The sequence below is a fragment of the Empidonax traillii genome, unplaced genomic scaffold, assembly GCF_003031625.1.
Source record: "Empidonax traillii isolate 1590-97213 ecotype Southwest subspecies unplaced genomic scaffold, ASM303162v1 scaffold17:size2698205, whole genome shotgun sequence".
NCBI classification, from domain to species: domain Eukaryota; kingdom Metazoa; phylum Chordata; class Aves; order Passeriformes; family Tyrannidae; genus Empidonax; species Empidonax traillii.
In genome coordinates this window covers 1,138,309-1,210,397 of record NW_020955210.1, presented here as the reverse complement: position 1 = coordinate 1,210,397, position 72,089 = coordinate 1,138,309, and the positions used below count along the sequence as shown (strand labels likewise).

General features: G+C 39.6%; 2 protein-coding genes and 1 long non-coding RNA gene across 5 annotated transcripts; all 3 read left to right on the top strand.

The window, feature by feature from the left end:
- The first annotated feature begins 12,376 nt into the window (after positions 1-12,376).
- NPVF (neuropeptide VF precursor) lies at positions 12,377-15,419 on the top strand. The gene is made up of 3 exons (XM_027896642.1): positions 12,377-12,524; positions 13,754-14,111; positions 14,960-15,419. Exons 1-3 carry the CDS (start codon positions 12,387-12,389, stop codon positions 14,965-14,967), a joined length of 504 nt encoding a protein of 167 aa, XP_027752443.1. The 5' UTR covers positions 12,377-12,386; the 3' UTR covers positions 14,968-15,419.
- A 39,991-nt stretch (positions 15,420-55,410) lies between these two features.
- LOC114063690 (cytochrome c) lies at positions 55,411-57,897 on the top strand. Of its 3 annotated transcripts, none has more exons than XM_027896144.1 (3): positions 55,411-55,527; positions 56,296-56,472; positions 56,636-57,897. In XM_027896144.1, exons 2-3 carry the CDS (start codon positions 56,304-56,306, stop codon positions 56,782-56,784), a joined length of 318 nt encoding a protein of 105 aa, XP_027751945.1. In that variant the 5' UTR covers positions 55,411-55,527; positions 56,296-56,303; the 3' UTR covers positions 56,785-57,897. The 3 variants fall into 3 exon arrangements, with proteins under 3 accessions (XP_027751945.1, XP_027751953.1, XP_027751962.1); XM_027896152.1 differs by having other exon boundaries at positions 55,490-55,523; XM_027896161.1 differs by having other exon boundaries at positions 55,500-55,519.
- Positions 57,898-61,866: 3,969 nt separating this feature from the next.
- Positions 61,867-67,536, top strand: LOC114063710. The gene is made up of 3 exons (XR_003572597.1): positions 61,867-62,521; positions 63,957-64,089; positions 65,057-67,536. It is a non-coding gene; the product is annotated as an uncharacterized LOC114063710 (long non-coding RNA).
- Positions 67,537-72,089: the final 4,553 nt, after the last annotated feature.

Sequence of the window (72,089 nt, the reverse complement as noted above, 5' to 3'; positions counted from 1 at the left end):
GCTAGCAAGCAACAGATATATTAGGGAACATAAAAGAAATGCAGTCAAACATACTATAGACTGCTTTGGGGACAGAAAGGGTACATTTAGTGTCAGTAGACATTTTGCCAGGGTAAGAATGAAATATGGACACATTGCAACACATGTTGCAATTCCTCTCATATACTTGTGTCTTAACCTGAGGGACAACACAGTCAAGGGACACGTGAGCTTCTCTTGTACAAGTGGATCAGTAGTCTCAAGTTATTTTATCATTTGTTAGGAAGGATTTCCAGGCAAGCTTTCACAGAGCACTTAAAAATGCAAGATATCAAAACTAAACTTTTGGAGCAAACACAATGGGTCTAACCCCAGGCATTGACATAAGAATGTTTTGTAGCTTAGGAAAAAGTACCCAATACCTGCAGCCTGCTAGTTCAAGAACAAATTCTGCTGTGCTGTACCAACCACATTATATTCAGAAATAGTTTTGCCTCTGCCTGCTATGACTCTGGGCATTATTTAGGCTCTCTGTAGAAATATATTTACCACAAAGATGGGTTTATACCAAAGCTGAAGACAACAGTACTCCAAGTTTTGCTGAAGAATGGATTGAATTTATAATTCCTTTTCTCAGTTTCTTCTCTCTGAGAGGAAGAGGACAGTCTCCCTTTTAGGCTTTGAATTCACTTGTGTGAAGCAATCTCATTTAGATAGACGTCAGTATGTCAAAGGCACATACCAAATACTGCAGAACAGAAAGCACAAAATGACACAAATACAAGACCTAGATTTATGATTCCTTTGAAATGTGTAAGCATTAAATACCTGAATTAAAATATGCAGTACAAAATCCTGATTTCCGACTTATTTTGAAAAGAAACAAGCTTTCACGTACTGTGAACACTTGCTTATAAAGTGTTACTGCTGATCATTTTTGCTTTGATTTAAAATTACAGAAACAGAAGTTAAAATATTCCAATATTTTAAATACAAATAAAATGGGTGAATTATCTTATAAATAAAAATCCATAAAAAACAGACTTGGAAATAGTCTTATAAATATCCTACTGTAAACAATCCAGTTGACTGAGCAAAATACATTTATAAATTTAGTGTGGAACAACAGCAGAAAACAATAAGCATTCATTCCCTTTGGAAACCAAAGTGGATAAATAGGTTTAGTCATGTCTGTCCCAAGAGAGCCTCAAAGCATGCATTTTTTTCAATGTAAAGTGCAAAGAATTGCATTGCATTTTGAATTCCATTTTAAAACTAATTAAAGGTTTGATTGTACCACTTTCTCTGTGTTGGAATGCACTTCAATACATATTCAGCTTAAGGCATGTGCTCAAGGAGAACTACTCAAGCACTTAACATCATTAACTATGATTTTATGTGCTTTGCTGGATCTGGGTTGTAATGTATAGAGCATATTACTCATCTTGCAAGTGGATAACAAAAATTAATGTAATCTAGGCAATTAATGAAATGGATTTACTCCAGATGTAGGTTGTTGTATCTCAGAGCAGCCTCCTTCTCATTTAATTTAAATGTTCAGGTTATTAAAGTCATGCATGCAGGGTTATATGGAAGACTTCAGATTTTATTTACAGAGAATAATAAAACTATATTTAAAGTTCAGGTTAACTAATGGGGATATTTAAAATCTATTTGGATATTCTTTCCCTTCCACGTTGCATTTTTGTTTGCTACTATATTTTAGGTTAATTTCATTTTCAACAATGGCTTGCTATGTATTTTGACTGCAAGCAAACATCAAAAAAAGCAAGTGACAATTCTGATCCCATTCTACCAGGCAGGCTTCCTATCCTTATATATTTCCCAATCATATTCCTAAAAAGCTCTCTTAAATAAATATCTCATGCCCTCATGTGGTTAAAGAGAGACACTGCTGAATAAATCCTTTGGCATGGCTTTTCTCTTTCACTTGCACACAGCAGTGTGTGTCCAAAGGAAGAATGATAGCCAGACTGTGTAACAGCCTAATTTAGATGCTTTTACCAATAATGAAAGTCTACATATAAGCAAAATATAGAAAATTATGAGCTATTTTAGGCACTACCATGGCCTAACCTAGAACAGAGTGTACGAAATTCTGACTAAAAATTGCAAAATGTATTGTATCGACCAGTGCTTAGCAGAGCACCAGCTAAAACCAGCTGTTAATGTCTAAGCATCTTATGTTTCTATATATAGTTTAATTAAAAATATGCCCTGAAAATACCAACTTACTATCTAAATTAGTAGATTTAGTGTCAAGGTAGGGGATGTGTGGGCTTTTTTCCCAAGCAAATGTCCAATCTTAGGATTCTTAGCAAAGTAGATATCAAGAGAGATATTTTTTAGTATATTACTTTACATCTCAAGCTCAAGAATAAGACAGAATGATTATGATATGTCACATCCAGCACCTTGTTGTTTGCAACAAAAAGAAACAAAAATGCCCCCACATGTAAGTGATCCCATGACTCTACAATGGCAATTTTCTAGATGAAAATTAAGAGATAATTTGTAATAAAACTTATTTCCAATAATTTGTGTTCATCTAAAACTGCAGTCCTGCAGACATGTCTATTATACACCCATTAGTCTGCATGTGGAGACAGAGGTTTGATTCCTTTTGGCCTCAGATGTGCTTTTTGACCTACAGCAAAATCACTGGAAGTTGTACTGAAAGATATTAGTAGAGACAATGAGTTTTTCTAAATGCCAAGGTCAGTTACTTCAATCAAAATCAAAAGCTTCTGGGTATCTGGCTATCCCCCTACTTCTCTATTCAAACACTTAAATCTTTAAAGCAGCTCTTCAGCACTGTTGCCAAGTTTGTGATGTCTTCTCTTTTGGTGCTCAGGGTACAATGGGTAGATTGGCCAACCAAGCTGATTGTTAGATGCTTATATTTATTTATTTGCACTGAGTAATTGGCACAGTTACCTGTGGAGCAGAATACGGCTGTGACGCTACAGCAGACTAGCATATGACACTTAAATTACCTACCTACTGTGCTCATCCCCTTTTGCTGTGATTACCTCCCTACCACACTCACAACTAATCAAATTAACGTTTACATCCATCTGTTCTGAACCAAAATCCATGGCATGGTGTTAGGGGGAGATCAAGCTCAAGACCTGCCTCTTGCTCAGTCCTAGCATCCACCTGCGGTGTTCCACACTGACCTCCCCTCAGCTTTCTATTACGGTGACATCCCGTGTGAGAGGCTTGTGAGATGAACTTTAACTGACAAATTAATATACAGCAGGAGGGCAAGAAAGAGAAAGGAATATATATGTGAAAGTAGGAGTCTTACAGCTGTTTGTCACAGAGAGAGTGAAATTGGTAGTCATTACGCTCTCCTGCATCTAGACAAAGAGTTGCTAAATTAAACCATTTTTAAAGAGACAGAGAGGCAGAAAAGGAGCTTCCGTCCTCTATACCCAGCCTCTGTCAGCCTGTTCCTAAAGAAAAATTTTAATTTTTGCTACAAAAACAAATGCAAGACTATAGTCAACTATCTGATAGAACTAGGTGGCCATTACCAATTTCTCCAGTGATGTACTGTTGTAAACAGAAAAATAAACAGCTCACTACTGCAAAAAATTACAAGGCTGTAAATCCACCCGGGGATTGTGGTGAAATCATAAACTGTAAGAGGAGAGCTCAAGTGGCCTTACACAGTCACCACAATGCAGCAATGGAATTATAGCCCTATAACTCAAAATTTACTTAGCTCTTACATTCAAGAGCTGCCCAGGTTTGCTCTTCTCCTCCTGCACTTTCTGCCTCTTACTCTTTTACTGCACTGGCACCACACACAGCTCTCATTGCTCCTGGCACTTCCTTTACAGTGCAGCAACAGCCACCAGAGTTCCTTTGCTATTGGGACCAAAACCCCTTGATTTTGTCTCTTAAGAAAATTGGTGTGAGGTTCAGGGAACTGAGTGGCAAACGAACTGACTTGGTATTTGATAAGGATTTTGAGGAACAGTGTCTCATTAAAAGTTTCTGATGTCCAAGCCAATACATAAAGAATTAAAGGGTGACTCTTCCAGACCATTTCCAGGTCATCCCAGAAATGTTGGACTCTACTGGTAACTCCTAGAAGGACCAATAAATGTTCTTTACTCATAGTTTAGACAACGCTCTCAGGCACATGGCATGACTTGGGATGTCCTGCGCAGGGCCAGGAGCTGGACTCGATGATCCTAATGGGTCCCTTCCAGCTCAGCATATTCTATGATTCTATGATACATTAGGGACCCTTGTGTAACAGTTTCAAAATGTTTTCTTTCAAAATGATGTTGCACACAGCTGTTTCAGTATACATGGGCCCCAAATCAGCACAAGCAATTAAACCTGAGTAAACCTGGTTCTTCCCTCTAGACCTTTTTATTTAAAAATGGCATATCCCATTCTATATGGGGACAGATTTGTCCTGTTAGTGCTTTTATTTTTGTATGTATTTCTTCATGAGCTTTCCTCATTCAACTGCCCTGAGATACCACCATGAGCTGCAAAAGAACCAATTCATGGGTTCCAGTACTCACTTGCACCTTATCATTCCCAGCTGTCCCATTAGAACCCTTCTGATGCCATGATCACACCATAGGGATCAGATCTTCACAAGCATCTGTCCTTTATATTTCAGATTAACAATAAAAATAAATAAATAAATAAATAAATAGAGATAGAGGAAAAGTAGGGTAGAAACATGACTTTTTTTCACAAGCCCATAAAAATGTCAGTGCCAAAGCAGCCAAGCTGTCCAGCAATATCCAGTAACAAGTTTCAAGGAAAACTACACAAAATCTGCGATAATCAGACAGCTGTCTGCATTGTAATCTTGTTTGTTTTCTGTCAAATTGGTACCTATCTTCCCAAGACTTATTTCAACCAGCTCAGGAGACACTGATCCTCTTCCTGGGAGGTGGCCCTGGCAGGAGGCTTGCTCAATGGCTTTCTGCCTTCTTGGATAGTACTCATTTCTTTCCCAGGTGAGAAGACAGCAGACATCAGTCAAGCCTTTTTCTGGCTCCAGCTTATTTGGTCAACATCAACAGAAGCTGGAAGGAGCTGGCAGGCCTCTGAAGCATCAGGTGGCCTGGTTTGTCAGAGGTGACCACAGCCCTGACGCTGGCACTGGAAGATGCAAACCTGAAATGAGTCGGAAGTTCACCCCACTTCTCCCCAGGCTCATGTTGGTGGGTTGGGGACCTTTAGAGCTCGGATTGTGAATTATTATTTCTCTGCAAGCATCAGAAGTAATTTCCAGTCATTGACTCTCTGGTCCTGTCACTGGTCACCAGAGAGAAGAGATTAGGGTCTACCCCTCCTCTTCCCCTCACAACGAAGCTGAAGACTGCAATGAGGTCTCCCCTCAGTCTCCTCATCTCCTGGCTGAACAGACTAAGTGTCTTCAGCCACTCCTTGTACAGCTTACCCTCAAGGCCCTTCACCATCGTCATTGCCCTCCTTCAGCTCTATGAGCTGAATATCTTTTCTATTATGCAGTGCCCAAAACTGCACACAATATTGAAAGTGAGGCCACACCAGTGCAGAGCAGAGCAGGACAATCCCCTCCCTCAACCAGCTGGTGATGCTTTGCCTAATGCCCCACAGGACAGGGTTGTCCCTCCTGGCTGCCAGGACACTGCTGAGTCAGATTCAACTTGCCGCTGACCAGGACCCCCAGTACCTTTCCATGACACTGCTTCCCAGCATCTCATTCCCCAGTCTGTACATACATCCAGGTTGCCCCATCCCAGGTACTGAATCCAGCTCTTTCCCTTGCTGAATTCATATGGTTGGTGATTTCCCAGTCCTCTAATTTGTTGAGGTCTCTCTGCAGGGCCTGCCTGCCTTCAAGGGAGTCAACAACTCCTCCCAGTTTCGTGTCACTGCAAACTTGCTTAGTATCCCTTCCAGTCCTGCATCCAAGTCATTTATGAAGATGTTGAAGAGCACAGGGCCCAGTCTGATGTTACCCCGTTATTACTATTACCCTCTGTGCTCAACACATGAGCCAATTGCTCGCCCACCACGATGTGGTGTGTTTATCCAGCTCGGGGCTGGATATTTTGTCCAGAAGGATCCTATGAGAGACAGTATGGAAAGCTTTACTTTACTGAAGTCCAAAAAGATGACATCAAATGGCTTCCCTTGATCAACTAGGTGAGTTACCTTGTCATAAAAGGAAATCAGGTTTGATAAGCAGGACTTCCCTCTCATGAAGCCCTGCTGGCTGTAACCAGTGACTGTGTTGTCTCTCAGGTGTTTTTCAATACCTCCCAGAATAATTTCCTCCATAACTTTACCTCTCACTGAAGTGAGACTGACAGGCCTATAGTTTCCAGGGTCCTCCTTCTTGCCCTTCTTGAAAATTGGGACAACATTTACCAGCTTCTGGTCATCTGGGACCTCTCTAGATTCCCAAGACTGCTAAAAAAATCATCGAGAGAGATTTTGCAATGACATCAGCCAGCTCTTGGAGGATTCTTGGGTGAATCTCATCAGGCCTCATAGATTTGTAGAGATCCAGCTGAAGCAGCACATCCCCCACAATTTCAGGGAGATGTTATAAACCTTGTGGTGAACACTCAACACAAGGTTCAGTTTTCACTGTCAGCTCCTTCACCACCACATACAAAGTCCAGGACTTCCATTGAAATACTGCTTTCCATTCCAGTATACTGTGTCACATCAACATCATAAAACAGCAAGAATGAAATGAATATATTTTTCTCTCCCCTTTTCCCTTTAAAAGCTACATGAGAGAGAGAGGATTTATTTTAAATCATCTGGACCTACTTCTCCAGCTTTGTCAGTAAAATGCTTGCAGCCTTCTTCTCTCCCCAGGGAACATAGGTGTTTTCCCTTCGTTTTTTTTTCCTCTCCTAAATTGCATACGTTTTTTCCTACAGTGAAAATCAGACCCCACACCACACAATTCAACTAACCTATAGTTTAATCTTCAAGTTCCTCAGAGTTTATATACAAGGCACAGAGGAACTATTAAATGAGCAAAATACTTCTAGAAAAAAAAAAAAACTTTCTGAAAAGAAGGAGAGCAAAGAATGAAGGTATTTGAATCTATAACTAACACAGATTCCAAAGTGAAAAAGTAAAAGGAGAACATGGTGTAATTAATCTATTAAGAGTCCTTTGGTTACTAGTTAACTCAAATAAAATCTACTGATGATTTTTTAAAGTCCTGAAGGAGTTTTTAAGACATAATTTAATGTTGTGGTTTTTTCTCATGCACTTTCCATTGCTGCCTGTGGACTCTAGCCTTAATCAGATTTCTTCTTCTTGTAATACTTGATGAAGTCTTTCTTGATTTGCAGCCAACCAAAGCACTTTTAATAATGTATGGTAAAAGGGTTTAATTTTTAATAGGCAAGAATGGGCAAGAGCTGCTACATGCTGTAGTAGATTGGTAAGTACAGTATGACACTCTGCAGAGTAGTTAGCAAAAAAGAGGAATGTATTTATATCCCAAATGTTATTGAAAATGTTTATTTTATTATTAGCACCAATGTGTAATTGAAGAATCTGTCAAATCTGGAATTATTGTTCACACCTTATTTACCAAGAAGACAAAGTCATTTTCAGCTTGTTACTATAATAATTCAAACCTCTCATTGTTTTCTGTCTGTCGTGCTGTTCTGCTGCTCCAAAAGCTCAAGGAAAGAAAAAAAGAAAAAAAAAAAAAAAAAAAGAAGAGGTAAAGTTACACGTCTATATCCTGGATTCAGCTAATCAAGGTGGAAAATATCTTCAAACACTGGTGACTGATTCCTAGGGGTTAACATTAAAATAAGATTATTTGTACCTTGGTATTTGTATGCATTTGTCCTTTGTTTATTACCACTCAGCTAACAGGAAAGCTTGGAGCTACATATAGGTGAAAACGTGGTTTAAAACTGAAGGTCTGATTCTGAAAATCAGGGTGGGCTGTTTCCTAAATGTTATTTTTCCATACCAAGCTATAGTACACAAAGAAGCGGGCTTTCACAGTAGAGTAAATTCCCCTATTCTTCTGAAAAATCTGAGCTAAGCTAATGCCTCATTAATAAAGATAGAAATTATCACTGTGTCCTCAGTAGTTGTACAGATGTTGAGGTTTTATACCCATGGTATTTCAGCAGAGTCATTCCTGATTTAGTACTGGTTTCCTAACTAAATGAGGCAAATCTGTTTCTCTGTCCATAAGTGTGTGTCTGTCAGTCACCCTTGATAACTTTCAAGTCTAGAAGTCAAATTCAGTAAAATTTGGCAGGGAGAAGTCTCACTGAAATAACCAGCATAGTGAGAGAGGATAGACATGCTGCTCATGCAGACATCCTACAGTAAGGTTAATACTTACTGCAGCTCAGAGAATACACACTGTCATTTAATCTTCAATCAAGAAGTCATGGGAAACCAAGCTTCACTGGTTTCTCTGATCACAGAAGTATTTACTATCAGTATGAGAGGGACACCTGGCCTACATTTGTAAACAGTGTCAGGGTACTGAGTGGAATAAAGGTATATTTATCTGCTTAGAGTCATATATATTCCGGTCAAATACACCCTGCACTGTGCACCAGAACTGAAGCACAACAGAGTATAACCAGCAAAACCCACTGTGTGCCATAGGAGTGGGTGAAAAATGAACAGAATTGCTTGCCAATGAAAAAAATTATACATTTTTAAATCTTCTTTCTTCAAAATGAGCCATAGGATAGGCCATATAATGCATAATGGCAAAATGAATATATTATGAACGATTTATCATTATGGAAATGCACATATGCTTATTGGTGGCATGAGTCATATAACATGCAATTTTCACACAATATGTTATTAATAATGGATAAGGATTTATCAGTATATTCTTATATAAAGAAAGAGCAATATTAAAACTTGTTCTTTCACTGGAATCAAATAACTGTGCTGGAGTTGCTTATGAAATTGAGTTACTTTTGTCATTAGTACTAATTCTATTTTAATGTCAAATTTTTTAAGTAGATATCCATCAACTTGTCACAGATCAGATCCACCTGTTGTACTACTAAAGCCAAAGTGCTCCTACATATGTGCCAAAAAGTGCCTACTTACACTCAGTTAAGAGTCAAATGTGCCAAATGTGCCTACCTACACTAAATGTAAAAAATAAAGAAAGCAAACATTACCTTGTCCTAGCTTGTAGTGTTCACTTGTGGGAAAACTCCTAAAATTAGCTGTACCTGTGAATCCTGTTTCACATGTAGATGGCAGGGCTCATTTCTATTGAACTGGGGAATTTTCAAAACAGAGGTCCAGTTATGGTCAAGTCCTATGAATAGCTTGGCTGATGAGTGATGTAAGACAAAACAAGTGTAGGACCTGAGGCTGAGAATAGAAAATTGTTTCCGACTGTACTCAGAGCCCTTTCCCCTCTATATGCCTTAATCAGACCCTTTGTGGATCAAGATGGAGCAACTCAAGAATAAACAGCCCACTTCTCTAACACAATGTGCCACCAACAAACGTGTCTTCCCTCTGAAAATAAATAACTTTAATAGATCATGCCAGGATGTCTCAGCTGCCTCAGTTTGAAGTTACCTAGGCCAGTTTATGCTGCTACTGAAGATGGCTTAAACATAGCAGAATTTTCAGTGACATTGCTGAAGAGTGCTCACATTATCCATTCTGGTACTTGAGCACTAGAGTCTTCCTCATGAAAGATAATGAACAATCATGGTAACTGCTTGATTTGAAGTTTCCAAGGAGTTCCTGGCAAATTAAAGGCAAATTAATTCATACGAAAGTACAGGGATGTACAGTCCCCTGACTGCCTGGCATGCAAAATACCTGAAAACTTCACTTTATGTTGATTAGAAAATCAACATACATAGGCGATAAGCTGAATGTCAAGAAAGCCTGATTTGGCTTAGACAACAGCAGTACATTTTCCTATTTTTTCCAGGGAAAACAAAATTTGTATTTGTGCCAAAGCAATGCAGGAGAGTTTTTGGATCGTGCCAATTCCATCTAATTTAGAAAGCAAGTATCTTCACACCATTAACTGAAAGACCATCGATCAAGAGAGGTTCATAAACCAACAGCTAGATAAATGGAAGGCCCAGTGGTAAATGACCACATGTTAGATAGATATAGAGCATGAATTGCATTCATTATTGTCTTTATTGTAGCTATAAAGAAAAGGAACTTGGAAAATCCATCTGTTCCCACAGATGGAAGCCCCTAGACATGAGGCTCCAGAGAACCAGGAACCCACATTCAGCCTTTGGTGAAAAGAGACAATTGCTGCCCAACATAATAAGGACATGGGCCCATTGGAGTGGGTCCAGAGGAGGGCCACAAAGATGATCAGAGGACTGGAGCACCTCTCCTATGGGGACAGACTGAGGGGGATGGGGTTGTTCAGCCTGGAGAAGAGAAGGCTCCAGGAAGACCTTAGAGCACCTTCTAATAATTTAAGGGGGCCTACAAGAGGGTTGGAGAGGGACTTTTTACAAGGGCCTGTAGCAATAGGACAAGTGATAGGGATGGATTTAAACTTAAAAAGTGAATTTCGGTCAGATATAAGGAAGAAATTCTTCACTATTAGAGTGCTGAGTCACTGGAACAGGTTGCCAATGAAAGCTGTAGACGTCCATTCTTTGAAGTGTTCAAAGCCAGCTTGGATGGGAACCTGGTCTAGTGGAAGGTGCCTCTGACTATGGCATGGAGGGTTGGAACTAGATGATCTTTAAGGTCCCCCAGCCCCCAAAAAATCTATGACTCTGTGATCTTTGAACCCAACCTTTTCTGCTGTCAGGCAGGGCCAGAAGGATTACACACAGCAAAGAAACAAAGAGGAAATTATGTAAATAGTGTGTACAACAACAAGGAAAAGTGGCACACAAAAGTCAGTGACTGATCAAAATGCATTCTTTTCTCACAGGGGCTTCTAATTAGCTCACTGATACCATTCTCATCAATTTTAACAAATTGATGGTCTCCTCTCACATAAAAATGAGCAGAATCTTTCACACCCCTCCACCTGGTGAAGTTCATCTAAGAAACTGTTCCCTTTTCACTTTTAAATCTGTCAGTGGGATTTCTCTCTGAAGGCTGTTTACAGCTTTCAGGGTCTCAGTTTCTGAGAATCTAAGGTAGAAATGGCTCCATACATGCACCCATAAAAACAGCCACCCTAATTCTAAAACGAGGTTACTTGCAACTTCTTTAGCTTCACTGTACAGCAAAGACAGTAACATACTGCCAACAGATAAACAGTCCATACTATCCATGACACCCATAGCATAAAATATGTTCTCTTGAGACAACATTTCCTGTGCTGCATGGAACAGACATTTTACAACCCTGGTGATGAATTGCAAAATAACATGTCTAGAGTCCAGTTTCCAGTTTGAGTACTTATCACAAGCAATCAGGTTTCCTCCATATGTGGCTGATTTTAAGTATTAACTTAAATCAGTTCAAGAATTTAAGAATAACAAATGGAAGAACACTATTTTTTTTTTTGCAATGCTAGTCTGGCTCACCAGCCCATGTAGCAGCTGATTCAATGTGAAGCTTAAGGGTACGTTTAGTGTGCATCCTGAATCTTCCTCTGGGACAGAACACGCATGGGCAGACCAGTGCTTTCACTGCACACAGCAAAGTGCAGATGCCTTTTTTTAAAAAACACTATCGGAAATTTAGCCTAAATAACGCAGACGTAACATAACCTTTGAAAGTTCTAAAACTTTAACTGATGGGCAGAGTTTCAAAAGCATGTGCCTAATCCATTCTGAATGCAAATTAACATATTCAATTTAGAGCATAGACTCTATGCACGTCAATAGATCACACTGACACATAACATCCTTTATGACCTGATCAACAACTTCAATAGACAGCACTTGATTTCAATGGGCCAAATGTCCCTAGTTGTGCATAAGTATATAAACAAGCATTCTATGGTCCAAAAGGATCATTTAAGCAGAAGAATACTTACATGAAGAAAGCTTCCTTTCGTAGTCCTTCTGAGGACACTGATACAAAAGAAAAAAACAAGGTGATTTTGTCTACTGGTGATGAAGCATTGTGGCTATTGTATATCCCTACTGTTGTGGCTTAATTAGCTAATTAATACATACTTCATCAGAGGAAAACATTTGTAAAGTCAGCGTATCCCTAACAAGAAGTTATGTTGCTTAAAAAGCTTCACAAAAGAAATTCTGAACATTCTTCAAATATATTAAAATTGTTTCCCTAATTAATATTAAGAATTAGAGCTTCAGAGACTGATGTCACAGCAAAAAAAAATTTTTGTCTTCTGATTATATAAAATGATGGTAGTTTTCATTTCTGTACAGATCCTGAGCTCTCTAAGCAGGCTTAACCTGAGAAAAATGAAAGTCATTTTAACCAAGAAGTTTATTCTATTTGCTTTAGCTGCAGGGGTTTTTCTAACATCAACTAGTATGTGCCTAAGTGAGCCAGTGAAGTCCAGTCTGGAGAGCAGAGAAGAGGATGATAAATATTACGAGGTAAGATCTGTATTACTGTGACATTATTTGGGGGAACTGTGGGATCAGATCCTGAGCACATTGGGCTTTTTGGCAGAGGTTCTCCTAACTTCATAGCACTACACTAGCAGTATGAAAAAACCTCGCTGAAAGAATTTTCAGGAAATTCATTTGCTTGGACATACACACCCTGTAAATCAGTTCATGTTTCAATTTTCTTGCAATACAGATTTGCGATTAGGCTGAGATTTTTTTTCTGAAATGTTTCTTACTTACACAGTGGGGTCTCAGTTAACATTCCTGTCATGCCCTTTATGCACATAATATAACAGATAGACTATTAATCCAAAATTATTAAAGGCATTCTTGTAATACTCAAAGAATAATGATAAACAGAGAACATTTTAAATCTAATACAGTTAATGGTCTTAACATTTTATTCTGGAATTGACTATAAAAATTTCTTTGCACAGTTGCACATTTATTATGTCTCAATAGATGCCAAATGAAATTTGCACACTTCATCTGCATTATTTTTCATGTCTGCCCTGCAAATACTCCCTAGGAAATGAAAGCCAATCTCTCTTTTTGACTTATCATCATTGGTATATAATAAACATCCTTCAAAACAACATCCTTCAATACAACTTCAATTATGGTAGTGAAATCCTCTGGTCTTCAGCTCACTGTCTTATATATACTTCCAGAAAGGGTGAGCAGGTGCAATCAGAGGTGTAGTTTGTTTAATGTTTTAATCATGAAGTATGAACTGGAATGGCTCATTGCCCTTCTCTGCCAGTAACTGCAGAAGCTCACAGGGAAGTCACCAAAGAGGGACAAGGAACTGAAGTAAGATTAAGTAGCATTTGTGTGTTTTAACTAAAATTTAAAACCATATTTGTACATATTTGTTGTTAAGGCTTGGAAACTTATTTTTGTAACAAAAGTACGTGATTTTCAATATGCCCAGGGAAGAACACTGCTCTATAAGAGGGGTCATGCTGTTACAGCTATTTTTCAGGCGTCTGCTGCCCTTTACATCATGAGACAGGTAATATGGAGTTTAGCAAGTACAGCTAAAAAGCATTACATATTAAAAAAAAAAAACAAACAACTAAACAAAACAAAACAAAAAATGTTATCCATCAGCTTTCTAAGGCGATATGAAAATGAAGGCTTTATGTGATTGGTAGCTGGAGTAATGCCCTATAAAATGATACTATTCTTTCTTTTAAATTATTTGTCCTTAGATTAAAGATGATATTTTGGAAGAAAAGCAGAGGAGTCTCAATTACGAAGAAATGGAAGACTGGGCATCAAAAAATATCATTAAAATGAACCCTTTTACAGTAAACAAGATGCCAAATTCAGTTGCTAATTTACCTCTTAGATTTGGAAGAAATTATCCAGAAAAAAGAAGCATTAAACCATTTGCTAATTTGCCCCTGAGATTTGGAAGAGCTTTTGAAGACAACATACCTAATCATGCTTCAAAGGTGTCACACAGGCTTGGGAGATCTCCACTTGTTAGAAGTTTCAGTCAATCACTTCTAAATTTGCCACAGAGGTTTGGGAAGTCACTCACTGTCAATCAGGAATCTGAACCAGGTAACACTACACAAGCCATATATTAAAATGCATGTTAAATCATAGGTTAGTGATGATCACATACAGATAGAATTCCTCAAGAAATATTCTTAAACATTTCAATGTAAGTTCAGTTTGCCAAAAGAAAGATTTGCAGTTCATCAAATCAAAAAGTTTCATCAAAAGAATGAGTAAAGAATCTCTCTATAAAATCTTTTCCAAATAGCCAAGTCTGAAAATGTTCATGTGACAGGATAAGGTTTGATGCTTTTTTAGATCAGATTCCATCTTGAAAAGGTATAGCTTTGGTGAAAAATTTCAAAATCATTAAAATACCCCATTTCAGCACTATAAAATGACAAACTTACCTAAAAATTACTCTTCCATTTTCTAAATGTATGCAAATTAGAGTTAAAAAAAAGAGACAAAATTCCAAGCTGAATAGCAGCGTTTTGAAAATGCTTTTCTTCTCAGCCGAGCCTATTTTTTTCCCAGATTGTCTTACAGAGACAATATTTGGAATTTCGATTGTTCGTTCCAAGTTAAGATGAAAAATTTTTTTTGGCTTCTCAGAATTTTTTTCAGGATAGGAAAACTATTTCCGGTCCATTACTAAGAATAATTTAAACCAGCTCTTCAATAACCATCCTTCTTCTCAGAATTGCTGCCTTGTTGGAACTGTCCATTTGTCTCGTTTGGCTACCCCTGACTTGCATCTGACACGTGTAGAGTAGAATTTCAGGCCAGGAGAGATAACTGATATATCAGAAGCCAAGATTTTTTTCTTATTTAATTTGATTCCTTTCATTCCTTTCTCACTGTCTTACTTAATTATAACAGACTTTGTTTTATTTGTCTGCTATTTTTAGGGATATGAATTCCAAGAGTTACAATAATACTAGGATGAAATTATGAAGATGGAATCTGAAGGACTGGGACAAGCTGCAGTGTGTTTTCAAAACAAAAGGTCATGAAAAGGAAACGTGAACCGAAATGTAAACCTGTCTTCATGTTATGAATAATATATTAATTCTCTACAAACCTTTGACATATAAGGTAATGATAATTGTAGTGATTATTGTAGTGGTTTACTTCAGTGGCAATGTAATATAAATTCTATTTACTTCTGTGCAACTCATGTCCTGTTGGTTGTAAAACCTAATTTCAGAACAATGGCTGTATAATTGAAAGCATTTTGAGCAAAAGAAGCATAGTATGAATAAAGATGCATGTCAAATAAAAAGAAGCCTACAATGTGAATAGCAAATAGAAGCAGGATCAAAACCATCAGTAGCCTAAAGAAAATCAAGTAAAATGTTGAGAAAGCACTTTTCCTGCTGTTTATGGGTCATGTTAGATATAAATCTCAAAGGCAACTTGTCTCTGGTAGCTGACTCCAACATCTCTTCTCATGCTCACCAGCTAATTCAGCTTTAGACTGATATTAGAATCACACACACAAATGGGTCCTTGCATCAGCAGCCACTCGATGCTCAGTCTCTTCAGTAACTTATATCCAGACAATATGCCTCTCCTGTTCCTAGCCCAGAGACCTGTATGTCAAGCAGAACACTCACTTAACTCACTCAACTCACCAACTAGCCTGGCTTGAGATTTGCTAGCAGATCATGTTCACAGTGTCCATGCACACTCACATAGGAAAACATTCAATTACTGAGTTTAACAAGGAGATGAGACACACTGATAAGACTAGGAACAGGACATAGCCTGACTAAAATTACTGGCAGCAGCTTGACTGCATGCAGTCAGCCTTTTTATCCCTCCTCTTCTCCATTTTCCTATGCTTGTTCTCCCTTCATCCCTCTAGAGCCCCATAAGCAGTGATCTGAGTTCTGCTTTTTGTTACTGTTTTGTTATCTCCTCTTACTCAAGGTTTGGGTATCTGAGAGTTTAATTTATTTCTTCTTCTGTCTCTTGTCTTACTTAGTCTTCTGTGCTGAATAATCAGTAACCAGATATCCTTACATTCCACATAACTTTAGAAGAACCTGAAAAAAAACTAAACAAATTGATCAGATAAATTCATAGTCGAGACAGAGTTTGACTTGCCATTTCTCTGTAAAGTTTATGAGGCTACTTGAAACACAACACTATTCATTCAACCTATGGCTGGTCTAATTCAACCCAAAGGAATCAGATCACAGTCCTGAGAATATCTATTTTCTCTACTCACTCATACTCAAAATAACAAAGAGATCTAAACAGACGAAAACAATGTGATTGCATCTTTTGAATGAAAGAATCCCAAACCAATCCTGGGGCTTCTCTGTGAGCCTCAGAAAACACTTTACCTAACAAAGTCTGATGAAAGACCTGTTTTGCAGTATAACACTTTGGTACAACGAACAAGTCCATGCTGAAGGACACCGATCAACAGACTGTTGATCAGCGAAAGTCCAAGACCCAGGCTGAAAAGAAGAAGTCTTGTCTTGCCTGCCACAAGAACAGGTATTATTCTTTCTTGAGTCAGGAAAACTGGGATCTTTATGTGATTTACAGTGAAACAAGCAGCAGAAGGAAATGCCCTGAACTATGAGCTGTGTTTCTGGTCCTGCAAACCTCACAGCACACTACGTGAACCAAGAGCAAATAAGATTTGCGAGAATCCCTGAGCAGCAATAGAAGCTGCCTTTTTAAAGCACATATCACCTAGCAATAGTGAAAGGGTACACATCAATTGGCATTAATGATGGCTGCTATGGGAGGAAAGCAGAAGCCCAAACATTGGCCTAGCAGCAAGTACAATTAGGTGGCCCTCTTACTGCAAACTTCACAGCATGGATACAGGAGATGGCTATTGATTTATTTTCCCTCAGCAGAAGAACAGCCAGGTGAAAACTACATAAAGGAGGAATTATGCTATGCTGTGCAAAATTTCTGTTTGGCTTGAGAGTATGTGAGCCAAGAAAACAATCAATGGATAGTGCAACGGGTGAAGAAGGGACACAGCAGGCAACATACATTGCTCTAGCTATCACTCACAAGATTATTTATTTTCCATATACAGATATTATTCATGAATTGGGAAAAAGCAAGAAAAGGACTCGAGTAAATCAGTTGACAGACCATTGAGGCTTACTGGCAGGAATTCTAGTAGGGTTCAGGTGCTCCCATCCTTCCTTGCCATACAAGTAATATTTATGTCTATTATTAAAGTCTCCATGCAAAAACACCAGGCTTATTTTTGATTCTGACTTAAGCTTATAGAGAGGACAGCTGACAATCTACTGATTAATTTATAAGTCCAAGGGTTCATCATGTGGCTGATTTCAATATATCATTTGGATAGATGTAGTGGAATGTAAAGTGACACTTTCAGTTTACCCTCAGAAGGAGCCAGACTTGGGAACCTGGTGTTTGAAATTTGTCAGTCTTAGATTCCCTTCAACTGCTTTTGCAACTGCCTTTTTCATTTTCTTCAAAATAGTACAACTGGGCTAGCCTTAGCAATCACAGACCACTAGAAATTTTCAAACTCTAAATAGGACATTTTAAAAATTGCCTCAAGTTTAAGAGCAGCCACTAGCAGGACTTGGTAATGCTTTCATGAGTGACAGCCACTAAAGTACATCTAGGGCAGATGCATGGACAACCACAGATATCTGATTTGCATTTGTGCTGCTCTCCTGATCACATAAAGTGTAGAAGGGCTTCAGCTAGTGCAACTCAGATCTTTTGTAGCACAGAGTATGGATGAGAAAAATCTGTGCATTAGGAAAGAAAAGAGAGGCTTACGGTATCCTTATATGTATTTTATCTCAAGAACAATGGATAGTGTCAAATATGTTTTTTCTTCTTTTCATGTCTGTGCACATATATCCTATACAATGATTCACCAGAAGGTCAGTCCTATAGCCTTAGTCAGAACTGTATCCAATTAAAATTTTGGTGAAAACCAACCAAAAATGCATGTCTCTTTACAGTTGTCATCCAAATTATTCACTTAGAGACCTAAAGTTAACTGGTGAAAGAAACATTCTAGACAGGCTTTCAGAAATCTGAAACACCTTTGTAGGCTACCATTGTATTTTTAATATTAGAAAAGTATGTGGTTATAATAGTTTTCTAAAAATGGAAGGTATTGAATGCTATTAAAGTTCAGTCCATCCCTTTATCACTATCCTCCAACCTGCTGTCAGTGCATAAAGTGAAAGGAAAACCAGAAGGTTGTTTCCTTTGTTTACAGATCTTAAAAAAGGAGTCAGGTGATTAAAACAAGGATAGGTCAGAAAAATCTTGCACAGGAAAATTCATTTTGCTACATCTCAGATTGTCATAGGCACCCAAGTACTACTTGGTCTCACATAGCAGCACCTTGGCAGATAATTATTTTTTTTAAGGTCCTGCTTTCAACAGGAGGTTGGACCACATGATCTCCAGAGGGCTCTTTTAACCCAAACATTTTATGGTGATTCTAGAGTTCTTCAAGCTTGGGAAGTGAAAGGCTAAGACAAAACTGTTACTTCACCAAGAAATCTTTATGTCTATTTCCTTATATACCTTTATAACTTTGATCCCAAGTCCCTCAACAAGTGTAGGTCACTTGCAAAAGCAGAAGGTTTCCTAGCCAATAGCAATAATGGTACAGCTAGAAAGGAGCATTTAACAGTTCCCATTTTCTGGAATGTGCTGACTTCTTAGCTATCTTCCCCTATTTTGTCATATTTAGGATACTTGTTCTGGGTTTGAAGCATTTGGACCTGGAGCACTTCCTATTTGGATGAATTAGTGAAGGAGAACAGAGAGGGACTTTTTAAAATCAGTTGCTTCTCCCAGCTGCTTCACTTTGTGGATACTTAAAATACATCTACATCTTGGGGTAATAAAAGTGTTTGGAATTTTTTATATGGAAATATGGAGAAATGTACTTGTAAAAGAATGGAGACAAGCTTTCTTTGAACTCTGCTGTTGAGAGAAAGGCTCAAGGAAAACATAAAAGCATATGTTGGGTGCTGAGCTTGTCTTTCACTGTGGTTACCATTTTGACTAAGTACCTACTTGCCTTTAGAGACCGTCATCAATTCTGAGACCTGCAGGTTTGCCTCTCCCTCAAGAGACATTTCAAATGAAATCATATTGCCTAATTAGGCAGCTGATTTCTTGAGGCAGCTATGAAAGAAAAGTCAGAAGTTTAATTTAGATGCCTATGAAGACATTAAGTACCAATGGAGGTACTGCAGCATACCTATAGTGCAGTTATACTGGGATCACATATGGCTTATGGAATCTTGAAAGAAGTGTGAGCACAGGTGATTCTGAATTGCTCTTGACGTGACAAGTCTGTGGAAAGAGCAGGGGAAGGGAAAAGAGCACACAGTTTTCAGATGGTACTTTCTGTGTCAGCTCAGCCACCACCACACACTTCTAGAAGTTCTATATTTCAAGACATTTCCTAACAAATGTATTCTTGCTCACATTTATACTGCATATGATTTTACAAATCCACAAGAGTGGCCTGGAGGATTGCAGAGCCCACCCCTGTCTCAGATGTATAACTAGTGATAAATTCTTTCTGGATCTCATTTGCTAAGTGCAGATGGTGCAGATACTGCAAGATGTGCAGAAGTGATTTTTTTAGTTATCCCAGAAATCACTGAGATGAGGATAGAGTAACTTGGGCTGACTGAAAAGGAACACGCAGGAAAAAGTTTGCAGCTAATATATAAGGTAATGGGGGTTTTTTTCCCACTGTTTTCCAGCATGTAGCAGAAAAACATTCTCATTTGTTAGTATTATTTTGACAGTGAATAACCTATTTTTTTTTTTTAATACTTTTCTCTTAAATCAGTATTGTAATTATATGCTCTCACAGATCTGTTTCAAAATTCCTTTTTTAGACCCTCAACAGAGAAAAAGCATGAGAGATGTCACTGTGCTGTGTACCTACTCTGTCTCTAGATACTTGACTATCAGAAAATTTGATAAGCAACAGCCTTAACTAAAACAATTCGACCCTCTATAAGCCCATATTGGGCAGCATTATTCATACAAGGGATACACAGTCACCCTGAAACTGTATAGGGATCTTTGCAAAATATAAATTGACCTTGTGGCCTGATCCTGCCATGGGTCTGGGGTAAATCTAAAGTAACTCCAATGGAATCAATGTATTGATTGATTGATTGGCATGACATGGAAACTGAGTGCAATTTAACTTATAACCAAGTTAAAGTTTCGCCTAAGTTGTGTGTGAAGTAGCTGCCAGGTGAAATTATGCAACATTTTTCATATGAACAAGCCAAAAGTAGGGCACAGGCCCTAGAATGAAAATTACTTTAGTGCCTATAAAATAAGAGTTTAACTGTTTCTTCTAACATGCAAGTCACAGCTTCGTATTCTGGTTTATGTCATAAAACTAAAAGAATTGTACGTAATTAATTTGATAATCTAAATAGTCCACTGTTATGCTCAAATGAAAGATACCTGTAAATACATTGTATACAGAAAACCTGGCTCGGAGATACAGAACTTGATGTCGGTTCTCTAAAGTAAAAGCAAGACAGCTGGGATTTTGAAATGCGATGTAAGCCTTTGGAATTCCCGTCGCTGTAAAACTGCAAAACTGGCCCGTGGCCACGAGAGGGCAGAAGGAACAGTCCTTGTAAAGCGGAATTTTTGGGAGAATCCTGTATTTCCTCACAGAACCTGGGCTGTAAATTGCCATAGGAGAAGCTCCTGGAGGAGTTAAGAAAATGCAAACTATACAGTTAGCTTTACAAAATCTATCTCGTAAACAAAAAACAGCCTTAATAAATCTAGTCATCTCAAATTTCTGTCTTTAAATAACTATTCCTAGAACAAGTAAATTAAAAGAAAAAAAAAGAAAGAAAGAAAAACACCTAAAAAATTACAGTGGCATTTGACATAAAGCCTGAAGAGAGAATTGCTTGCATTGCATATTAAGCTATCAATGCTTTCTAACTTTTGCCTTTTAACACCATCTTAAGATAAGAATATGTATCATTTCTCGCCTCAATAAACAGCTTGCTCTGGCTCTTTTTGGATCTGAATGTGTATCTCATGTGTAGTTCTCACAATATCATGGCTATTAAAAGCAGTGAGAAGTCCAAAGAATGATGTCTCAGTCTTCTTCACTGAAATGCTCACATCCCTCTATTTTCTTCAAAATTAGGGGGTAACTATTAATTAGATGAATTACTTTTCTCCCTATTTAACAGAATGGAACTCATCTTTCCTTGGCCCACCACCATGTAGGTAACATAGCTTTATTCACTTAGAAATGATGTTTCTATCTTTGGTTTCCACTGGCTACATCACACTTCACCATCTGAAGCATATTCAGCTTGGAGAGGGTACTGGTTTAAGATTGCCTTGGCAAGTCATCTTTTCTGCATTAGTCAATTGGAAGGTTATAAGATCCCTGACCTGAGATCATATATCTACCACAGCTAACCACAAATTACTATTTTATCTGTCTGACAGAGCCATCAATTCATTGTAATGCCTGGGAGGGGAATATTTTGCTTATGAAGGCAGATTATTCTTTGAATTCAAGGGGTGCCCTGTTGTAAGGCTCCTTCCTCCCTTTTCCCCAGGAAAAGGGATAGTTTTCTTTATCCCACTTTCCACATAACTGCTAGAGCATGGGAACAACCTTTGACAGGCCTTGACTCTGGGATTGTAGGAGCAAACAGTCAACAGGGCAGTAGAGTAAGAGGAAAACTGTGGGCAAACTCTCAAGAAAAAACATAGAAAAGTACAAATGGAAATACTACATGGAAAAATCACTGAGGAGCATATTTAACATACATAAGTATATAGCTTGAGTAGTAAAGTTGTCAGGCTTTAAACTGTCATTTTTAGAATTGGATTGAGGTTACCTTTGCTTAGGTCTCCTGAACAGCCTGGGAAGAATTCTTAAATGATCATGCTTCTTAATACCACCTCATTTCTGCTTTTGTCTCCTGACTTCCACAGCATTTCAGAAGGAGAACTGGTTGTGACAAGCTTATTCTCTGTATTTTTCATGACACAATATGCACCAAAAGCACAAGAATGTTTTACTCAGCAGTCTTGAAAAACCTTTAAAACACACATACAGGGTCTATGGGCCCTGCTGGGATGAGTGCTGAAGGATCTGGCTGATAACATCTTGAGGTCACTCTAAATCTTGAACAATCATGGCAACTGGGAGGGATGTCTGAGGAGTGGAAGAATGTAAATGCAATTTGTATCTTCTAAAAGGGCAGGAGGGAGGACCCAGGCAACTACACGCTGGTCAGCCTTATTTCCATCCCTGGGAAGAGATGGAACAACTCATCCTGGAAACCACTTCCAGGCACTTGAAGGACAAAGTGATTGGGAGCATGGATTCAGCAAGGGAAGTAATGACTGACCAATCTGACGATGACCTGCTATGAAATGACTACTTGATAGACATAGTGAGAGCAAGGGACGTTGTCTACTTTAAGTCATGTTTCTGACACTGTTTCCCATAAAATCCTCATAGAGGAGCTGATTAATTATAGTCTGGATGAGAAGACTGAAAACTGGCTAAATAGCTGGGCCCAGGGGGTGATGATCAGTGGTACAAAGTCTAGTTGGAGGCCAATAATGAGCAGTGTACTCCAGGACCCCATACTGGGGACAGTCCTGTTTAATGTCTTCATTGATGATCTGGACTATGGGGCAGAGTGCATCCTCAGCAAGTTTGCTGATGGTAGAAAGTCGGGAGGAGTGCCTGATACACCATAGGGTCATGATGCCAACCAAAGGGATCTGAACAGGCTAGAGAAAGATTGATAGGAACCTCGTGCAATTCAACAGAGGCAAATGGAAAGTCTTGCATATGGGGAAGAACAACTGTGTGAAGATTGAGAGTGTAGAAGTTATGTCCCAAGCCTTTTTTCTCGAGTCAGCACACCCTCTATAACAACAAATAAGGCAGGTCATTCCCATCATATCTTAAAACCACAACTGTAAATCTTCCATAGTATTTTTTTGGAAGGAAATAACAGAGATTTTTCAACAGTTGAGTAATTAATGAAATTAATGAAAAGATTCTGCTTAGCTTTTCCATACATCCAGCTCTAGGCTAGGATGAAGCATGAAAAAGAAACACAGAAAATATTTTTTTTTCAGGTTATATTGAACTTGTGAACTCTGGAAATCACTGATACAGCTATATCACTTGCACATGGCACAAACATTAAAGAGTAGTTCACTTTAATGTGATGGCCAAGCCATCCATGTTAAAAACAAACCAGTGGTCCAAAATCATAATAAACCCATTACTGGCTCTACTGGATATTAACAACATGACAGTGCATTTAATAGGTATTCAGAAAGGCTATTTATGTATTATCACTTGCCAAAAGACATGCTTTCAGCTTTTTTCACACTGCTTTTCCAAGAAAAGTAGGACCTCCAGCTAATTTTGCTCTGACTGGTGAGAAAAACAACAGAACAAAACCACTCTTTTCAAACACATCCATTTATTTTGATGCCAATTCAACTCAAACAAAAAACACATTGAGAGGAAAGAAAAGGTCAGCAGAAGAAAGTAAACCAGATCAAAATCTATCAGCATGTCTGTCAAACATAGGAAGGCAGAAACATCCAGCAAGCCAACTAACCAGAATCCAAACTCCGCCAGTGTCCAGGTCCAGCTGCTTGAAGGATGGTGTGAAAATCCCACACAGGACCTAAGCAAAGAATAGTGGTATGTCCAAGTCTGGGAATTGGCACTATACAGAAGTGTATGTATACACTGCTGTGCTGCCTGCCTTACTTGAAACCTACTTAGGCTCAGCCAATTTGTCAGGAATGGAACGACACCCACATGATTTCACTCAATTATTCCCAATCAATTTTTCTGTAACTGGTTTGGCTTGTGGTCGTATTTACTGCTTTATTCAGGAGAGGTAAAACTGCACATCCCTTATGTGTGTCTTGGATCCCAGCTGCCAGGTATTCTCTAACATCCTCAGCCCTCATGCAACAATTAACCACCGGCTGGCATCAGCAGCTGCCTCGTTCTGTGTGTCACTCCAGAAGATCCCAAACACCCTCCCACTGTGATGTCAAATTCTATCAGAACACAAGACAAAGCATTGTCACAGTTCACTGGACTTAATGAGAAGATAGGCTTAGTTCTGAGTTCTGCCCTACACACTCTTATTAACATTTTCTTCCCAAGAGACATAATAAAGCTTGGGATGAGAGGGGCTATTCCCCCAAAATTGTCTCCTGTTTTGGAGTAATAATCTCCTTGGGGTTCTGTAAATACAATGTTTGAAAGGTTATTACATTTATAAATCAATTTTTGGATAGGTATCATTTCTCAGAATAATCATTTTCCTATACCTTCCTGCCTTCTCCCACTGGAAGCTTTTCCTCACCAAAGCCTCATAGTGAGATGATTCATTCTCTTGACCATGGATTTCTGAAAGCTCTGGGGTTGAAATGTGTATGATCACGGCTCCTGCTTTGGAGAGAAATAATCCTGGAAACTAGTGAGTTCTTTTGTGGGTGATTTCCCCTAGATCAATAAGGATTTGGGACTTCAGTCACTGAGCTCTATTCCCCTTGGCTTCTTCTACCAAAGAATTGGGCCAGTTTGCCAAAGAACAGAACTGGACAGACAGCATGTGTCCTTCTGGATGCATTGGACTGTTCCCAGAGAACGCTGGTCATAGGGATGTCTTTACCCTTGGTCTGGATCCTGCTGCTAAAGGGAAGTGTGAATGGCTACGAACTTGTGGTCCCCAAGCCAGCCACCTGGAAGTGCTGTGCAATGAACAGTTTTTCTGGAGACGAAGGCAAGTTTTAGGATTTGCATAATGGCTTTAGACTAGTGCAGCTGCAGGGACATGGGACATATACATTCAGAACCCTTTTGACAAGTGCATATGCATTACTGCCTGTCAGTGGGACTGGTGTTGATATGCTGGTTAAGACTGCAGATGGGTGTAAGTCTGTATGTACATTGGGGATTTGGAGCTGAATGCAGTCAGATCACGGTCTGGTGCTACGGATGATGATTGAACTGCCAGGAGACTGATGAAGTTAAATTGATGGCATAGATCCCTGCCTCAGTGGGCATCTGCTGCTGTGGAGCTGCAAGGAAAACCTATGAAATGTGTCACCTCCCTATATATGCAACAGGCAGGGGCAAAAAATCTACTAATCACAGGCTCCACCTGTAATTCTGGCAGCTAGAAATACATGTCTGAGAGAGGTTAATAAAACTGGATAGAGAGGAAATTCTACTAAGGTCTGAATAATGTGGACTCAGAACTGCATTACATTATAGAACCACAGCAGTTCTGCTGGAAGGAAAGTCTGCCTTCTGTTTCTTGCCCACTTGCAGATTGTGGAAGAACAACTCAGAATATTTTTCTCATTGCAAGCCAGTTGTACTTGAATCTGAACCACCAGGATGAGATTCCCATAGTGCTCATGTAGATACCATAGCAGACCACCCAACACTCCATAAACTGCCAGCATGATAGAACTAATTTGATTTCTTTTCACTTGAATATGCTACATCAGCTTCTTCTTTTCAAAAACATATGGCCCAAACCCTCAGATATCCTAGAAGAATAACATACTTCAAATATTTTCAAATTAGTTTCCTATTTTAATAAGGCAAAGCAAAATCTTTTACATTTCATTGACATATTCCAGAGAAGGAGAGGGTTTGATCATAATATCCCTTTTTGTCAAAGCTTTACATAAGTCAGGATAACAAACATGTCCCAGTGAGATGAATATATATTGCTCTGTTCTCCTTGAGACCCCTCAGACTCCTCTTGCCATTGTAAAATCTATATCCCAAACCTAGCAGATCGTAAGAGCACAGCAACACAGAACTGGCCTAAAGGTACAACTAAAAATGTAAGGGGGTCAAACAAAGGCCTCTCAACCTTCTCCATGTGATGAACCACTGGGTTTTAGTTTTGTCACAGCTTGTGGAGAGCAGAGTGCTTCCCTTTGTATTTGTGAACTTACACTAGACATTACATGCCCTGCTGTGCTTGTCATAGAACAAACGGGCTCCTGGGGGCTTCCTTAGGATTCTCCCAGAAGAAGAAGGGCACAGATACAGGGGGATGTTCTGCTGGTTCTTGGTGGATGGCAGAGGAAGCGGTAGTCCTTCTTTGTCTACTCCATCTCAGAGAGAAGACTTAGTCATTGTGAACCAGAGCTTCACTGGGTAGAAAGTGCAAGCCCTGGTGCTTTTCTCTTGCACAACAGAGCGGCTCAAAACAGAGGCAACTTGTTTAGGTATAAATGCCCACATGGCATTCTGGAGAGCACAGGGGTTTATGCTGACCTAGCACAGCACCTCTCCTCACAAACAGCTAGTCAACCAGTGCTGAAATACAATTTCATTCCAGTGAAAGAAGGACTAAAGCATTTTCCTTCAGCACAGAAGTAGAAACAAAAATCATGGCAATTAAGGAAAAAAAAATATTTTCTTTTTAAAGTATCATGGGTTTAATATCCTTTTCAGAGTGGGACTGGAACTTTATAGTGAATTCATCAAGTGAGACTTTCTGAGTTGAAGTCCAAACTTTCTCCTCTGACTACTTGATAGCTTATTTCTAGCTTATATTCATCAATAACAGAAAGCAACAGTATCATATCTCTTTAATCTGCCTCTTTTTGTTTGTTTTCTTTTGTAGCCTGGTACAATAACCAGTAGTAAAAAAAACCATTGCTTGGAGTAACAAATTCTTTGACATTTGGTATTTTACCCTGCATCTTCCCCTAAAAGTTCATATATGAAATATGATGCTACCACATGACCTGCACCAATACTTTGAAAAAATTATTCAAATGAGGTACTAACTCCACTTCAAATTCCTTCTTGTCCAGCTGTCATACAAGACAGGTAAGAACATAACTTGTAAAGGTAAATTATTCCATTGGAAGTATTTTATATCAATTTACTGTTACCAAAAGTATTTTCTCATGGTTATGCTTTTCTAGTAAGACTTATTTTTCTCTTTTTCCTTTAATGAACTAAAATATCCTCTACTTTGTCCAACAGTCTGTCAGTTTCCTGGGAAATATGTTCATTACAGCTGAAAAGAGGACTGCTAAAATACATTTTTCTGTGGCTTTAGCACTCAAAATCTCCTGAAATAATTTTCATAAATAATAAAACCAATATGTTCATTACATTTCTAATTTGGAAAAAATGAGCATACTTCACCAACATCTATCATGCTAGTCTTTGATCTACTCCTGTTTTAAACTGTATCTTTTTCTAGATTACAGGTTGACCTAGAATTACTGAGATAAACTTTTCAATTAAAATTTAAAATTACAGGAAGTCTGTATTTTGCTTTCATAGTCATTAATGTGTAATGGTGAAGTTCCAGGAATCAATGTGTTTTTATTGTATTTTGCAGGCTCAGTAATACTATTAGCTAGGCTGCAGCATATGGCAGAATTCCTGCAGTTTTCAAAGGTCTGTAAAGCTGAACCTCCCTGCTGCTTGGTACTCCTGATAATTTTTTTTAATCTAAATTTCTGGGTTTTCCATACATAACAGATTCCAGAGTGAGCTTCAAATCCTCCAGTGTTCCTTCATGTGATATTTCATCTCCTTTGTTTTCACAATCAGGTCTTAGTTTCCATCTTTCTGACAGCTTTCTGGTTTACTTCTACTGATAACTTCTTCCATTATTTGTAATGTCTCATATACAACATCTGAATTCCAGTCACAGTACTTTGATATTATTGGATTATCACACTTGTCAAACTGTGTCTTGATGCGTTCCCACTTACATCTCTGTCCTGAGGCAAGTTTTTGTGGTATTCCTTCCATTACAGGAATTTGGTGAATTTCCATCTGCCCTTTTTAAACTATTGATAGACTTGAAAGTTTACTGAATAATAGGCCTGATCTAAACTGTAATAATTGTACAGGTAGGAATCATGTTGGCTACACAAGATACCCCAAAAAAGAAAATATTATGCTCAAAATGGGCTGTGATGTCAGGATCTGAATGCAACAGCAAAGCATCTTTCAGGTGACAATTATGTTAGCCCCAACTCTGAAACGCAAACATGAAAGGTTTACAAACATAGCCATGTTGTAAAATTCTTTTCTCTGTGAACAGGAAAATCTGTATTGTAACACATGTAGTAAGCTACATTTTTCTGCTGTTGTAAACACACATTCACATGAACTCAGCAATCCATCCCTGGAAATAAGGTGGCAGCATATTTTACAATATCGCACATGTTTTAAAAATGTTGCATTTTTTCCTAGTCACATAAATACAAACAAATAAACACATAGAACAATTCTTCTCAGCTTTTAAAAATAAGGCATCCATTAATTTTATTACATTATCTTCTTGGACTAAAGTATTTGTTACCAATATTTGCACTGAAAAACAGTGCCCCTGAATAACCAGAGGGACATACATGTATTTGTTTAATGCTAGGTTATATATATATATATATATATATATACACACAAAGAAGATATCTACGGATTTTACCCTATGACCAGGTAGTCAGAGAGTCAGATTCAGCATTGATATACTAAGATTTTATATATATATATATATATATATATATTTATATTTATATTTATATTTATATATATGTGTAGGTTTATTGGAAAGAGTTATTTTAAAAAGTTCAGCCAATCCCATTAAAAAAAAAAAATCACTGAATTCCAAATCAATATGTTGCTCAGCAACTATGCCACTTGGCAAGTATTGTGGACATATACAGGAGATGTGTAGAGTGATACAGTTGGTGCTGAGGATGTGAGGTGCAGAAAAAATACATTTTTACTTTGATTAACTCTAGTGTGATTCCAGGGACTGAGGGTCCATTGTGGCTGCTGTACCCTCCTGGTGAGTTTCTGGAGCACATCTCCCAAATAATTTCATCCAGAAGGAACCCAGTTCATGTACTCGAAGACCAAGGCACTGCAAAATAGAGAGCATTGGAAGATTCACATCAAAAGTGGACTCCTGATCTAGATTAAAATGCCAGTGTGAGTAAGAACACTCTTTCCAAAGACCTTCTGGAAGCTGTTGGCAACAGACTCCCTTTGATGTGTTGGGTTATAAATCCACTGATCAAACCTGGAGCCCTTCACAAGCTCACAATTTAAGACACTGTATTCATACACTCTGGTTTGAGCTCCCCACAACAAAACAAATATGAAGGGGAAAATGTAACTTTTTAATAATACAGGAGGCACTAGCAAACTGATGTTCTAATCCCAGAAAATTAGTTGTTTAGTGGTGTGGGGTTTTACTCAGAACAAAGGAGCCGGAAAGATGGAAGTTGTCTGTCAGAATTCAGAATAAAGCTATAATTGTGGAAGTTAGAAATGCTAATAGTCCCTACTAAATCATTGACTATATTGTTGAGACTCTTAAGGATTGTTCATGATACAATCTTTAAAAATGTGTTCAACATAGCCTCTTTTGACAATATCTGGGCTGAGACATTTTTTCGTGTGTCCTTGAGATCTTAAATATCACTAGATAAATATCAGCTATAAATGGCCCTTTGTGAGAAGGAGAATTGAAAATATTGTAAGTTTAACTCAGTCCTATTTGGGTTGAATAGATGATCAGACCTTTGTATACAATGCTTCTCTTTTATGTCTAAGGTAAAGTGGTTGTTCTGCAACTTAGTGGCCCATAGATAGCACTCAGCAGGAATGGTTTATGAATGTTTCCAGTGAGAGTTGGCCTAATGAAGACAAACATCACAGCCACACAGGTGACTTGGCATCTGCCTGCCTACTTTCAGAAAGGGGAAACAAAAGTTTAGACAGAAATTAAGAAATGGATGCTTGGGTTTCCATCAAAAACTAAAAACCTGAAAACTTTTCTGATAACCTATGGCACATCACATTCTTATTTTGGTTCATCATGCCATACAAACATATTGTCCTTTGCTCCCTGGCAAAATGGATAAAGGAACAGAATCAGACAGCAGCAATGATGCTGAACCACACAGAAGGAACTACGTGACAGGAGGACACTGTACTGCCAAGAAACCAGGGGGAACAAACCACAGTGTACCAGCCTTTTCTGTGTCTTGTAGATCATGATCTCTCACACATATTTTCCTAAGATTTATTTAGATATCTAGGGCTTGCCACACTTTGAGTCAAAATGTACTCTAAGAAATTTCTGGAGCCATTATTGCAAATTACGTAAAAGTTTACACTCAAAACAAATGTTAGGATTGCAATGCTCATTGAAATGTTGATAGGTACATAATAATGAGCCTATTTCCTCTCATGTTTTAGGAGGTGTGTGCTTGGGGATGTTACTCTACCTTTGAAACAATGTAAGATAAAATCAGAATTAGAGGAACCTTACACCTGAAACACACCGTAAGCCTAGTAAGCTTAGTAAGAAACACCCTCTACCTTCATTTCCAAAGTAATGCTCAATGCTAGCAAAAATTAGTAGCATTTCTGCTTAAATAAGGATTTCTTTAGCTGATACACCTTGCTCCATCAGGAACACACATCCAGAAACCTAGAGCAATGCCATAGTTTGGAGCACAGTGCAGAGAAACTGTGCCCTGTCACAGCAAGTTGGAATATCTGCATGATTCACCACAGCCTGTGCTGTGATAGCAGTGCTGTGGTTACATTGCGGTCAACAAAGGTACTCCTACTGGTCTGCAGCCATGTCCAGCTGCTTCACTCCTCAGTAAAGAAACACTCAATATCAGAAACAGATGGTAGTACAGATAAGGTGTAGCTAAACAAGAATAGGGGTCACTCAGTGATGGAAGGGCTGACAAAACACAGACATGGCTGTGGGTTCACCTAAACATCATTCTCTCTGGTTTTGTGAAGACAGTACACCAGTAAAATACCCCGAGGGTGACCATCCCCATCACATATCACAGCAGTTCATTACTTCCACGATAAGGTTTTCAGAAAATCCTGACAGATAAGTCAAATTTAAATCACTCACTTTGGCTCTTACACAGTCTCAGAACCACAGAATATCTCAAGTTGGAAGGGACCCATAACAATCATGAGTCCAACTTCCTGCTCCTTGCTGGACTTGACTCCTAAGTAAGATGGTTGGATGTGCATGTGTTCTGACTGAAAAATTCTTGCAACCCAAAAGAAAAAGAATTCCTAAATTTTCTGTGAGTTTGATGTCCATATTTATGACTCTGTAAACTAAAACTATGTGAGGTGAACACACATCAAAACACATCAAACTGCTTGATTTCAAATTACACCAACATATGGAAATGTACTGAGTATCCTCAGCCACTGGCACATCCATATGAAGTGGGTGACACAGCTTGCTTTCAGTGTGAATTACAGCTACTAAACAATAACATTTCTTCCCCCTCTCTAGAGATGGAGAAGAAAAGTTTTCGAAGGCATAAATAAGAAATTCTGAAGTCAGTGGGAATTAGATACTAAAGCTTCCATCTGTTCTGTTGCATATATTTGCTGTCCATATGCCTCCCTTACTGGGAGGACAGTGCATGTATCTACATGCTGGCAGCTGGGACTCAATTACACTGTAAGATGTACATGCTGCATGTATCTATCACATTCTTTCTTCCTCTCACAGATCAAAACATAATAGACTTGATCCAACCTTCATTAAACAATTGCCAATCAGAGTTGTACTAACTTTTCCTAGAGACAGTTCACAATAATAGCATTACTCACAATAAGCTGTATAAGTTAGAGCCATGAAAATAAAGCCAAGTTGTCACTGTTTAAAAGATTTCAGGTAACCATCACTGTTGCTGCCATCAAAGTATATTTTGGAGGGTTAAGGGTTTTTTTTTCTTTCCAGTATAATGAGTTTGGGAAATTCTTTCATTGCCGCAATCTTCTCTGGAGAGCAGAACTGCCAGAAGACAAGAGAACAAAGACAAGAATCTCCATGTACATTTGTTAAAGGACAAAAGACATAAAGGCCTTAGAGTAGTGGTATAGACTTTTGGCTGGTGTAGGCTACACATATACTTCTCACAGTCAAAATGCTTAAGGGAAGCGCTTTTACCACAAAAAGCTCCAGGCAGTTAACAGGTTTGAAAGCAACGTAGAGGGGTGCAAGTATCTGCATTCCTAAAATGGGCACTTTAACCTTTTATTCTTTCCACAATACCTAAATATTAATGTGGAAATACTGAGGTACTCACAAATCTCTGCACAGTATTTTGCTGAAAACACTTTAAGTTCCTAGTTTACATATTTATTTTTTGTCCAGCATTTGATAATTATTTACTGTTGTCTGTTGCCCCAAACACCCTTTCTGACATTGAAGATCTCACTTCTGGCCTAATTTACAGCACCCACAAATACCATAGGTATAAAAATGAAAAATCAGTACTCAGCTTTTTCAGAAAGCTGTTGTTAAAGAAGAGATCTGTCTAGACAATAGCTGAGGGGAGGAACTCTGGGGTATGCTCTTGGAGTCAAGGCTCCTTTTCCTAGCCTCTTACCACAGCCAATTTTTTCTTTAGAATATAGTGGGGTTGGTGCCACTTCCACTGAAACCAGTTCCAAAACTTCTTGTTCATCATGACAACACAAATGACTAATAATAATAATAATAAATAATAATAAAAAAAATACTTTGGAAGCAGAACATGTTGCTTAGGGCTCAGAGAAGTCCAAGGATAGTCCTGCAGTCTTCCCTGGAGAACAGGAATGGAAGATGCAGACTACAACATCCAAGAATTAAAACATGATTCAAAAACTGGAAACATACCTCCCTGTCCTTGTTCTCCTCTGTGTTACCATGACATAACCTCTAGGTAAAAGGATCATGGAATATCTCAAGTTGGAAGACACTCATAAGGATCACCAAGTCCAACTCCCTGCTCCTCACAGGACTATCTAACACTAAACTATATGACTAAGAGCATTGTCTAGACACTTCTTGGACCTTAACAGACTTAGTGCCACGATCACTTTCCTGAAGAGTCTATTCCAGTGACCGGTCACCCTCACAGTGAAGAACCTTTTCCTAATATCCAGCCTAAACGTCCCCTGATACAGCTTCATGCCATTCCGTTGTGTCCTATCATTGATCACCAGAGAGAGGAGATCAGCACCTGCCCCTCCTCTGCCCCCCTTGAGGAAGGTGCAGACTGTGTGGATGTCACCCCTCAGCCTTCACTTCTTCAAGCTGAACAAATCAAGAGACTTCAGCCGCGCCTTGTAAGTCTCACCCTCGAGGCCTTTCACCATCCTGGTCACCCTCCTCTGGACACACTCTAATAGTTTGATGTTCTTCTTATGTTCAGGCACCCAAAACAGCACACAGTGCTCGAGGTGGGGCCACATCAGTGCAGTGTAGAGCGGGACAGTCACTTCCCTCGATTGGCTCGCTACGCTGTGCTGGATGCACCCCTGGATACAGCTGGCTCTTCCATCTGCCAGGGCACACTGCTTATTTATCAACCCAAACACCAAAATCTCTTTCCCCAGGGCTGCTCTCCAGCCTTTCATCCCCCAGTTTGTACATATAACCAGGACTACTGCATCCCAGGGGGAGAATCCAGCACTTGTGCTTGTTAAATGACACTAATGGGACTTCCATCCCAGAAGCATGGCAAGGTGCTGTGATCCTGTAGTGATACGACAGGTGCAAGAATGAAACAAGAATTTTCATTGCTCATGTATTTTTGTCTTCTGGATATGCAATCCCTTGGATTATTTGTTGTCCAGGCACACTAGTGTAGAGCCCCTAATCAATACAAATGAATCCCATTCTGAAGAGAAAAAGAAGACCAGAAACAAGCCTTCCCTTTTCCACAAGGTGGAAATTGCCTAGATGGCATATAGACTGTGTCTCTATATTCCTACTCTCACACTGCAAGCAAGGAAAGCTTTTGGTCAATTTAGGTGTAACACCTCATGAGAAAGTAGATGAGTCACAGCCACTACTTGTCCTATCTCAGAAAACCAGTGTAGCAGTCAGAAAGCGAGAAGAGCTTTTCAAACTACTTTATAAACCTATGTTGTTTGTCTTGGGCAACTCTCACAGTAAAATGTTACGACAGAAGAGTTGGACCTACCTGAACCCAGGCAGCCACAATGCTGGTGTGCTACTGTAGGGGCAAAATAGAGTAGCCTCTCCTCCACACTAAGTTTCTGTAATACACAGAAAACAGGTAAGCAGCAGAGCTACAGCAACAGCAACAGTTTCACTGATCTCAGTGGAACCTACCAGAGATACAGGCTAGAAATTAATTAAAAACTTACACTACTGAAAATGATTATACAGGAGAAAGCTGAAGTAGGCAAGATGCGCAAATGAAGTATTTTAGTGGTTGTGCCTGTGATAGTAGTGCCACAAATTTCAGCAGGGGAAGCATAAGAAGCCTAAATAAATACGTTTGGAATACACCTTTTAAATAAAACTTCAGGAAATATCCACAGTGAGAATTAATTGATTTTTTATGGAAGCAATATGGCTTTTTCATCAGAACCATACAAAAGTATTTAAATTATATCCCACATTTAGGGTTCTTTTAAATATATTAAATTATTGAATTATGCTGATATTGGTATTTTCTATATATGTGCAGAACTTTTGGCTGTGAAAGTGTAGTACATAAGGCAAGTACTGAAGTCACTGATTCTGTGGTTCTAAAACTAGTGGTAAGAGGGGTGTGATTGCCTGTGCTTCAACTTTTAAATAATTTTGTAAGATGTGTATGAAATCTATTAGGAAAAAAATGAAGAATATATTTTCCAGTGCATCTCTGCATAGCTAATATGTGGCTTTTACACATGCAGGCAAGGAGCTGGCAAAGTTGGCTTTAAGAGGAGAATAAAATGAAGCAATGCCCAGTGCTACCCAGAAGATGCCAAGATGCAAGGAGAACACTGAAAGAACAGCTCATGAAAGCTTCTTTTTCCAGGCAGTGGAGTCACAGCCAAAGTCAGTTTGGAAGGGATCTCTGGTTCAAACCCCATCTACAGCCAGGCCCCTCTCCAAGTTATACCCAATCTACTACAATTACACACACTTTTCTGAGAGGGGCAGACAGATACCAATGGAAAGTCATCCACCTCTTGATTCAAAGCACAAGGAACAAGACATCCCCCTGCAGATACAACTACTTTCACTTTGCAGAAGCACTGCTCCAAAAGACTTCAAAATGCAATGTGTTTCTTATTGAGCCAGGCCACCCTCATGCATCAAACAGAGAAGCAGTGAAAAATGCATTTTCACAAGCACTGAACTAGGCAAAAACTACTGGCATTGCCAGGTTAGTAGGTTTCCATTTTAATGCTGGAAAGAGAATTTATGCCATGGTAAAAGGAGGAAAGAGAAGGAAGACAATAACCATTATGAATGTGTGGTTAGAGCCAGAGTATTATAAGCATATTCTTGTTCAACTGTGTCATAACCCTCAAACCCACTGAACTAGTCACAGAAGTCAAACAAATATCTTCTGATTCAGCTCATTTCTCTGCCTTTCTTGCAGCCAACGCCTCTCCTTCAGCCATGCAATTAAGGCCACCCATTCCTTTTAGCAAAAGACACTTGATTAAATGCTTTGAGTGAAACTCAGCTTTAGCAAAGCCAGGTGAGAACTGTAAGGCTTTTTCTAATACCAGGAAAATCTTACCAGTTATAACTGATTTTTCCAACTACAATTTCATCTTTTGGGCTCTCTCATTCACCCTTTCCTGTTGTTTTTGAGTTCTGGTGTGGAGCTGTCTTCTCTTCAGATTCTTGTCAGTGAAAAGCATCACACAGTTTGGCTATATGCTGTGAGCCCTTTGGCATCAAAAGGAGCTGAAAGTGATCCCCATGATATAAAATAACTCCTTCTAGGGTCAAAAGTTAAAACGTGTGCCCACCTGACACATTCCCACAGCTCCTGATGAGTGTTAGGGGTGTGTTTGTGCGTGTGTGTTTGTGAGTGTGTGTGTGTGTGTGTGTGTGTGGTGGAGGGTCTCTGAGAGCCTGGCTTTCATGGGCAGAAGTACTCAGTGTTCTCAGGAACTTTAAATTCAGGTATGGGTGCTCAGCACTTCTGGAAACCCATCTCGAAACCGTAGATTTTGAAACCCAGGATAATTTTCAGAACTCGTCATCTATGAGTTCTGAAATTAAGGGTCATCTGAAAAATCAAGACAAAACCATATAAATTTTTAAGGGAATAGAGCATAAGCTTTATATATTTATGCTTTTTCTTTGTGCAGAGGCCTTCCTATTGAACAATACTATGATGTCACTCAGCTGAGAAATAAAGTGATGTGTGTGTATGAATCATGAACTGTTTAAATTGTCTGTTAAATATGTTTAAAGTGTTTAAATATGTTTAAATTTTCTGTTAACGAAACTGGGAATTTAGTGAATATATCAGTAAAGTGAATATTCATTCCACTCTGGGGATATGAAGTGAAGATACAATATGAAGTCAAAGGGCCAAGTTCTGTTAAAAGGGATTAGCTGTTAAGAAAGGATGGCAAACACACTTGGAAAGGAAATTCAGAAAACAATATTGTGCCACTTCAGTTTAAATATCTCTTCAACAAGGATCTCTAAGTTCGCTTCACAGGTTGCTTATATTTATTAACTAGTAATACCCAAAAATATTAGCCTTTCCACTAGTTAGAATCCAGATCAAACTGAAGTAACTATGACATCATGAGTATTTCAGTCCATTTTTCTCATATAATTTTATATATATATGTATATTTGGAGAAGGTTTGTCCAGGGTTATTTTCCTCAACGCTGCTGTTCAAGAGGTATTAGACTGAACTCGGATGAACTGCAGTTTTGCAATCCAACATTTTGCCACTTGATGGCACCAGCAAAACACCTAACTTTGATCAAACTACTGCGATTTTAGATTAACGTAAAGTGTAGATGTACATTCTTCAAAGGCAGAGAATTAATAACCTCTCATATTAGCACTGATAAGTATATTAGAAACCTGACAAAATTCTGTGATGATTTCACAGTCACCTTTATACAGCTGTGAGGTACGTTCCTTGTGACAGTTGCTCACCAGAATGGATCATCCAGGTACATAGGCTGGGGCAGAGATCACAACACCTTCCTAGGGATTTTCTTCCTTAAGAGGAAGCAACCAGGGACTGCTGTGACTCCATGTCCTTGTAACAGCTATATAAGGAGGAAAGAGGTTTTTCACAGGAGTAGATCGAACTCTGTCCCCATATATACTGAAAAGTACATAACCTTGGACTCTAAATATTTGATCACCAGCACACTGAAGTACTTTCTCCATTACTATGCACTCATATCTTGACTTGAAATATGCTGGGTCTCTAAAAATATTTTATGTTTTGTCCTAGTTTTAGCATTTTCTTTTTCCTGTAATATTCTATTTTCTTGGTCTTCACAAAACCTTTAAATTGAAGGAAAGAATCTATCCTTCAAAACAAAAAGTGAAACACACAAAAAAAGAAGTCATCCATGTTCATAGTCCAAAGTCTTTCAGGGCAAATATTCTTCCTGCCATCAGGGGCTATTAAAGAGTGACAGCCACATGGAAACTTTCCTGAAAAATATCCTCTGAGTGGTGCTCTGCAGACCTACCTGGGAGCTATTAACACTCAGTTTATTTACCTTATAGCCTGTGAGGACTCCTTTGAGCTATTACTGTCTTTTGTGGGGAATTAATTACCAGGTATTTGCAATAACTCTGTACACTTTTATGGGCCAACTATGCCTTTGCCCTAAGGATGATCACTATCTATCCTTGTGCAGTTTTGCACTAGATTCAATCACTGGATTTGTGCAGATGTGCTCTTCTAAGCTCAGTAGAAGTGGGTTACATATGTATGCCCTCCCAGTTAAATGTACTGGAGAAAAATAGTTGCCTCCTCCCTTCTAAAGATGTAACGAGTCCTCACATCAAACAAGACTGGAAAAATCAGGAAAAGCCTTGAAAAACACCCTTCAGCCACTGCCAAGAACCCTAGTTATACACACACACATCAGGCTAGAGATTTGGCAGCTGTCCATCCACTGACAAGCCACACCAATGAGGTTGTCAGTGGGTTTAGTGACAGCACAGAATGAATGAAAATTGTAGTTGTTTGGGGTTTTTTTTCCCTGTGGGTTTTAACCTGTTTTCACTGTTTATCATGCCACACAGAACTTACATTCCTCTGGCTGTCCCCCAGCTCCTTGACCTGTGGTGGTTCCCAGACCTGCAGATCCCGGAGCAAGCAGGTTTTAAGGTTAGGCAAGAATGAAAGGCTGCAGAGAAAGTCAGTTTACACATATGAAAAAATTTATTCTTCAGTCGTAATTTCCTTTCTGTTAAAACTGGTAAGAGTGATATGACTTATTCTCTGAATAATTTACTGAATGTGGGGGAAATTAACAGGAAAGAGCAGCAAAATGTTCTCTGGCCTGATCTAGAAAAGAAGGTGAAGGTCATGAGGCTCCCCATGCTGTATCACTTTCAGGTCAAAACCACACTTGAGAGAAGAAACAGATCTTTACAGGTTCCTAGCATGTGTCATGGAGTAGAAGAACAGTGCTAAGCGGGAGCCCTCGTGAAGGTCACATAGGTTCCAAGGTGTCTTTTTTTACTATTACTGAACAAGTGTGTCTGTCCACCTAATCCTCTGCACTGCATCCAGAGGGGAGCTGCAGAACTACTGCAGGGAAGTCAGTGTCTCCATAAGGATATTCCCTCTCATGTGAAACTTGATTTATGCCTATTTTATCAAAATATGTTTGAAGAGTTTCCCTAGCAATGAGTGCACTCATTGCTAGGGAAATGGGATGCTGTCCATCTGGACCAGTCCCTGGACTGGTTCTGGGCCTTTCCAAATGGGGAGCATAAATCCATCCAGCATGAGTCTAACTTCTTTTCAAGACACAAATAGACTCCACATCCTGTGTGGACTAAATATAAAGGGGTAGATAATATAATAAAAGCAACTGTTTCTTGTGTGATACTAGAAGACTCCAGCAAAAGTCTATTGGAAGCATCTCAGTGCCAAATTTTGAAAAACTGCTGTATCCTACTTTCTTTCCAGACAAAGTTGTACCTTTGTATATTGCCATCCATCCTGGGTGGCTTCAGGCTTGATTACCCAACATGTCTTCTAAAAATATAACAAACATTCTAAACAACTGTCCACCCTTGAAAATGCAAAGCTTTGCTGGCTGTTACAACCTCAGTTCACAAAGGTTCTCCACATCACAGCAGTCATATAAATTCATGTTCATCTTTATTTTATTGCTGCCTTAAGTTTAGATGTTAGAATGAAAAGTGCTCTACAAAGGTACTTCAGTAGTTCTGCCAGGCCGGAGCACAAAGCAGACTGACTGTCCTTACTGATGTGTATTTGTATCAGCACATGTCCAATTAATGCAATGAGGAATGTAACAAGTCACACTGTACCACAACAAAATGTAAATTGAAAATACTTCTTAGTGTTTCTTTTCAGTTCACATTCTGTTACAGTAATACAACTGAAACAGAATGTGAATTGAAAAGAAACATTAGGAAGCATTTTCCATGTCTACAGCACCAGTAGATACATAGCACCAGTTCTAATTGCAGAAATGGAAAATCAATTAGAATTTAAAGATTGCTGCTGTGTAGGTATGGCTATTTCTGTAAAAGTTTCCCATTTTTAAAACAGACACAAAGTTTGAATCAAAGTCCCAAGTCATTATAAATGTAAGAGTATACAAATGGTTGTTAAAATTGAACAGTTTGTTTAAGTTTCTGCTGTGTTTGTAACATCACACATTAAAAGCTGATCTTTTGTTCAGCTCAGTTGAGGCATGAGTTATGCTGGCGGGGTAATTTGTGAGATATCACACCTCATGCTAAATGCAGTGAGCCCTGTAGCATCACAGCACAGATTTCACTATGATGCGCGTGACTTCTGTATGTTGTATCAGAATGTGTAAATAAAATCGATCTGACACTTGAATTTTATCTTCAAAACACCCGTGTTTTTGAGGTATTTAAATTCTTAGAGTGAAGGGGCATACTTCTTCTTTGCAACCATGCAACACCTATCTTGATGGAGACTTTCCATGATGGAGTGACCAAATTGTACCTCGAGTCGCAGGTGCAGCTCCCATGTCACAGCTATGTCATTAACCAGGCTACTAAACAAACCCCAGCTACAGGACTTCTCAGAGGAACTGCTAAGGCTGAACTGATGGAGTCTCTATGGGGCTGATTAACATCCCAACAGGGCTCTGTCCTCAAGCTGAGCAAGGGGAGGAGCCCTGAGAAGTTATCATCACCTCCTGCTTGGTAATGAATCTGGGACATCCCTCTTCTCACCAAGGGAAAAAAGGGGTTTTGGCAATATGGAGATTTTTGTATGCAGCTTGAAGAATCAAGAAACTTTGTGTGATTGATGTACAAATAATAGAGCTTAAAAAAAGGCTATCATCAGACAGCCTCTCCTACCCATTTACACTAAAGACCCTTTGAAGTAAGACCTGATCAGTAAGCTTTTCTCATGAAATACACAAGATTTTGGAGCTCAAGGTGAACCACTTAGATTGGCCTAGTAATACTGTCCTTCATGCATTTTTTTTTCTTTTTTCATTATACCACAAAGAACCATTAAGCAAATTAGTTATTTTTTTAATCTTAGATATTTTTCTGACTTGGAGCAATTGTCAAGAGACTCTTAGCTGGGCTCAGTGATGAAATTCTTGGCCTTTAAAATTAGTATTTATTTTGCTGTTTAAGCAAAAATATTTGAAGCATAAAATAAGTTTTCAAGGTAAAATATAAGTAATTTATCAGCACGGAAGGAATTAGTATTTTCTCTGCAAGTGTAAACAGGATATGCTTTTTGGTTTGCATTACTGACAAAAAGATTCATTTTTACTAGTAATACATACCATTGTTAATTAATATAGAGTTTATTACACAAAAGTGTAAAAGCTAGATTTTTTTTCCTCACTCATTTTAAAAAGACAGTCTGCACATCACATATTCCTGATGTTTTTGCAGTCTTTGGCACCTGGCAATACAAAACATTCCTCATGTAATGAGTGGTATCAGTAAGAATTTTGTCTGCACTGGTTACACATTGATTTTCCTTAATGTATATTGATTGCACTGATTCAGATAAAAGTGTGGGAGATGCAAATGAATGTGGGTCACTTCAGGTAAGTTATTATATTTCTTCCCTAATATAGGCTTTGCAAAACACCAGATAATATGGCTAAGTGTGTTTCCACTGTATCTTATCTTTCCCTAATGAAATAAAAGGGCAAGTTGTTCCTCTTACAGCCATAATTGCACAGTGCAGGTTCCTTGGCAATAAGCAGCAGCAACACTATGAAGCAAAATTATCTCTCTCAAATGAAGCATGTAATGATTAGTTTTAGCAGATTACCAGTGTTTGCCCAGCACACCCACTTTCCTAACAAATACCAATCTTGCTGACTTGCCCATGGGCTAATCGGTTTTCTTGGCTGTGTTTTTCATGGCCTCTTTACCTAATGTAAATTTAAGTGTTTGAGAGCACCTACAAAGCACAGCTTATCTCTCATAAAGCAGATTTATGAGAGAGAAGCCTCAGAAAAGCCCAGCTTGGTAAGATGTCTCATTATGTCATGATGCACAACTTCAGGAATGAAATTTGTCTCCTGTATAAAGTTGGGACTTTGCTTTACACAGCAGCGGGGGGAAAGTGTTTGCTCCCAGTAAGCAGCTGTGGTAATGTTTAGAAGAATCCAAATAGGTTGCTAGTCTCTCTTACTGCAATAAACCACTGCTTCGATATTCCTCAGATTTCATTAATCCCTTGATTTTAATAGTTTTTAGTTATTTTGTCCTTAATAACTGAAAGCTGAAAAGAGTAGCTACAGGAATGTGGGCACTTCACGAAATCCCAGTTCTCAGTATCCCACAAAAATCTCCAGTTTAACTTTATCCTCCTTCCTTCCAGAAATAAAGGAGGCAAATTTTGATTGCACAAGCAAAAACTCAGTTACTATTAATTGGAGCTGTGCAAGAAGCAAGTCCATGTTGTCCTTCCTTTAAGTCACATAAAAGTAAATGAGAATTGGTATGACTAATTATGTACAAAAGCTGCAAAGGCAGCATCATTGGGAATTCTTTTCAGGGTGCAAGCAAGAGAGGATTAAAGAACTAAGATATCACCTTTCTGATTCTCACATCTCTTACAATTCTTGCAAAGTGTTATATTTAATCTAAAAATCCGTGAAATAAGGAAATTTTCTTTCTTTTGTTCTTCTTCCTAACAAGTCAAACCAATGCAAGACCACTGTGCCTGCCATTCCCCCCCTCTCAGCCCTATGCTGCACACATTTGTAGGTACACTTGTTCCCAAACTTCAGATCACCTGAGGATCAAGACACTGGGATCAGTCTTCTCATACCAATATTTCTAGCAAGCCTATTGACATAGTTGTTCTGAGGAAAACCAGAGGTAAGACAGTGCTCTGTTGGTTTACCATTTATTCTTGAAACTTACTTAGAAACATTACTGAAGCCGCAACTCTTTTCTTAGTGAAGTTTAACAGAGCCAGCATCTGAATACATCAGTGGTCAAGGTGAGCACCTGGGCTTAAATTTGAGCTATACATGCTGATAGTTGCAATCTCCATGGAGGGTATCTAAGCACTGAGAATGATGAATAAATGCAACTCACGTGACTAACTTGTAGCCTCAGAAGCCAAGAGAGCTATTAACATAGCTGCTATTCCCCACAAAAGCAATGTGGATCATTTACTGCATCTGATATCTACTGCCAGAAAAATAATTCTTCACAATCAAAAGCAGGGAAACAAAAATGAAAAGAAAAAAAAAAGCATCAGTGGGAACAAAAACTAGCACTTTTGGGGCCAAAGTCATGCCTGCTATACCTCTGCTGAGGACAACAGAAATAACCCTGAAATAAGAGCTGAATGTTTTTAAACGTTTTATCACTACATAGATGGTAGAACAAGATCCAGGGAGAAAAAACAATTCTTCTTATCCACTACAAAGACTGAGATGAAGCCTTAGACTTTGTTATTTACAGAACACCATGTAAGCCTTCATGAGGTGTTTGTTTTTAACCTCAGCAGCATTTTACTCTGAGAATGTTTTACATAACATATTGGAAGAAAAGAGCACGGAATTTTTGTTCCTAATCTGCTTTTCCCTGTAGGCATTCTACTACAATTGACAGGTACTTTCTTTTGGAAGACTTTAAAGATCACTTGCACAAACTGATGAGGAGTCCTTGGCAGTTACGGACCACACATGGTTATGGGGAATTTGGGACAGAAGAAAGCTGGCACCCCTATGTGCCATGGTACTGCTTGTCAGGAAGGGTTTGGCAATAACTGGGTGAAACAGAAAAAGCACATGCTGGCATGCAGAAGAAGCTTTTCAGGAGAGTAGAAACTGATAATGTTAAGTTGAAGGTCAATTTGGATTAAGTCGCTGCCATTCTCAGTCATCAGCACAGTGCTGTACAGTTACGTATGTAACTGAGTGCATGAGCTATTTTTAGTGGAGCTATTTGTCCATCCAAAACCAACATGTTTCCACAGAATATGTAATGCTAAGAGTAGTAATTTTTAATCAGTTTTCATTGATCATTGGTCAATTTAAGAAACGCTAATCATGTGTGGAGGTGGACTTACAAAGCCTATTTTTGCACAACAGGAGGGTCATCGGAGACCAAGACCTATTTCCAGCAAAGCTTAGCAGGTTCAGAATTACTAGCTAAGGGAGTAACTCCCACTGGCAATTGGAAAATAGTTTAACTTCATTTGCTGTTCCCTCCATACGTTTTTACTTCCTCTGAGATGGGGACACTCCAGTTCTCAGTGACTGAAGGAGAAATCTCTGGTTAAGTGCCGATAACCCAGACCACACCCAGGTGACTTTTACCACCAGAAGGTTGTGTTTGAAAGCTTTATGCCTTCTCCACATCTCACCTCTACAAAACTCATTGTAGCTATTATGCAATTAATGCTGGCAGCATCATTGTAAGTTAAATAAGGAAACAGAGGCAGTCAGGCTCTGTAGACTCTTTCCAGAAAGACTCTGGAGAGAAAAAGGAGTGAGAGAAATAGGGCTGGAAACTAACTGTACTGCACTGGATTTTTACAAGACATCTAGAAGCATTCAGTTATTCCTGATGGTAACATTTATGAGTTCAGAGTCAGCTTCACAATTCATCAAGCTTTATTGTTTGCTGTTGCCGTTTGTAAAAATCATGCACAGAAAATGCAACAGGAATCTTCCCTGTTGGTGTGTGAATCAGTTCAGAGCTCCTGCAATTGGCCATGGAAAGATGGTCTTCTGCAAAGGCAGCTTTTTTTCTGCTATAAGATTCAGCCCTCAGCTGCTTGTTACCACCTCTTAGTGTAAGACAACTAGTCTTGCAGATCTAATGGTACAGATGATCACACTGAGTGCTCCCAAAAAGACTTCATCACACATCATTGGGTTAATTTATACTGATTACAAAGCTGATCTGATCTAATCCTGCTGATTTTGTACCCAAAATGTGAAGAGGAGTTCTGTTTGCACATCCATCAGGTCAGTTTTCAAAGCTAAAAGAGACATCAGCAGCAGCTCACAAGAAAGAACCTCTTGTATTAGCAGAGCTGTCTTTACAGCATTCATCTACAGCTTAAAATGCAGATTCATCTGTCATTCTGACCAATGGTGTTCCATTAGAACATATTAAATATTTCCCCTGTAAGTAATATGTTTAGGCATGAAGCTGTCAGTATTCTCTCTGACTCCCTGAAGAAGGCTGTGCATTGACCAGGGCACACACATACTTCCAGTTATGTATGTAGCTCACACAGGAAAGAGCAAAAGGCCTTTCTTCTTTTTTCTTTTTTTTTTCCTTTTTTTTTTTTTTTAATTAAATTTCTCTGCATCTCTTTCATGGACAACATTTTTACACAGAGAGCTCCTGTACTGTTCCAAACACTTGCAGGCCATTAATTAGGCATCAGGAATATGAAGAGTGAAAAGCTTCAGAGTTTTCAGCCACCTCAGCAATATATAAACAAGACCAGAAGCTAGCAGCTTAGTACTAACTAGTACTAACTAGTCCTTAAAGTACTAACTAGCTCTCATAGGACTTAGCCAAGTCGTTCTGGAGATAAGAAGCAGCAATAATAGCTGCTGACCATATATTTGGGGGAGTAGAAGGTGGGAGGGGGTGCTTTATTCAGGAGCCCAGACTGTGCTCTGCAGAACTCCAAAGAAACGGATTTGGGCAACAGTCGATATTTGCTCCCCCTTACATCTCCACAAGTCCTGCCAACATACTGTCAAGCTGGTGTCTATTTCCCTGTCTTCAAGAAAATAAATGTCCTCTTTCTGGACGTTCTTTGCCTCCAGTTGTGCCTTTCCCAGTGTAATGATGGAGACAGGGCTGGCCCATACAACAGAAGAGTGAATTTGTTTATGAATGATCACATTTTTACTATTCTTCAGCTTGGCTAAACACTAGATCTCTTCCCAAAGGGATACAGCCTGAAGTTTGATGACAGATAAAAGTTATGAATAATGTAGAATAGCAGTGAAAAAAGAAAGATACAGCTTTTGTAGACACACTGTTTACAGATGTGGCAATGGAAGAAATAAGAGGCATTTTAAGTCAGTCTATAATTGTGACTACAAAAGAAAGCTTACGTAGCTTTCCCTGCCTACCACATGTGACTACCATGGAGAACTTGATTTCAGCTGAATTATGTACCTACTGAAACTTCCACTTGAGTACTAATATTGTAGCAAATATATTTTTCTACCAGATTTTACTTTTATTAGCATCTGCTAAACAGACAATTGAGGGAGAGGAACATGACGCAACACAGGGTATTTCAAGTCTTTAAAATACTTTTTGCCATCTAGCACATACATTTGGTTTATACCTTACAGATTTCTTCTTATCTTTCAGCTTCCTAATTTTGTTGAGGAAAAAGGTCAAATGTACTGTTCAAAGCCACCAAAGATAGTGGCCCCCAACTTTGCTTTTAAAAAGCTAGAATAAAATCTGTCTCCAAGAACAACCAATATGCTACAAAACACTGTAAGGGTTCTGAAAATCACAATATACGGTCAGGACTTCACAGATAAGCATTTTTTGTTAATTAATTTCTTTGGGATAGTGGTGAGAGTCTACTAAGTGTTATACCCTAAATTTCTCAAAGAAAGTAATTTTTTGTCATTTAACAAAGGACACAAACTGTAAATTATCTGAGGTTTTTCAGGAAGATTGTGCATTAATTCTGATTTTTCTAACCAATAAAAATGAGTGACAATAAAATATGTCTCTGTTAAGGAAGAGGTTCTAGCCCTTATCCTTGATAGCTACCACATGAAAGCATTTTGCATATTAATTGGAGAACTGGGTGAAGACATGGAACAAGTAAATACTGCATTTACTAAGAATCTTGTGCTTCCACCACAAGTAATACTGGCAAGAGTATTATGAGATTCAGCTGGCAGAATTAAGCCTTCCCTTTGATAATACTTAAGCACAGGGCAAAGCTCACTCTGAAGCAGAGGAAAAAGTTCAGTATACTAAATCAGTAGTGACACAGCTGGTTGACAGAACTTCTGTAACGGATTAATGCATTGTTCAGGGTTTGCAGGAAGGGAAGTCCTGATTATCTGCTTACTTTTTACCTTATCATTTTAAGTTGGCACAAACACAATACAGCAATCCAAAAGACCTTTTGCCTTGAGTAGTATGATTAACAGTCTCCATAAACCAACTTGGCAGCTCTCATGTGATGGGTGCAGCACTGCAGAGTAGATGTTCAGCTGGTATTAATAGGGGTAACCTCACGGAACTCATCAACTTACTGCCCTTATTGCACTGTGTGTATTGATAAGTGACATATTAACGCTGCAGACTATTGTCTCCTTACTCACCATATCAGTTTAAGTTCAGCAGAATTTCTATGATTTATCCTCCTCCACCTACAGGAGTGATTTGCCTTTCTTTCTTCAGGGTGCATTGGTAGCATTACCCGATTCTATTTTAATGCAAATATTAACTCTAAATAATAGAGTAGTTTCATATTGAAAAACTATATGTTTGTTGTCTTCAACAGTTTTTATATTCTGTGTGGCCTGTAGAAAAGTGAAAAGATACTATGTGCATTCAATGCTACTCATGCAAGCGGAGCACAACTTGGTATATAAGCAGAGCAAATTAAGTTGAGCTGCATTTTGCTGATGCATCATTACCTGGCTTTACATACACAGCTCTGATTGATTGCAACTGACTAAGCAATTATGCAGGTAAAACAGAAGGACCAGTTTCCTGCTCTGCTGGCCTTACAGAACTTCCATGTTCAAACTGCACAGACCTACAAGAAGCAGGGCAACTAATTAAGGTGCCATCATTTCCTTAGCTGTAGTTCAAAATGGGCCTGGATAAAAAGTCCCCAAATTGTCCTACTTTTTTTCTATTGCATTAAAAAAAAATCCAAGTAAGGAAATCCCTTTTAAAATTGCATTTACAAGTTTCTGATAATTGAATCCCTGTATCTGAAATGGAAAAGCTGCCTAACTTTTTCTCCAATGTGATAAAGAAATGAATGTTTTGCTCTATGCTGCTGAGCTCTTCAAAGAACACTTTCAAAAGTTTGTCTCTGAAAATGAAAATCCAAACTAGCAGCTTACATTAATTCAAAATTGAGCAGTTTTATTGCCCTCTGCCTTCCAAAGTGTGACTGGCAGAAGCCTACCCTGGGCCATGCTGATTTGTCTGGAAAATATTCATCCACTTAAAGCATACAGGTACTTAATATCAAACACACGGATTGTTCAGCACAGTAACTGCTAAAGTTCATTCAAGCACTGGATCAAACTATGGTTGAGAAAGCTAAAAAGTCCCATGCTAGTGAGCATCCAAAAAACCATCTGCAAGAGTTCCTAAAAGAAGTTAAAAACACACTATAATGCAAATCACTGTTTATACTATCATGTTGTTATGAGACCACAAATGGGAAGACAGAAGAAAGGAGAAGAAAGCACCTATACCCATTTACATCTTATGCATTGGAGTGAAACAGAGTATTTCCTTTTCCAAAGCATAAAGACTGAGTTCCCTGTGCGACAGAGCAGCAATGAAGGTCTGGGCTGCTTCCCTTTGCCTGAGAGACTTCTAACCAGGCCTTTTCACTAGTCATGGGAAGTGGTCTGCTAAAATAAGCAGTCCCTGCTAAGAGACAGAGATGATAGTGTAATTCCTGCTATTTTCTCCATATAGTAGCAAGAAATATTTCTGCTTAGTCTCTGAGAAGTGAGACCTCTTGAAGGGTGCACTATATGCTTACTTCAAGATAAGCAACACCATGAATCCATTCTGCAAGAATAGTACTCCTTCAGTGTTCAGTTGCTTTCACCTGTATTCAGTGTTCCTACTGTCATAGACAGCTACTCAGGTACAATGCTGAGTGAAATAAAAACAGTGGACAGCCTAGGTCAGTGTGCAAAGGGACAGAGAGCACAAGTTAGGCACCAAGAAACATGTCAGCCTGAATGAAGACCAGAGGATGGGCCAAAAAAGACGACACTGCCTGAATGCTGTGAGGTTCCTCAGCACCAGACAGCACTGCTGGAGCTGCAGCATTCCTTCAGCAGCGCAAGATGCCTACATGATTCTGTAAGAGGAGAGAGAAAAGGCCTGAGAGATAACACTACTCAGAGAAAGAGATACAAGTTTGGTTTCAATGCTTTTTATCTGGATAATTTCCTTTCCTTTCTCAAAAACCTCCTCTGCTGTGTTCCCCCATATGATGATGATGTCAATATACTGTAGATGTTCTGGAGCCTCACACTTCTCTAATGCAGTCAGGATCAGTCTGTGGCAGACAGTGGGACTATGTTTCCACTCCTGGGGCAGTCAGTTCCATGTGTCCTGCACACCCCTCCACGTGAAAGCAAATTGTGGCCTGCCTTCTGCTGCAAAGGGGATGGAGAAGAATGCATTTGCAATGTCAGTAGTGAAGTACCACCTTGCTGCTTTGGACTCCAGCTTGTACTGGAGCTCCAGAATATCTGGTACAGCGACACTCAGCAGTGGGGTAACTTCATTCAGGGCACAATAGTCCACAGCCAATCTTCATTCTCCATCAGATTTACACACAGGCCAGATGAGGCTGCTGAACAGTGAGTGGGTCTTGATTATCAACCCTTGGCTCTCCAGCTCATGGATCATCTCTTGGATGGGGATCACAGAGTCTCGGTTCATTCGGTACTGCCAATGATGCACTATTGTAGTGGCAATTGGCACTCGCTGTTACTCAACCTTCAATAGTCCCACAGCAGAAGGGTTCTCTGAGAGGCCAGGTAAGCAATTCAACTGCTTAGCCTCTTCTGTCTCCACAGCAGCTATTCCAAAAACCCATCTATGTCCCTTGGGGTCTTTGAAATACCCATTCCTAAGGTAGTCAATGCCCAGGACACATGGGGTGTCTGGGCCACTTACAGTGGGGTGTTTCTGCCAGTCTCTTCTGGTCCAATTCACTTCAGCTTCCAGCACAGTCAATTCTCAAGAGCTTTTTGTCACCCTAGAAATGGGAATAGTTTCTGCCCCCCCATGTCCTGATGGCATTAATGTGCCTTGAGCCCCAGTGTCAACCAAAGCCGGGTATTCTTGTGGGTCTGACGTGCCAGCCCGTTGGATCCATGCAGTCCAATAGACACAATTGTCCCGTGCCTCTACCTAGCTAGAGGCAGGGCCCCTCTAACACAGGGCTTGGTTGGGGCCATCACAGCTCTTTCCCTGTGAATACATTCAGGAGGTACCTTCTAGTGGGTCAGATCCCTGCTCATGGGAAACTGGCACTGCACTTACTCTCACTGATTTCCCTTCTTATCTCTCCTTCAGCTCTTGTACTCAGGCTGCTTGGACACGGATAGGTTTCCTGTCCCACCATCTCATGTCTTCTCCATGGCTGACTAAGAAGTACCACAGCTTGGTTCATGGAGTCTGCTTGCTCTCTCTAGCTGGGGGACATCTGGCTCTGACCTCAGAGGCTCTGGTTCACACTGGTGCCACATGGAAACTGTTTTCCTTTTTCTGTTCATCTTTTACTTCTGTTGTCAGTGCCTTAAGACTCTCAACTAATGACTCTATAGTGGAGATATGGGCCTGTAGCAGGGTATGGACCACGCTGTTGTACATCCTGAGCTTATTCATTACAGACCCCCCTGTCTCTCTGCTTTCTTCAAAATGCAGTGATGCCAGGAAACTGGTGTATACAGATGGCCCCTGGTGTGAAAGGCTCCGCTACATCTGTGACATATACCTGACTTCATTGGGGTTGCCCATCCTTTTCAAAAAGTATCTCTAACAATGCCATTTCTCTCAGGCATTGGATACCTTCCTCCACGGTCTTCCAGGCTGTTTCATGATGGTGCTGTTGCAGGAGGTCTCTGTAAACAAACTTCTCTCTCACACTTATTAGAAGTTGCTCCCAAAGAGAAAAGGGTTTCAACTCCCTCATGAACACTTGCTTGATGCCCACATCCTGAGCCAGGGATCCCAAATACTTTGCTTCATTGCCATCAAGTGGCAGGCCTTCACCATAAGGTTCCTCGCTTGGATCAAGCGAGGTCAAAATGAGCTTGTTTTGGAGCCAAGTAATGTCGTTCCACAAATCGTGGAGCTGGTCATACGACAAGGATTCAGTAATGATCTCAGGCTCTGGATCCTCCGTCCTCGTTAACCAGGCATATCGACTTGGCTTTATACTTCTTCCTTTGCACCGGGGCCACTGCTGCCGGCTGTGACTTCCCTCCTGGCATGACTGGGGACTGAGCACTCGTGAGGTCTATTGGTTTATCTGCTCCACTATCTTTCCCTTCTGCCTGTAGGTGGTGGTGTACAGTCCAGACCATGGTGTGGTAAGTGTTAGCTAATGGCCAGCACATTCCTATGAGCTGTTCATCTCTGGAATTTATGGATCGATGTTCCTTTTTCACTCATTGTCTAAGACAGGAACATTTAAGACAACTGGAAAGGTCATAGAGACTGTATTTAAACGACACTGAAGTCTCATAGAGGGAGAACGGCCCCTCCAGAGTTTTGAAGGAGCTTTAGAATGAAGCAGGAAAGCTATAGTAAACATGTATTCTGTTTCAGGAGTCAGGCCTAAACGGCTGCAAGTGGTCGATGTAGTAGCTGAGGTTTATTAACGGGCATTAACTCAGTGGTTATAAAAATAATTAAGAGCAAGAGATAGGGAAAGAACAGCTCTGCTGCCATGTCGTGCTCACTGAGCTGTTTTAGATTCCTGAAGAGCATGAACAAACACCAACCAAACAAAATAGTCCCTAAATACAATATCTTTAAATATCTTAAATAATTTTTATAAAGATTTTTTGAAAATAACAAAACAGCAAATGAAAATTTTGTGGAAACCTATCTCATGGATTGGCAACTGTCTTTGCAAAAAGAATGCAAAGAATATGCTTAAATTGCTATCTTCTCTGTGTTGGCAGGTTAATATTGCTGCTACAGAGATTCCAGAAACATAATATTGGAACAGCTTTTTCAGGAACAGCTAATATTGGTTCACTGAATATCTTAAGGAGCTGCAGCTTCTTTTATCTGCAGTGTACCTCCTCGAGAAAGCTAGATGGCTCTTTTGATATGTTTCTTTTACTACTGGACTTCACACAGTTGGTTTATTTTTCCTTTCTTTAGGACAGAATTACATAGAATTACATTCAGAATTCTGATTGCAAAATAACTATTGTTCCAGTGTGCCTTTTTACTAGCTCAGGCTAGTATTTCATGTATAACCACAGTGAATAACTGAAAGACTAAAATATGAGCCTTCTAGGCAAACAGTATAATGGATGTTAATATATGTAGAAAAGCATAGAGCATTAAAAATGCACCCTGAGTCATTTTAGTTTACTTCAGCAATTCAAACCACAAAGCCAGAAAGGCCCTGGCTTTGTCTTCAGTGTTGCCTCTGGAAGTCCCACAACATATTCTGTCCTACAGAGGAAGTCATACGACATGTATGGGATTCATGCACACACTACAGATGCCATATTTAGCAGAGAAGACTAAAATTTCACTATTAGTCTGTCCTACCAGAGAACACTTCAAAAAGTAAACCCTGGGCAGTTTGAAAAACCCTTCTTCCTGCACCTCGTATTTTGGTCACAGACCAGTTCTTACCACTGTGTTGCTCCAAATCCACACTTAGTAACGCCCAAATGGGCCTAATCACACAAGACAAATCCTCTCCACTCAAGATACTTCTTTTTACTGGTGAAAACACATCTTTCTAAACTAGTATCTTTTTGCATCGGGCAGAACCCACAAATACTTTATCTGTATCATTTCCACCTTCAGGAAAGTGTATTATATCATGACTGCTGGCAGTTAGTTACATTGCAGACATCAAGTGTAAGGTTGAGAAAATAACAGCGCATTTTACAGATTGATTTCAGTGTACTAATCTTTAGTACTCAAAACCTTACAGGTTCAATATTTTCACTGAGAGCCTTATTTCCTTACTTCAAAAGTTTAACAAAAAACAATTTGGTTGTCTTGAATTAAGTTAGAGCTTTCAGAAACAGCTTCCTGGAAAAAAAAAATAAATAAAAAGACATTGCTACAATGCCCCTCCACAAGCATCAGAAGGGTTAACTATGAAGGGTTAACATGCAATGCTTAGGATGAAAAAATTTAAAAGGCAAAATGCAACAGAAATTAAGAGAGCTACAGATGCTTGAAGTCCGTATTCTGTGAAGAAAGAGAGAACCCGTGAATAGATGTCAGCTGGGCATCAGTCCATATCAAGTGCTTAAAGAAGCTTAAGAATTTACACTGCTGTAATTTCTTAGAGCAGCTTAAAAGGTGCATTCAGCTCCTTCCTCCTTTAAAGATATGAGAGACCTGGGGTTCTATTAAGAGTTTTGTGATATTAAGTTACATACACCCAGCTCCTGAAATCATCTAAGACACATAAGCCTTACTAAATCAAATTCAGTCCTTACATCATGGTAAAAAGTCTAAAAAAAGGAGTGCTATAGACATGGCAAGCATTGGAAGGCAATGCACTGTCTGAACTAGGGAGTGATGATTTCTAAATGTTATTACTTAGAATTATCTGCAAAATTCTGCCATCAGAAGAACCTTTGATGTATTTTTACTGTCCTCACTCCTTCCTTCTTCATATTGGCACTTCAGATGAGAACTGCTCCACAGGCAATTACTGGAGCACACTTACACCAGTTCCAGCAGAGCATAAAAGCACACACAGAAAAAAAAAAAGTTTTTCAAATGCCAGATAATGGGAAATTCTCACAATTTTAATGTCCATAGTTAAGGCAAACAGTCCGTCTCTTTTGAATACTGGACGTTATGACACTGGGCTTTTCTAACAGCTCTTCCTCTTCCTTGCCAAGGAGAGTGGGATGGAAGCCATGTCTGTGTTATAAGTAAATGGAATTAGGCTCAAATATAGTAATAAAATTTATTGAAGATTTATATAAAATGTAAATAAGCAAAACAGCGCACTGGGCGTCCGGGGGGACCCCCTGCCCCACTCACGGCACGCAAGCGCAGTAAGCAAAACCAGTAACTTTTATTCTCTTATCAGTTCCCCTCCCATAGTCACTTGTTATCCTTCCATTGGATTCGAGTTTGCAGGTCTGGTTCTGGTTGGTTTCCTTGTGGGCCCGCTTTAGTTGCCAGGTACTTTCCCTTCCATAGTTTTAATTAGTTTTTAGTCCTTTAGGCCTGGTGTGTTAGGTATTTCCAGATGTCCATCTTGGATACCCTGTATCATTTTCGTTCTTGACCCTTTGATTCTTCTCCTTCTCTTCGTTACTTTATGCGTGCTATGGGACAATAAGCTTTTTATAAAAGTAAGATTCAGCAAGGCACAGTAATTTGTCTTTTTAGCTTAAGAACTGCAAGCTGCATGCTGAGATTAATGAACTTACAGTCTAATAACATATATATGTATATAAGAATATAACATGCAATACAATTAATGAGTAAGCTACTACTTATAATTTGATGAGTAAATTTGAACTACTACTATCAATTTATTACATCTGGAATTCATTTTTAAAATTCTGCTTGGAAGTCCACAATATGTGAATATCAACATGTCCTCTTTAAGCACCACCACGCTGTCCAGCCTGCTAGGCTGATGTCTGAGACTACTGTTCAGGTAGCGGTCCCTTCTGTAACCCTCTCATCTTTGTCAGGACGGTACTATTTTGGCACAGCATGTGAGACAGAGGATTCATCCCTGCACGTGCTTCGCTCCAGCCCCACGTGGCAGCGCATGACAGGCGCTACGGGCAGCGTTATCGGGGGGGATTTCGAGGCAAAATACCCTCACTTTGGCCACCAGCGACACTTCCACATTGCTACACCCTTGGCTCCCTTGGCTTTTAAAACTCATGGACAAGCTGGTGAAGGGTCTGGAGCACAAGTCCTATGAGGAGCAGCTGAGAGAGCTGGGGGTGTTCAGCTTGGAGAAGAGGAGGTTCAAGGGTGACCTTATCACTCTCTACAACTCTCTGGAAGGAGGTTGTAGCCAGGTGGGGGTTGGTCTCTTCTTCCAGGCAACCAGTGACGAGACGACACAGTCTCAAGCTGCTCCAGGGGAGGTTTAGGTAGGACATTAGTTGAAATTTCTTCCCAGAAAGGGCGATTAGACATCGGAATGGGATGCCCAGGGAGGTGTTGGAGTCACCGTCCCTGGGGGTGTTTGAAGGAGAGACGGGCCGTGGCACTCAATACCACGGTGTACTTGACATGGCGGTGACATGGCTACAGGCTGGACTGAACGATACTGCAGGTCTTTCGCAGCCTAAACGACTCCGTGCCTCCGTGACAGCCGGGGCGGGTCCCGCCCGCCCTGTGTCCCCTCCCTTCACTCCCGCCCGCACCGCCTCGCGTTCCCTCAAGGGGCCCGCGCGACGGGCGGGGGGGGCGTGGTTTCCGTGAGGTCATTGCTCGGGCACCGCCCCCCGCCTCCGTGGCCACGTGCCTCTCAGACCGCGCGCTGCTGAGGTCGCCGCGCGACCCTCGCCTCGACTGGCGCTGTGCGCATGCGCGGCAGCCTGTTTCTCCCGCCTCTCCCCCGCTCCCGCGCGCGCCGTACGCACCAGAGTGACGTGTGACGCCATTCCGCCGGCGGTGGGGGCGGGGCAGGAAGGAAGTCCTCAGGCCCACCGAGCGCAACCTACCCCGCTAGCGGTCGGTGCCGTGACGTCACTTGACGGACGGCGGTTCCAACCAGTCAGAGCTCCGGAGGCCGGCGATTGATTGGCTGTGGTGCCGGGGGGTGGGCCCCGCGCGCCGGCAGAGGTTGGTTGCGGCGGCGCCGGGTTACATAGGGCGGAGCACGGCGTGTCCTTGGGCCAGACCCAGCCGGGGGTGTCGGAGTAAGGTCACCGGGATTGAGGGCGCAGCGGGGCAGCCGGGCAGGTAGGTGCGGGCGCAGGCAGGTGCGGTCACGGGCCGGGGGCAGCCGGGCTGTGTTGGGCCCAGCGGTGCGGCGAGGGCCAGGCGGGGAGCGGGCGGCGCACCCGGTGGTCCTGAGCGCCATCCCGCCCTCCGGGGCCGCGGCCTGAGGCGGCGGCCGTGGGGGCTGGGGAAGGTCACGGCGGGGCCGGGCGGCCTCACGACGGGCTGGGCCCTGGAGGAGAAGCCCAAGGTCAGCGCGGCGTAGGGGGAGCCGGGGCCGGGCGGTGCGGGCGCCCTTGGGCGCTCCTGCCGGCGAGGGCTCTGGGGGCATCTGAGGTCGCGGGGACAGCCCGCTGCCCGCCGTCCTCCGGCCTTGCTGGTGCGCTTTTCAGCTGGAAAAGAAAGCCTCTTAACAGTCCTGTGCTTCCACACGGGGCTGTTCGCGACCAGGAAACCCTCCTGTGACAGGTATACGAACTGTATGTAGGACTTGTGTTACGTTTGCTCTTCACAAGCTATCGTCGTGCCCTTTAAGTGCCGTGGGGCGATTACTTTGTCTGAAGGAAGGTTTTTTTTGCTCTTCAAGCATATTTAACATCTTGATACTTTATGCATAGTTCTGTACTAATATTCGAGCCCAGGAGCTATAGTTTGTGGATATACCGTATGCTGGAGAATTCCTATGCCCAAGGGCAGTGGATGTTGGTTTTGTAATCCAGCGGGGCGCTTTTAAAGTTTTTGTTTGGTTCGTGACCTTGAAATGGCGATACTGACCTCTGTGTGCTTGGTCTAGTGCTGAAAATGGGAGATATCGAGAAAGGCAAGAAGATCTTTATCCAGAAATGTTCCCAGTGCCACACAGTCGAGAAGGGAGGGAAGCATAAGACTGGACCCAACCTGCATGGCCTGTTCGGACGCAAGACTGGACAAGCTGCAGGTTTCTCGTACACGGATGCTAATAAGAACAAAGGTAAACCTAAAGTTGCTCTTTTGAGCTAAGGAACAAAAATACTCAGTTCTCAGTGACAGTTCTAGAAGTACTGAAGTCTGCCAAAAATTAAAATAATAAACACACTTATATTCTCGTCCTCCCTATTATTTCAGAGTCTTAATTTTTTTTTTCCTTTTTCTAGGTATCACCTGGGGTGAGGATACTCTGATGGAGTATTTGGAAAATCCAAAGAAGTATATCCCAGGAACAAAGATGATTTTTGCGGGTATTAAGAAGAAGGCTGAGAGAGCAGACTTGATAGCATACCTCAAAGATGCCACTGCAAAGTAAAAGTTATCTGCTGCCTTATTTATTTCACAAAGGAGATGGCAATGGAAATGTCTGTGATGGTTTTTAAACTTTCTATTTTTACATGTACTGTGTCTAACCTTAAAATCTGTCTGACCCATCAGATAACCTTGCTCATGGTGGGTCACTGGAGCACATGCTTGTTTGGCAGCCATTAACTTAACAGAAACTATGTAATTGGGTTCATGATCATAAAGATTAAAAAGAAAAAAAAAAAAAAAAGCATTTCCTGCCTCTTCATTGTTTAAAAAAATATATATAAATAATCAAATGAGTAATTGTCAGCAGCATACTAGCTTTGACAACCCAACTCTTTCAGATTAAAAAGCAGGGTGGTTTTTGGCATCTTCCACCATACATTACTTTAAAGACTTAAAAAAACAACCCACCAGCAAAACAACAAAGACTTAAAAACACTCAACCCTAACATAATATTTTTCTAAATTTAATCAGTGCTAGGTGTTGCAGTATATATCAATCTGTCTAAAGCTTGCATTAATAATGCATTTTGTCTGATTTAAGTATTTGTGAAATGGCAGTTGTGCCCAGCCACTTGTCTTTTATCTGGGGGAAGCATGTTACCAGATTCATCCAGACTTCAACAGTGCATGTACCACAGAGCATAACTCCCCTTCAGAAACATCTTCAGTTTTGAAGTGTCATTGAAGCCCTTTGTTCAGCACATCTGAAAACAGCCATTCTTAGGGTAATGAATAGAACAGAGAAACATCCTCATCTGGAAATACAAGTGCTAAAAACCAATCTGAGAGTTATTTAATCTTCTTAATTCAGCAGAAGGGTTCACTTAAAATCTTATGTTACAGTTTCAGATGAAGGGGTTCAGGAGTGAATGTGCTGGTAGACTAAAAAAACAAAACAAAAAACCAACAGTCTTCCTCTGTGCCTGGCTGTAGCCTGTCATTACTTCTGAAGGTTCTGTTACGCACATTGTAAAGCAGTGTTTTTAATGTTTTAACTTTTTTTTTCGTACTAGGTGAGTTGTTCAGAAGAATGTATTTACTGTGTACCAACAGTAAGGCATAACTTGGAGCAATCAATACTGTAAATTAAAAAAAATTAAAGTTTTTTCCTGTGTGTGTTTGAAATTCAGTGAAAAATTGTAGGTGCCCAGATTTACATCATTGGGAAAGCAGATAAACAAAAGCTCCATGTGAAAAGAAAGTATATGCTAATTGAGTTGGTGGGAGAAGTGCTTTAAAGCATGGTAGAGTTAAAGTATTTTGAACTAGAAGCAGCAAAGCTTTTTTATCAATGTGCTTCTTAACATCACTTTTGCTGTGATTCCCAAGTAGGAAGGGAAATAGAGTAGCTCAAAAGCTGTAGCTGTGCTGTAGGATGGGCTGAGTTGAGTTATATCAAATAGAAGAGTGTGCTTAGTGCCTAAGCTGCAAAAGGGTGTTATTCACTATAAAGCTTGAAAAGAACTAAGATTACTAACAGTGATCTCAGGGGTTGCTACCGTATGTGTTGTGATTATTTTTTCTTTCCAAACTAACTTGCAAGCACATTTCTTGCAGTTAGGGAGACAGACAACATTAACCAATAGCAGCTTCGTTTTAGTAAAAACTTGTTAAGACAGAGCTTCAAATTGCAGTAATTTATTACTGTTCCAGTTTTCAGAAGTGATGTTTATAAGCACCTTTATGGCTGTGCGGAACTTAGTTTGTCTCTGCCAAAATCCTGATAGAGCAGTTGTAAATATAGAATGTAACGATACCCAACTCTACAGTCTTCTAAAATGGTTATAGTGGATTGCATGGAGAGAGTTGTGACGCTCTGTTCTGTCAGCACCTTTATGAGATCAAAACAGACTTTGTCATCTCTAAGTTCCTCTTCTCTACAACTTGTTTCTTCTCCAGATCAATTAGAGAAGCGTATTTTTTGGTAAGGTGCCATTTAATTCTGCAGAGGCAATAATTTACAAAAAGTAAGCTACCTGTCCTCAGAAAAACTTGAGGAAGAAGCAGAGTGATCCTTTGCCCAGCATAAGCAGGGGACACTGTTGAACTCGGATGTTCTGTCTGTCTGTACCTCAGAAACCTTGGTAAAAGAAAAGTGCTGCTTCTATGTACCACTGAAGAGGGAAAAAATATAACTTTTAAATTTTAGACTGAGCATGCATTCTTGTTTATATTTTAGGGCAAAGGCTCTTCAGACCTTTAAAATCTCATCTTTTTATATATACAGCCCTAGACAGCAAGGGCTTTAAAGCTGTGTTAGAGGTAATTAGCAGGCATTTGCCACTGGATAAACACAGTACTATGGTGTTTCTAGTAAATGATAAGCGAAGAATACTGAAACACAAGAAGGTTAGATCACCACTTCTTGAGAGAGAAGTCTTAGTGCAGGGGCCTGGGTGGGTTCTTTGCAAGGTGGGAAATAGATGCCCAGGTCAGTTGTGTAATCAAGCTGTAGTTCTTTGATTTCTAGTTTATATTACAGAGTAGGAGTGGGGTTTGCCTTTGTTTTATGAAGTACCACGTTTAGTGGTTTTCTTTCTGACAGTGGTATCAGTCTAGACACTTGGCATTTCAGTAGTCCCTTTACAGTTCCAAATTAGGGAATCGAGGCACTGTTGCCAAATGTTGCAACATCTCATAGAAATGGTTCTTGGCTGCTAGCTTATGGCTTTGGTGGGGCGTGCCTTTAAAACTGATCTTGTAATATTTTCATATGCACTTATGCAAAGGAGCGAAGATTGTCAAAAATGACTGGGGAAAAGGTAAAATCCAAAAGTACACCTTTTCACACTATGACTTCTAAAATTATAAATTCTCTTAGTTATGCATCCCATGGAAATTTAGTGATACAGAAGCTATTTTGTTTAGAGTCTTAACAATTCAAGTGTAACCACTCTACAAACAACTTATCTTGGTGAAGTTCTACTTGTTGCTGCCTGTCCAGTTGTAGATAATTGCTTCAGTTAAAGATCTGTTAATTTTGATAGATAAAGTCTTGTAAAGGATTATGTAATACTTCCTTTTTCAGTGTAAAATACGGTATCAGTGATCCAAAAGAAATGTGATACATTATGCTTCTTTTTTGGAGAAGAACAAAACCAGCTAATAGATAAGAATTAGATATTCTAGTCTTACATATATCAAAGGCCATTGAATTGCACACATTTACCTCTGTAGTAAGCCTTGTCATTTGCCTTTATCCAAAACATCCTAAAAACACTTTCAGGGCCAAAACTAACAGAAGTCTCTGTTTTACTGCATACAAGATGAGTTGAACCATTTCAAACTGACATCCTGAAAACCAGGTTCTTCTGGGAGGTGAGCAGCCCAGAGCTAGCAGTAGGAAATGTTACACTGGGAAAGGATGTGAAATCCTATCCCTTCCCGTGCTGCAATGGCTGAGTCAGAATTCCAAGTAATTGTCACTATCTACTCATGATTCAGAGCTTGCAGGTAAGTACTTGCATGTTTTTTTCCAGGATTGTTCTTTTTGTCTGAAATACAGAAAATACGGTCACCTTTTGAATATTCTGGTTAGAGGTATCACAGGAGATAAGAGATGATGTTTGCTTCTGTGACACGATACAGATTCACATCCCCAAGTTTCCAGAAGGCTGAATCAACCACCAAACTGAATGTGTGTGCTGGAAAGAAGATACTCTGTGCCTCTGTTGGAGCTGTCATTATGCAAAAGGAGAGCTAGAAAGAAAATTAGCAAATGAGGAACTAACTATAGCAAAGTGTTCAAAACACATACCTTGAGGCAGGCGAGGTGAGTTCTTTCCAGGTTATTTATGCATTTAGTTTTAAACAGTGTTGGATAAAAATAAACCTGGCAGTAGAGATCAGAAGTTATTACTCTGCTGGTTTTACATCTTATTAAAGCTGTTCAATGCAGCTTGCTTATGCAATGTGAGCCTCTGCCTTGCATCTTTCAGAATCACCCACTCTCCAGATGCATCTTCCCCTTCCTTCCTATGTTATGTATATAAGGCTGTGCTTGCTGTTCCCATCATACCACACTGCCAGATTTTGGTCATAAGCACTCAAATCAAAAGCTGTTATTGGAAACACTGAGTAGTATTCTCACCCTTACAATAACCTGCAGGAATTCACCGCTGATGGTCCCATTCATTTGTGAGAGTTTGGTGACAATTTCTTTTTAAGATATCTTCTGGTTCTTGGGACAATGCCTTTTATTGATCTCCTTTAATTCTAAATTTTTAATAGACCTAAATAAAGCACGTTGATTTTACCTGCACTATACCTCAGGATTGTTTTTTCTCGTTGATACGAGTTGTAGTGTGGTGATGTGAGTGTTCCCTGATGTGTAGTGCTTCTAGACAAATAGGAAAGATGCATCATATACACTGAATTTTAAAAATATCATTGGTGTCACCTACATGTCACCAGTACCCTCAAGAATCTGGTATTCTTGCTTACCTAGGTTTAATTGCAGGAATGTGCTTATGCTTACTTTAACCAGCCTTTCCCTGAAGACATGTCTCATATTTCTTCCACTGCTGATTTGTTATCTGGAGAACAGAGGGGAAAGGAAATCAGACTTCTCCTTACCTTGCCATGTTTCCTGTAGGACTCCGTCATTTTATTTTCAGTTATTCTGTCAGTTTATTTGCTATTAATCACAGAATCACAGAATCATTGGGGTTGGAAAAGACCTCCAGTAGCATTGATTCCAACCCTTGACCAAGCACCACCTTGTCACTAAACCTAAGTGCAAACAATGTCCAGTTGTTTCTTGAACGCCTTCAGGGATGGTGACTCCACCACGTCCCTGGACATTCCATTCCAATGCTGAACAACCCTATCCATGGAAAAATTCTTCTTGATGTCCAGCCTAAACCTCCCCTGGCACAGCTTGAGGGTGTGTCCTCTCTCCCTGTCGCTAGAGAGAAGAGACTGACCCCCACTTGGCTACAACCTCCATTCAGGTAGTTGTAGAGAGTTATAAGATCATCCCTGAGCTTCCTTTTCTCCATGCTAAACAACCCCAATTCCCTCAGCTTTTCCTCATAGAACTTACTCTTTAGATCCGTCTCCAGCTTCACTGCCCTTCTCTGGACTTGCTTCAGCACCTTAATGTCTTTCTTGTAGTGAGGGGCCCAGAACTGGACACAGTACTCAAGGTGTGCCCTCACCAGTGCTGGGTACAGAGGAACAATCACTTCCTGAGTTGAATATTAGATGTTAGGTCTGGAGTCCTTCCAGTGGTATTTTTATAGGAAAGGTACCACATTTTCAATTCCACAAATCTTTGCCATAATGAATGATTGTAATTCTCATGTACAAATTGTCACTGGTTGGCTTACCCATCTGGTCTTTCTCTTCTTCATTTTATGTTACTATTAAAATGTATACTTCTTTTGTGCTGTCTGAACTGCAGGCACCTTCTTGTACTTTACTATTCAAATGTAGTCTTTAATTCACACATCTCTTAACTCTGTAGTGGGCTAAAGTTTCCAGTTAAAGACTTGAAAAATCCTTTTGCATTGTTTCAAAATTTGTCTTAATTCACTGAAAACAGTTTGGTTTCAACTGGGTACCCAAGAAACTGTCTTTTCTTGTGAGCCTCAGAAACATGCTTCCAAAAAGCAATCATGGAAGTGTGGAGAAACTTCTTTAACTGGCAGTATTTGATCAGTTTCTTGCACCCAATGAACAGCAGAGGGAGCCAATGTACTAAAAAGCTGCAGAAGAATTGTAACCCGCACTTTAAGGTAATTTCAAACAAAACCTCGTACAGTTTGAAAGACGAATTTCATTTGTACAAGAAGCAGTTTTAATCTAAGTGTTCAGCAAAAAGCGCTGAAGGTGATTAGTACAGCTGAATGCATTGGTATTTCTGCAATAAGTTTGAGTTATTCCAAAGTCTTAAGCCAATTCGTGTTTTATATTTCATCAGGCTAGCTTGAGTTTGAAATAGCCTGTATTAAATTTCAGCCTATGCAAATGGTAAAAGATTCAGCTAGAAAGCAAAATATTTCTTTCTGACTTCTCAAAAGAATCTTAAATCAAAGGTGACAATCTCTAATGCATACTCTGGCTTTGTTCCTACTGTGGAGCTCACTTTGATGTCATCAGCTGAAGTATTAAGCTTGAAATGGACACAGGTTGTAATATCATTTCTCCACTAGCAGTTAGGCAGGAACATGGTGACCTTTGTTAGCAAAAATGCACTTTAAATCTGTTTCTAATACTGTTTTATGGGTGGTGCTTGATGAAAATCTCATTACTCTGAAAACTGTGATGTTTTGTAATACTCATCTAGCATTGTTACTATTATTTACTAATATTTGAGTCAGAATTTTACTTACCTGGAGTATTTCTCATGAGGATAATAATGGTAATTATTTAACCATCAGTATGGATTCTCTGGCACGTACCTGACCATGAAGGCTTTGAAATTCTTCAAAAGACCATGTTGCCTTTTTTTCATATCAATTCATGGTCATTGTGTTTGTTACAAGTTAAGCTTCTTTTGCAGTGCCTAGCTCTACCAGAAAGAGTCTGATCAGACATTAATAATTTAGTTCATATATGTGTTTGCTGTCACTCTGAATTCTCAGAAAGATGACATCTCTCTCTGTACCAGCAGTCAATGATACATCAGAAAAATCTCCCCACGGAGAGGTGCAATTGCTGTTGAAAGATTCTTCCACATCAGAAAAATCTATCAAAACCATAAGGTGGTCTTCTACAAATGAACAGGATCATAAGGTGGAAATCAAGATGACACAAATGAAGCAAAGAAAGGGGAAACAAAGTGGAAATTAAACAAGGTTAGTACAGGGTGATGTGTTATATGCTCAGCAGGGACAAAGACTCATCTGTGCTTTCACCTATTGAGCTAGATATTGCAATATGAAAGGCACTGGAAGCCTAGAAGCAACAAAAACCAGACTTGTCTATCTTCTGTGGAAGGTTTAGAGGGGGTGGGTGGGTGGAATGTGAGTTCAGTGAGTATATCTCTTTGGTTGGATGCCTTTAATTTTGCTTCAGCTAATTGAAGTCATCCAATTGAAGCTACCTGGCTCCAGCAGTCTGCACTTCACTTCCACTGATTTTACTGATATATTTTCCACGTTAGCAAATCAGCCAGCTGAGAAATGGTGTGATGTTTACTCAGTGCACATATCAAATGATGTTTTGCAGGGCTATGAGCTCTGATTCTTCAGTAATGCCAGAGCCGAATGTCCCTACTGACACAACATGCTTGAGTTACGCTGAAGTTGATGGCATAGCTTTAAATTTTACTCCAGCTTCAGATCTTCCCTGAAAAGTACAGGTCGTTAATCTTCAGTAGACATGGTGAATATACTACAGATAAAAGGGTAACAAAAGGGGCTCTAGCACAGGAGAGAGTAGTCACACAGTAGAGTCAGCATGAAAAAGAGCCTTTGTTTTTTAGCCAGACTGTATAAAAAGTATTGATGAGGAACTTGGCCTAAATTACATTGCAAATATATTTTGTTTTAAATTTAAAGGTGCTAGTTCTCTGAGCTGCTCTGCGCCAATCCAGAACGCAACCGTAAGTCAAGTCATCGTGAAAGCCTCCAGAACTGAAGATAAAAGGACCCAAAGCCCAGTGAATCTAAATCTACTACAGTGCCATCTGTCTGGCTCTTTGCCTGTCTGGCTCTTTAACACCAGTTTTCAGTTTCTAGATAGTGCAGCCTGATCTTCTGACTGATCAGTTTTAGCCAAATTTATGTTTTTCTGTCAGAAAATGGTTTCCAATAATCTGAAGATTTCAAGGAAACTATTCCTTTGTGAAAGCAGTTGGTTTTACTTTTTCATACAATTGAATCAATGCTATGTATAGCACTGGTGCTATTGGCAGGAAAGCAGGAGAACGAAAGGTCACAGTGAAGGCTTCTCCCACTGCCTGAGTGAGCTGGACTACTCCAAGGGCTTCACACCGTGACCCAAAGACAGCACTATCATGAGTTGTGCACCCATGACAGTTTGGTGTCTGGTAGCTGGAATGCTTTTGCTAATAGCACTGGGAAGCCTTTCAGGGTCCTATGCTCCCTCCTAAAAAAAAACAAAACAGACTAAAATGGGATGGACAAAGAGACAGAAACTTTATCAATTTGCTTACTTTGTGATGTAGAGGTTCAGTCTGGGGGAGTTTCCTGTTTGAGTGGTGTGCCAAGAGATGTTTTTCCACCCAGATTTATCTTAAATCCTTAAAACCTTCCCACTGCCTGTTACCATAAGTATCTTCCACCCCTCAACTCCCCTCTGTGCAGCTCCCTTTCCTGCATGGCTGCAACAGTACCCTGCAGAAACCAGGTCTCATACACACTTGACAAAAAGGAGGACAGCCTCTACTAATCTTCCAGGTGGGTGTAATTTTCTTTCTACTGTGTTAACATTTCCAAACATCCTTTCTTTCTCACCTTAGGGTTACAGATTTGGGTTTTTTAAGAACAGCACAGGGTCTTAGGGTCACTAAGAACAGTGATTCCTTAGCTAGTCTTTAGATTTTTCCAGGTCTTTCTTGGGCAATGCAATCACTCCTTTGCTTAAAAGAGTTGAGATCCTCATTTTCTGTAAGCTCTTCTAAGTTTGGGGGAATGTTGTTGTTTTTTTTTTCTTCTAGGTTGTTTGCTTGTTATTCATTTGTTCATTATTTGTTCATTTGTTTTGCAAGAGGTAAGAGGTTTTAATTTAGAGAGTCTCTGGCCCAGCCAGCCCCTTCCTCATGGGAGAAGAATATAACATAATCACAAAGGCTTTCCTTTTTTTATTTCCATTTGTCTAACTGCTTGAAGTTGGTCCTGAGGGACTTCAAATACAGGGTATTTGTTGGATAAGTATTTCTTATTACTTCATCTGCAGAAGTTCACTTCATTGGTGCACATCATATGCTCAATTTCTCTTTATTTATGGACCTAATGTAATAAGAGAGCTTGTAACTTCACTGAAAATAATAGTAAATATCAAGTGTGTGCTTTATGACAGCACTCAACATCAAAAGGTTTCAGAGGCAGATTTCTTAACTTTCAGTAGCACAGTTGCATAAGTCTAAATAAAAGCTTTATGGTAGCATGATGAGAATTTCTAACTTTGAGTTTCATATTAGAATGAGCAAATATTAATGAAATTCTGAAATGTTTGATCCTCTGGTGACCCATCCTGCTTTCCTTTGCTGTCTACAGCTATTACAGATACATGTCTCCAGAGAATCGAATAAATGGTTGCAGTCATTGCTAAAATATTCAGCCAGAAGATGTTTGGTTTAAGCTATTTTTAATGGAGTACCTGCATAAACACAATCCCTTGTTCATTTTTCTTTTATTTTTGTTCAACTGAGGCCCTTCTCTCACACACACATGCAGGGTAGCATAGGAAAGAGAGGGGCTTGTGAACTTTGACTGTTATGTAGAGCTCTTTCCCATAGCTCTGGATATACTCCATATGGGTGAGACTCTCTCTTTGTCCTGTGACTTGTTCATGCCTGCAGTTTCTTTCCAGCCACCAAGGAGGAGACCTTCTCCCTTTTCATGAAGCCACCTTTTAAAGGAAGACCTGTTGTTTTGTTACCTAAGCCTATATTTTCCAGTAAATGTAGATGGAATCAATCTGAGTTTTTACAGTCTTGTGACTGTCTCTGAAACTGTTTCTTTGCAAGTTTTCAGTGGTGCAGGCTTTTTATTTTACAAGTAGAAGAAGAGCTTTAACTACTCTCAGGAATGGTATGCACTTAAAATTTTAAAATTGTATGCTTCAAACTTTCTAAATGTGGGCAAATACACATTTCTTTAAAATTTGCAAGTAGGTGGATTTTTTTCTGTCTTGCCAAGCTTTGTAGGAATTACACAGTGCTACAAGCAATTTGTAAGTATTTTATAGACTTTGGTGAGTTCACAAATGCTACAGCTTTCCTCTTACACTTTAATATATATATGAGACTGAATCTGCCAATATATGTCTCATTGCAGAAAATGCAAGTACCAGGAGGTCTACACAAGGTGTACGAAGCATGCCAGAGATGTGAACTTAACAGTTTCTTTCCTGTCAGTTTCAGGAAAACCAAGGTGTTAAAAAATTGTAGGTGTCAACTAGAAATTAATGTGGCCATGTGTCTCACACGTCTGCCTGAAGCTTGGCTCTTATACCCCAACTTTGTTAGAAAGAGTTTACTCTCCATATTTGCCTTGTTTTTATTTCCCTGCCACAATGACCAAAATTAAAACTTAATCTAAGAGAATTTCATGTGTATACTACTGCATCTCAATAGGGGCTTTCAAGGCTGGTGTGTACGTATGTATATATATATATATATACATATATATATATATATATATATATATGAAGGTTTGGGCTTTTGTTTTTCATCTTTGATTGCTTCTATGGATTACTTCCTGAATTGTTCCTCTGTAGCTTCAAAGTTTGGCTCAGAAAAGCTCACAGGCCAATATTTGTATTCCTTGTTTGAATTCCATGTTATGGAAGACATAGCAGAGGCAGCCCAGTAATTAAAAAGAAGTGAATGTTTTGCTGATGTTGCCTTGAATCTCATGCAACAAGAAAAGCTGATTTGATGACTGAAGCAACTGTGGTTAAAAAGATATCCTATATGTGGAATCCTAGATTTATGTCCTAGAAGGATCAACTCTTCATCCTACATTTGTCCAGCATTAAATAGTCTGTTCAGAAAGAGCTTGTCTACAGTGAATGGATGAGGAACCTCGCCCTACCCCCAGCCAGTTCCTTCTGAAAGAGTTGTGGTTTCTCTAGCCTCTTTGAAGGAAGTCTTGTTTTTGGTTTTGCTCTGCTGTTTGCTCATCAGTTACTGTCTCCAAAATATATATGTTCTATACTCTCTCACTGCTTCACAGTTAATGTACACATAACAAGAAATTAAGTCTGCAACGTATAAGTTACTTCAGTAATAATTGCATCAATGCATCAGACTCAATGTGATTATTTTTTTTAAGTAATGGTCCCTAGTAATTCAGAACTTATAAATAGGATGAGGGACAAAGATACCTAGGCAAGGACAATGTTTTCAGCAATCCTGTTTTTGCAGCTCCTTTCCTACTATTCGGATGCATTTCCTTGATTTGTGTCTGAAGCTCGGGAGGAAAATAATCAGCTTTTGTGGGATTTAGACATTATAGGGCTTCTCTGCTTCTAAGCACTCAAGTAATAAAGGCTTTGTGAATTATCTCCAGCATACAGTATTACTATCTTTCCAAAACTGTCATTGCAATTGAGTTTAATGGCTACTCTACAACTTAGGAGCAGCTATGAAAATAAAAAAGGATGGCACCACAACTACAGACTAAAATCCAGAAAGCAGCAGTTCTTGCTCCAAGAAAAATATTGAATGCATTAGCAGAACATGACTTCATTAACAGCATTAAAAGTTATCATTTACAGGAAGGCAAGCTCTACTTTGGCACACATTTCAGTGAATGACAACAACTTTTTAAATATTCCAACTAACATTCATTGACAGATAGCTTAGGGCAGCAGGTCTAAAAGCATTTAAGATTACAGCAATGTTCCTTAAAATAATATGAAGAATTGTTCCCGCACTAATTTTTTTCATTTTAAGAAGACATTTCACAGATTGTTTTCTGTATACTAATGTTCATATATAATTAAAACCACAGACATGTCTCCTAGGTAATTTTGCTCAGTATCTTTCTAAAAATACAGTCTTTTAGACTGTTTTTTTTTATTTCACACTAGAAAAAGAAACATATTCTAAATTTTGCTACTTTGTGACTGTTATAATTTTGTTAAGAGTTGACTCAGTTTTGGGATTGGGGCAGTTGGATTTTTTCCTTCTGCTTCTCCTCCATCTTCACGTCCAAATGCAAAACCTGCATAATTCTCATCAGTCCTTTCTTCAACCCTGGAAGGATTCGTTGATCATCTCTTATTTCTATCTAGCCTTCAGTGAGTCCTCTCCTAGGCTGCTGCCACTGCTACTGCCACACTGAGGTTTAGCTCTTGTGACATTGTCCTTCTGGAAACAGCAAAATAGATCTCTTGGATTTCTGCAAGCAATCTGAGTAAGAATATACCACTCTGCAGTTCACATACTGGCAGCAAACCAATATTGATAATATTTCTTAGCTGTTTTGACTTTCTTTTTTTTTTTTTTTTTTTTTTTCTCTTCAATCTCCTGATTGTTTAAAGAATAGTTGCTATAATTTTGATTTAGGACAGCATTCAATGTTTGAGAAAATCAAGATCAATTTCAATTAGGCTTTTCAAATTATCTTTTACTTACAGGAAAAGAAAATCAAAGTGGATAGGGATACTGTTGTGTCTCTGAGGATTTATTGTTTACAACTGTAAGGGTTGATTCTCTTCTGTTTTATTGCGATACAAATGAGGCATAAATGTTAGACACAATGTAAATGGAGACTGATATAAAAGCAGGGGTGAGGGAGGAAAGAATTTGGGCCTACGGTGGGCAAAATAGAGATTATTTAGATGCAGATAGAGTGCATGATCTTCAAAGCAGAGAGGGCAAAACCAGAAGGTCCATGAATTGAAGTGGACAGGAATCTGACCTCAAATCCTGCAACAAAGCACAAGAGGTAGCTGGTTTGATGTCCCTTCCCAGTCTTGCAACAATTACATGTTTCCAGATATGCCTCTTTGGACAGGAAGACATACAGGTAAGACATTTGACAGACAGAAAGAGAACATAATCATGTGATGCAAGCCTTCTCTCCACCTCCAGGGACTGAGAAAGTAAATGAAAGGCAGATACACTGTTCCCATGTCCTAACTGGTCCTGGCTGGCTGCGGAGACCGAAGGCACCTAGCCATACCTAAGAATACCCAGGGATTTTCTGGAAAACAGGAGAGCCTCTCAGCAGCTGTGACGGCTGAGGTGCTGCAGATCCAGCAGGATCTGCCTTTGCTGTGCCCAGGCCTGGGAGAAGTTGACATAGAGCAAACTTCTGTCTGAGGCAGTTAGAGAAATGCAAGCCTCATTTGCTGTCACCACATCTCAACAGAGCAAATACCCTCTTCTGTGATGGAGCTGGGCACTCCTGCTGTCATACTAAAGGGGATGAAAAATGAAGTTTAAAGAAATTTGTGAAGAGAGCAGGAAAGTAAATAAAGTCAAGGTAAAATCAAGCGTGTTCTTCAGCTCATTACAGTGAGGAGATTGCCCTGGAGAGAAGGAAAAGGGCACTGTGACAGTTAACAATGGGAAGGGGAAGTGCACGGAATATTCACTTTGTTGTTCACATCTAAATTTCTACTGATGTTTTCAACAATAATGGCCATTAAACAGCAACACATATATACACAAAAGCTTGTATTCTGGAAATGGTCACTACACACCACCCTGTGGCACTAAAGAACTGTCTGAGCAATGCAAGGAGTTGCTCCCTCTGACCTTCTATCAGCACTGGATGCATATATATGTCCTTGCTGCCACTTACTAGGAGGGGCTTTGCTATCCCTGAGCGAGCTGCAGTGTCACCAAAAAAAGCAAAGTTTCCTTGAGTCACTGCAAAATCGACTACATAATTTTCATTTGGCAAATGTGTGGAGAGGAAAGAACAAATCATGAATGTGGTTGGTGTGCCCTATATCCAGCATTTAGATGGAGAAATGAAGAGGCACTGAAACTAAAGGATTAAAATTCAGTTGCAGAAAGGGGGTAAGAGAAGCATAGAAGGGGCTGAGGGGAAGGTACAGAGGTTTCATGGGAGAAAGAAAGTCCCCAAGACTCCCATTCCTCAGGAAGAAGAGAACAAAAGGACTGGAGATAATTAAGGGAAAGGAAAACTGGTGAAGTGCTCACGCAAAAATTATGGAGGCAGATCTGATGGGAGTTACTGGGCAGGCTACTGAAGGAAGACAGTTATAGGAAAAGCAGAAGGCTTTAGGAAGGAGCAAAGCAAATGCAATTTAGAAGGATTAAAACCTTTCCATGAAAACAGTGAGAAAGGAAGAAGTCTACAGAAAGTTCACCCAGACATAAAATGACATTGCTGGAAAAAGTAAGAATAAGAGCAGGACTAGGATGTTATTGACTCTGTTTTATTGAGTGTTTGGCCCATCCAGCATTCTACCCTATAAGTGACTAACAGCTTGCTTTGCTCCCTAGATTCTGCTTCTTTTAATACAGTCTATACCATCCTCTTTTTTTTTTCCTTCCAAAACGCTGCCTGATCTTGCATTTATACAGCTGAAAGTCCATAAGAATTCAAAAGAAGTAATCTTATAGCAAAAAGCAGTATTAAAATAGCAAAGTACTGTGCCTCCACAGGCAGCAGCTGCAGAAAAGGGGTCTAATTTACACTCTGATCAGCTCTTTGGCTGAGCATTTTCACATGCCTGTGTTTTCATTCTGTGCAATAACGAAGAGGTAACAACTGAAAACTAGGGAGAAGCTTCATATTATTAATTATGTAGCTACTTCATTAGTAAGTAGAACATGCATAACAGGACTACATATACACACACTGAAACAATTGTAAATTATTCAGTTGAAACCACACTTACCGAAATGCCCGAGCAAATTATGTTCTCTTTCATATGGTTTTCAGAGTTGTATCTTATTTGTACAGAAATATATGAATTATTTCATTTCTGTAATTTGTTTCCATGTAGAAGAAAAAGAACACCCATGATCCCACTTTCTTTGGAGGAATTTCAGAGCGAAGAATAGCACTGGTAGCACTAAATATCTCATTGAGCTAAGCCTAACTTGCAAACTGATAAAATAATAGTGATTTGTGGAAGCATCTTTCATTGCTGAAATTGATAGTCCTGTAAAGTCATCTTCTGATTGAAGTAGTTTTGGAAATATGAAGTTGGGAAAATTACTACCCACGTTCTGTTTATTTTCCTTTTAATAATATTGACCTACAGTTCAGTAATAACCAAAATTTTGTTTATAAGTAAATACACAGAAAGTTTCTGTTAAGGTAAAGTCTGGGAACATCTGAAGCACAGATTTAATTTCAAATGGAAATGAAGTTTTAAAGAGGTTTCTGTGCCTCACAGGCTAGGTGCATAACTGGGATTTTGACAACAGTATTCTCATTTCTGATCAGCTTTCTCTATTCTTGAATTTGTGCTTAGAAAAAGGCCTGGTTAAATGGATGTTAAGCAGCCAAGTGAAAACTCCTTTAGGAAGCAATATTTCTGTACTCCAAAGTGGCAGCAGAAATGGGAGCTTCTGCTATTCTCTTCTGCTCTAGGCTTGCTCTGTTTTTTCCCTCTAAGGGGTATGTACACCTATGCTGCTCCAGGCAGCACGATGTACAGATTTTGAGGCTAATTCTTACT

Bases quoted from the DNA above. Each gene is read 5' to 3' on its own strand.
- NPVF (XM_027896642.1), top strand. From the start codon at position 12,387: ATGAAAGTCATTTTAACCAAGAAGTTTATTCTATTTGCTTTAGCTGCA. The intron at 12,525-13,753 runs GTAAGATCTGTA...ATTTGTCCTTAG, and splicing joins AGGATGATAAATATTACGAG to ATTAAAGATGATATTTTGGA.
- LOC114063690 (XM_027896144.1), top strand. From the start codon at position 56,304: ATGGGAGATATCGAGAAAGGCAAGAAGATCTTTATCCAGAAATGTTCC. The intron at 56,473-56,635 runs GTAAACCTAAAG...TCCTTTTTCTAG, and splicing joins GGATGCTAATAAGAACAAAG to GTATCACCTGGGGTGAGGAT.